The sequence below is a fragment of the Carya illinoinensis genome, chromosome 1 (genome assembly GCF_018687715.1).
Source record: "Carya illinoinensis cultivar Pawnee chromosome 1, C.illinoinensisPawnee_v1, whole genome shotgun sequence".
Taxonomy (NCBI): domain Eukaryota; kingdom Viridiplantae; phylum Streptophyta; class Magnoliopsida; order Fagales; family Juglandaceae; genus Carya; species Carya illinoinensis.
This window is the reverse complement of record NC_056752.1, coordinates 13176389-13248477: the sequence shown is the minus strand read 5'-3', so window position 1 is coordinate 13248477 and position 72089 is coordinate 13176389. Positions and strand designations below refer to the sequence as shown.

The following is a 72089-nucleotide window of genomic DNA, read 5'->3' as shown; positions in this document are numbered from 1 at the left end:
TTCATGTATTTCTTTCTTGTTTTGAGGGAATGATCAATAAAATTACATTTCCTTTATTTTATATATTTCACCAAAATCTTTGGATTATAGAATTTTAATAAAATGTGTAATGAAATTGGATTGTTTATCTAGAATGGGCAACTCTAGATAATGATTACTTTGTGTTTATATGCAGTCACTTCATGGAAAGGAGTGAGGTATTGGTGGTGATTTTTCTTAAAAGTAAAAGTTCAACACTTTAGTCATTTGATTGTTATAATAAAATGGGATCTACGTATGATTGGACCCATTAATTAGGTAAACCAAAATCTTTGGATTATAAATTTTAATTAAACGTGTAAGTTTAATTAGTAGTGGCAACTCCAGTTAATACTTACCACGTGTGTTTATATGCAGTCACTGATGAATAGGAGTGAGACTTTGGTGGTGATTTTTCTTAAAAGCAAAAGTTCAAAACTTTTGTCATTTGATTCTTATCATAAAATGGGATCCACGTATGATTGGAACTATTAATTAGGTAAATGCAAAACATTTTTAATATAATTAATTAATCATCTACATTTTGAATTTAGATCTTAATTGACCCTAATTTTTATCATTTATAATTATTAGAGAAATCCATTGAGTAACTATTAATTAAGTAGAATTTATGTTATGCATCTATTTCTCTGAAAATAGAACTTAAATTTTAAATTTTAGATTAAAAAAATTATTACGCTTAAATCCTTGCAATAATACTAATTAGATTAAAAAATATATAAATGATATTTGTAGTCATAGAATATACAAGCGTGAGTATTTTTTTTAAAAAAGTGAATAAATAAAATTAATTTTTTAATTAAAAATTTCACTCTTTTTCAAAATAAAGATACTACACTAGTTCAATTATGAATATACCTAATATTACTCTTAAATATTTTATAAAAAAAAATTAATACTTTCAATAACATATTTCACAAAGCAAACATTTTCTAAGATATTTTTAAATTATTGCTTTTATAGAATGCATACTTTAACGGCAGTAATTCTCTAAACTTTAGCCATCTTCCGGCGCCTACAGAAATTTTTTATTTTTTCGTAGAAGGCGCCTACACTCTACAAAAAATTTAAAAGAAAAGTCTAGTTGTAAGTATATTTATGCATTAATATGTACACTAATTTATTGTAATTGATCAAAAAGTAAATTTTATTAAAAATAGTACTAATTTAAATTTTAAATATGAAATAATCAGTATTGGTAAGTAAATTAGTACGCGACTTTGTTTATATGTAGCAAAATTCAAATTTTGTACTTACTATTTTGAGATAAGATATATATATATATATTCATAAATACTTTGCTTCCGAATTTAAAAAGTTTATTTTTTTAAATTTTTATTTAGTGATTAAGAAAATATTTTTTAATGATATTATAAATTTTGTTTAAAAAAATTAAAAATATAAAAAAATAATTATAAAAAAGTTTTTAAAAAATTAAAATTTTTTTTTACCTCCTTAATAACAGTAACAATTCGGGATCGTTTGTTTTTCTGTCGCAAACTGTCAAACTTTATGGAAAAGGAGTGCAATGATTTCATTGAATCCTGTTGGAAATAATAAAGGCGAAAAATTCTAACATGAGCTTACACATCACTTATTGTATATTTTTTTATTTTTTTATTTTATCAAATATTTAATATATAGATAATAAATAAAAAAATTTAATTAGTTTAAGAAAAATAAATTTTAAAATATATATATTATATATAATTAGAAAATGATATTATTACTACTTAACTATAACTTATCTATTATTCTTTTTGTATTTAATTTTTTTTAATTTTTTATTTTATTTAATGATTAAGGAAGTGAGTATTAATAAAATTATATTTTTTTAAAATTTTTTTTAATGATTAAAGATGTTAAAAAAATACTTAAAAAAAAAAAATTGAAATACACTTTAATAGTAAATAGGTTGTAACTTTATCACTATCTTATATAATTTGTAGCTTACGATTATCAATAAAGGAACCCGCGAAGAAGGTACGCCTACGTATATTATATATATATATATGTACTGCCTTCCAGCTCCGATCATTAACTACTTTAAAGCAACAAAACTAGCAACAGTGACAAGAAAAATAGAAATTGATGGTGATAAGACCGGACGAGAGGGCCCTTCCCATATTGATTTTGAGCCGTGCTTCACCTACCGAGGGCGTAGCGTGAGAATGAATTTGAGCGATGGTTCTTTTTTCTTTTTTGTTGATTTTATTTATTTATATCTTTAAATATTTTTTTAAAAATAATTTATAATATCATTAAAAATTAATTTTTAATTACTAAATAAAAAATTATAAATTATAAAAAAATCATCGGAATCCATCCTTCCTCAATGGGAGTTTGGTCTCTGTTTAATTTATTATTCTTTTTTAAAAGAATAGCATAAATTTTTTTTATTAAAATAAGTTTATATTTCATATACATTTTACTTTTTAGATTCAATATTCCTTGCATACAATTTATACATATATATATATATATATATATATATAAAATTAAAAATATATACATATATCTCTTGTAGGTGTATTGAAGTTGTGGCGTTTATTTCTCCTTTTATTTATTTATTTATATTTTTCATTCTTGATGGATAGCTTCAAAGTTTTTACTTTTCATGTTGATGAACTTTTCTTTTTCTATAGTTCTATGAATCTCGATTGCTACTTTATTGTAGAGTCCAAAAATGTTTGATTTGTTGACTTTCAAAAGTCGTTTTCCTTAAATTTTATAATTTTGTATTAATAATTCACTTTATATATATATATATATATATATAAGTTAGTTTCCGACTGACTCCTTGATGCTGTATATATGAAGAAAAGTTGATACGGACCAATAGTAATATCAACGATTAAAGTAAATACTAGAACGCTATAATGACCTTAGCTCAAGGTCTCATTCTTTGATTGTCCGGTAAAAAAGAACTTTTAGTTCAATTATGCATCCTGTCATTAATTTTGATACGACTAAGCAACTACCAACAGATTACATAATAAGTCTCTGAAGTCTAAACAAATTTAACGTAGGAAGACTTTTGGATACGAGCACTACTACACAGCAGTCCCACACCCAACACATCAGTATAAAATAGAAGAGGGTAAAATAGTAAATTCACATTTTTCAATAGTGTGAAAAAATGTGAGGCTACTGTGTATATTTTCTATTTGGATATTCTACATAGAACTACAGAAGACTTTCTTTTTAAGAGTATTTTTTATTTTTTTTAAGTTTTCTTTATATTTTTAAGAGTGTCTTTATAGTCATCGAGTATGATGGGTCTTATGTGCCTATATATAGATTGATACATTGTAATCTATTTTCAAAAGAGTAAAAAAAAAAAATTAGATAAATTTATATCCCTTCAAATTGGCATCAAAGCGCCAGCTTATAACCGATTCAAACATTTCAAGAAATGGCTCTAACTTTGTCCAACAACAAATTCTAAGGCTTTCAAAATATAAAGATGGGACATGGGCTGTCCAAATGAGAGCTTTATTTGGGTCTTAAGGTCTGTGGGAGATTGTTATTGATGGATTTACAAAGCCCACGAAGGAGAGGAAACCATATATACTGTAGATGAGATGTGGACTCTTAAAGAGTAAAGAAATGACAAAAAGGCATTGTTCATAACCTTCAGAAAAGTTGCCGAAGCAACGACAATAAACAAGAATGAGAGATTTTTTCTTCCCTTTTTAAAGGAGATGAATGAGTGAGAGGAACTCGCCAGCAAATATTACAAGGTGAGTTTGAGGCGCTTCACATGAAGGAAGACGAAATAGTTTCAATTATTTCCAACAATTGTTAGTGATCGTGAATAGTTTTAAATAACATCTGAGTCATGGAAAAGGTCCTTCAATCCCTATGTTCTAATTTGAATATTTAGTTATAGCTATCGAAGAGTCTAAGGACTTGGAGAAGCTTACAATTGATGAGTTGGTGGTTTCTCTGCAAGTATATGAGCAAAGGATGCAAAAGAGTGCTAATTTTATCACGATAGAACAAGTAATAGAGTAAAAAATGACTCTAAATGATCAAGGAAAATCCAGCCCCAACCAAGGTTATGGTAGAGGCAAGGGGTGTGGAAGTCACCAATGACCAAACCAAAGTCAACAAGAAAATAGAATTTCAAAAAGCCGAGGATGAGAGGCAACAAAGAAAGAGAAAGATTCACATATGGAGGTGGAAACACCAAGAACATCCAATGCTGCAATTGCAACAAGTTTGGCATAAAGCATAAAGCAAGTATTGTAAGGAAAATGGCATAAAGCATCAGTTTATTACTACTTACATACCACCACAAAATGAGGTTGCTGGAAGAAAGAACCATACTATCATTAATACGACTAGAACTATGCTCAAGGAGAAAGCACCGCCAAAAGAATTTTGGGCAGAAGCTGTGGCATGCTTAACTTATCCCATTCAATATATATCCTACCAAAAGTGTCAAGAATATGACACCTCAATAGGCAGAGTGGTTACAACCCAAGTGTCACGTAGTTAAGAATTTTTGGTTGCGTTGCTAATTCCCAAGTTCACAAAGCCAAGAGAAAGTAGCTTAATGATCATGGTGAAAAATGTATCTTCATCAGATATAGCGAAAAGTCAGAGGCATATAAACTCTACAATCCACAAAAAAAAAAAAAAAAAAAAAAAAAGTGGTTATTAGATATGTTATTTTTAATGAAGAAAAAGCATGGAGCTGGAAAGATAAAGAGATTGCAAAAGAGCAGTATGTGTTGAAGAACTAGTAGAAATATCAACTAAAGTTCCACCAAGTACCCCCACCATCTTCTCAACCCGCCACACCATCCACAACACATAAAACCTCTCCACCTTTTATAGGAGACAATAGTGATAGATCTTCTACAAATCAAAGCAGAGGCAAGATGAGAAGTCTTAGGAAATTCTATGAGCAAACAGAAGATGGAGATACTCATCTTTTCTATCTATATGCTAATCATGAAACTCTTACTTTCTAAGAGGTTGTAGAAGAATATTGTCGGAGATCAGCAATGACAGAAGAGATCCTTGCCATCCAAAAGAATGAAACATGGGATTTGACAACACTTCCACCAAACCAAAATGTTATTGGTGTTAAGTGGGTGTACAAGATCAAGCATGGTGCAGAAGGTGGAGTTGAACGGTATAAGACGATATTTATAGCTAAAGACTACAAACATAAGTACGGTGTTGAAAAAATGGCTTCACCAAGTTTCCATATAAGCATGCAATCTATATGAAGAAAACTTATCTTTGTGAATTTCTAATCATTTGCCTTTATGTTGATGATCTTTTATACACAAAAAATAGTGAGAAGATGATTGAGAAATAAAAGCAACCAATGTTTAAGGAGTTCAAGATGATTGACAATGGGTTGATGTCCTATTTCCTTGGAATTTTGGTATTTTAGTGAAACAGCAACATGAAAGAAGTTTTATATGCCAAAAATGTACATGAGTAAGATTTTATAAAAATTCAAAATGGACGATTGTAACCTTATAAAAACCCCTGTTGCAACAGGTACAAAAGTTTGGCACCCTCGACCCCTGCTTGTGTTTTGGTAGAAATCGTGATGTCAAGATGTTGACCACTTGATTTATACACCCCCAATGCACAGTGACAGCAAGTGTATGCATACATGCAATAGAAGGGTGTACAGTTAATTTACAGCAGTAAAAGAAATAACACAATCATAAAAATCCTAACAATACTAAAAATTAAAATTACATCACCAAACTAATGTCCATAAGCCACAAGTCTTCCAACCTTAGACATAAAATATTATAGTCATCCAAATTAAATCCAAAGAAATAATAATACTTAATACAAAAGGGGAAAAGATCCCAAATCTTCACTCCTTAGGCGGAGCTAGACCTTCATATTCTTACCCATTCTTTGCATCAACGTCTACAGTTTCGCAAAGTGGAATCGTAGGTGAGGATATTATAGTGAGATTTCGGAAAATTTCAGCAAGTGAAACCAAAACTAACACTCCATTCATCACATTAAGGGTAACAAGCGTGCGTGTGACTTTGTAATGAGAAATGTCCAGCTTCGAGCCCATCATGTACATGACTAGGCATCCTCTAATCTCTGTTAGCAGAGAGGCAATGGAGACCCGAGTGCATTACCATATCGTCTAAGCCCATTGACAACCAAAGGAACTTCACTCAGTTTTATATGCTCCCAAGTTACTAGAGGAGTTCTATTAAGATAATGCCTAATCTGGACTTGAGGTCCTGATACACACCCACCCACAAAATGATTTAACACAAAAGCCAACAATTTTTCCATTCCAATTTACACATAACTAGAGCACAAATACAATAATATTAATGACATGTACCAAATATAATGTAGACAAACATGCAACAATTAATTAGTGAATGACATAGCAACAATGTAAAACATGTAATAAAACAAACACATTATTTAATAGAAAACATTTTTCAACATCACAAAAAACTACATGTTTCATTTCCAACGCTTCATGGTCCTCGGCCACGACATAGGTTTACAACCAACTACTACATAATCTCAAAGCTCCGAAGGGCCCTTGACCACTTTACAAATTCACAACCAGTGCTAAAAGTCATTCCCAACGCTTCCCATAATTAATTAAATCACAATTCACAAACAGACTACACAAACCACAGTTTTACAATTTCCAACTACAAGTTTTCAAATTTAGTCTAAGAACCACTTACAACACGAATAGAAAATTTTGGATGATCAAAGTACGCTGAGTCCCAATCCGCTAGTGGTGGTCATCCCTCTCAGATTGAGAGAGAAATAGTGTGTGTATGTGTACATGTTGCTGCACATGCGACAAAGTTAGAAAATCTAAGCTTGAAAGTCAGACAAAGAAATAAAAACCCGAGAAGTAGAGGAGTTTACTATAGTAGCATCTAAAAAGGATGAGGACAGTGGAGGAGACAGTGGCTTGCACAATGTTTATGGCGACAGATCTGAATGGAAACAAAGAGGTGCTATGATGAGAAAGTCATTCATAGAAGGGCTTAGTGTTCGGCTGTGAATAGGGAAAGTGGGTGGCGGTCAGGTGGTGGTAGAGGAGGTGAGGCAGTGCTGACGTGTGGAAGAGAGTTGGTTGGGGCTATGGATGGCATGCAGGATGCACAAGTTGCAAAGGGAGAGAAAGCCATGGGGAAGGGTGCGGCACGGGAGAAGAAGGAAGAAGAATGAGAGAAAGAGAAGAAGAGACTTAGGCCTCATTTGGATACATAGTTAAGATGAGATAAAGTAGTTTATAAAAAAATGTGTGTTTGGATAGTGAGATGAGATGAGATGAGATAGTTTAAATTTCTGAGATTTGAAAAAGGTGTGGGTCCCACTGTTTTATAGATAACCGAATTGTACACTGTTCATGTATTGTTCACGCAATGTTCAGTCAGTTTTGCACTGTTCATGTATTGTTCACATACTAATCTTGTCAGTTTTGCACTGTTCATTATTGTTTATTTAAGTATATGTTTTTAAAATTTAGAGATGAAATATTGTGTATTTCGATAGGAAAAACTATTGTATGGTAAAATGAGGGAAAACTACTGTGAGGTCCAATTCAGGTAACCAAACAGGCCTTAGGGTTTTTTCCCTCCTTAGAGCAAATCGACATTGTATAGGGTAGAGAGGCTAGGCTTCCAAGCCTTGGGCAGATGGTTTAGGCCCTCTAAGGGCTTCCAAGTTAGGGTTTTCTCCTATTTGTTTTACAAGAATTGGGCGCCTTTTTATTGGGCCTCACATCCTCCCCCCATTAAGAAAAAGATTTTAACTCCTCGAAATTGCTAAGCTTCATCCATTAAGAACTTAAATATTTCAACTTACAAGATACAACTCATCACTTGCTTGATACAATATGCACAATTACCAATGCCCAAACAAGTATGGGTATTGCTCTCTTGTATCTACTTCTCTTTCTCAGGTATGATATTAAGTTGTTGGGTCTTCCCACGAAACCTTCAGTCTTGGATCTCAATTGTTGTTCCTTTTGATCTAAAATCTATATTGGGGCTTCCTCTTACTTAAGGCTAGGCTGAAGTTGGATGTTACTGGGATCGATTAACCGAGGTTCCCATTGTCCAAAGCTCTTCCTTAAGGAGGAGACGTGGAAGACGTCATGCACATCTCCAAAATATTCTTGTAATACAATCCTGTATGACACTGGACGGATCTTTTCTTTCCAAATCATTTGACTCCTTTCATGGGCAATACTTTGAGATATAGCTAGTCACCATCTTCAAATGAAAAATCTATTCTCCTTGTATCAACATGACTCTTCTTATAGCTCTGAGCTGCTGTCATCTTGTCTCGTATGATTTTAATTATGTCCAGTCCAATGAGCTTGCTTTCACCAACTTCATCCCAATATAGAGGTGATCTACACTTCCTCCCATACAGAGCCTCATAGGATGTCATCTGATTTGAAGCTTGGAAGTTGTTGTTTTAGGCAAACTCTATGAGAGGTAGGTGATTTTCCCAACTACCATTGAATTCTAGAGCGCATGCTCTCAACATATCGTCAAGAGTCTAAATAGTTTGTTCCAACTGGCCATCCGTCTACGAGTGATACGTGCTACTGAACTTTAATTTTGTGCCCATTGCAGCTTGTAAGCTCTTCCAAAAATGTGATGTAAACCTTTGATCCCAATCTGATACGATAATCTTGGGTATTCCTTACAATCTAACTATTTCCTTCACGTATAGATGGGTCAACTTCCCAAGGTGTCTGTATTGGTGACTGATAGAAAATGCACACACTTGGTTAAATGATCAATAATCACCAAAACATAACTTTTCCCACTCGGAGTTATCGACAAACCCACTACAAAGTCTATTGCTATGTCGTCCCATTTCCATTCAGAGATTGGTAGAGGCTGGCGGTTCCCCGTAGGACTCTAGTGCTCTGCTTTTACTTGTTGACAGGTAGGGCACCTTTCAATGAATGTGGTTGTATCTCTCTTCATTCTTTCCCACCAGAAGCATTTGTTTTAGATCCCGGTACATTTTCATATTTCCTTGGTGTTCTGAATAAAGTGCAACATGGGCTTTTGCAAGTATCTTCGCCTTGACTTTTGAATTTACAAGAATCACTATGCGATTCATGTACAATAAGTTACCATCTCTACTAAGATTTTAATGTATGGGCCCTCTCAATTTCTTGGCCCTTTGTTGAATATCCAACAGTTTTAGGTCTCTTCTCTGATGAGTCTTCAACTCTTTGAAGTCCACAACTCTAGCTTCTTGCATAGAGGAGATGACCTCTTCCAGTTGATAACTCTCCACTAACAATCTCCTCATTCCATAAAGGAGAGAATCTAACTTTGACGCTTCAACTGTATTTGCCATATGAGATTTTCAACTCTGGCAACCAAGTTAGCCTTCCTTGGATGAAACTTGATCTCACACGGATATTCACTGATTAGCTCTAACCACCTCCTTCGTCTCATGTTGAGATTCTTGTGAGCGAAGGGATGCTTCAGGCTCTTGTGGTCTGCATAAATCTCACAAGCTTTGTCATACAAATAATGCCACCAGATTTTTTAGGCAAAGACCATTGTAGCTAGCTCCAAATCATGCATAGGATAATTTCTTTCTTGGTCCTTTAGTTGGAGTTATACGCTCGCCATAACTCACCCTTCTTACATCAAGATGCACCTCAAACCCAATTGGGACTCGTTGCTAAAAACTATCATTGGTTTGTGCAGCTCTAACAGCGCCAACACAGGTGTTGTGGTCAGTCTTCTCTTTAGTTCCTGAAAGCTCTTTTCACACCTTTCAGTCCAAATGAACCTAGCATTCTTCTTAATCAAAGTTGTAAGTGACCAAGAAGGCTAAAGAAACCTTCCACAAATCTCCTATCATAACCTGAAAGTACCAAAAATTTCTGATCTCGTGTAGCATTGTGGGACACGGGCAGGCTATGAATGCTTCAATTTTACTAAGATCCATGGAAACTCCTTTTTGGGATATTATATGCATAAGAAACTTAACTTTACTAAGCCAAAACTCATACTTACTAAGTTTTGCATACAATTGATGATCTCCCAGTTTCCCTACTACTAGTCATAGGTGGTTTGCATGGTCTTCTAGATCCTATGAATAAATCAAAATGTTGTCGATGAAGACTACCACGAAAGAATCCAGAAAGAGCCAGAATATCTTATTCATCATGTCCATAAACATTGCGGCATTAGCCAAACCAAAAGGCATTACTCTAAACTCGAAGTGCCTATATCTCAATCTGAAAGCAGTATTGGGCACATCCTTATCCCTTATTCTTAGTTGGTAATGCCATGATCTCAAGTTGTTCTTGGAAAATACAGCTGCTCCATGGACGTTATTCAACAAATCATCAATTTTAGGCAAATGGTACTTATTCTTTATAGACACCTTGTTCAACTCCTGATAATTTATATACATTCTGAATGTATCCTTCTTCTTAATGAATCACATCGGCGCTTCCTATTGTGATGAACTCGCTTGAATAAACCCTTTGTCCATAAGTTCTTGCAGTTAAGCCTTCAATTCTTTCAGTTTTAATGGTGCCATCTAATAGGGAGCCTTGTCACAGGAGCTGCTCTTTGTTCCAAGTGAATTGTGAACTCGATTTCTCAAACAAGTGGTAGTAATGGGAGACCATCCACAAAATATCTAGAAACTCCTCGACAACCAGAACTCCCATCACTGACTTCTTTTCCATTAGCTTCATCACCATTTTCACCAAATATGCTTCTGCCCCACTGGCCAAGTCTCTCTTCGCTTAAATCACAAATATTATAGTGGGCTCGAATTTAGTTTACTCCCTAGGAACTGTAAATATCCCTCTTCGGGTAGTTGGAAACTAATAACTCTGCTTCGATAGTTGATACTCGCATAATGTTGGAACAACAAATCCATTCCCAAAATAATGTCAAACCCCAAAAGGTTGAACACTACCATATCAACTTTCAATACTTTCTCTCCTAAGTCCAAAGGGCAACTTATGCACTATTGTAGTGGTTCCATACTTAGATTACACATTTGAGCAAAAGTAGTGGATATGAATGATTGGGATGCTCCTGAGTCAAACAAAGTATAAGCATAAGATTCATATAGTCAAACTCTCCCTAATAAGATCTTAATATGAATCTAGATACCATGCCACGCAAATGCATCAAGTTTTTTTTTTAAGAAAAATGAGAGCAAGTTCATATATGTAATGGCTCCTGCATCTTGGGTCTCTGGGGCTTCATCATCCACTTCTCCAAGCCTGAAGGCGTAAACCCGTGCCTACACGGATTGCCTTTCGCCAAATTTCCCTCCACATTGGCCAAATTGACTCCCTTGAGCAGAAGTAGGGCACTCCTAAGTATAATGCTCCGCTTGGCCACATTTGAAATAGTGAACTCTACCTTGAAGACAATTACCCTCATGGGACCTACATAATTTTGCATATGTTGGAGGTCAGGCCTTGATCCTTGACACGAACTTTTGGGGTGACCCCGAATAGTTACCTTCTCCAGTGTCCTTCTCTTCGAACCCATGGAGAGGCCACCAAGCTGCCATGTTCGCGTTCTAATATAGAGGCCACTTCTACCAACCTGTTAAAAAGATAAGAGCGAGAGAGAAAGAAAGCCAAAGCTTTTCCGAAACCAAGAGAGACGAAAGTGTAAAAGAAATGAAACCAAGAGAGAAACCAATCGAATAGATGATGGACGAAATTTGGAAAAGAAATTAACAAAGAGAAGATGGACGAAACTATAAAAGAAAAGAAATTAAACTGCAATGAATCCAAGAGAGATTTTCTGTATAGTAATTTATCGAAAAAGATTTCAAAGCAAAGACTTTGTGCTACAATCACAGTTGCTATCGTGACTCGTGAGGGATCTTGAGGTGGATACAAAGCGGCGGGTGAGAGCTCTTGGTCGAAGCTCTAATGGCTGACCATGCTCTTGTTTCCTCCACAACTCTATGGCCATGGTTGAGTCTTTTTCGGAGTGAGGCTATCTGTGTACAAGTTTCTCTCCCCATTCTAGTGCTTGATAAAAAAGTTAAATGAAAATGACGACCCATGGTCCCAGCACGACAAACCAAATCAATGTGGGTATCAATGAATTAGATCAGACAAGCATGAAGACGAAGAACTAACACACATGCAAGATCCAAATAATCGAATACGAAGACGCACCTGACAACTAGAAGCAACCCACCTCTCTTTTGGTTTCTTTCTTTCTTATTTCAAGAGTTTTTTTTTTCTTCTTATGTGGCGTTAGTCAACTCTGCACCGCTTGCACCACTCGATTGTACGTAGAAGAATTAAATTCACATATAGCGACCACTGAATTGGCTATTCTACTTTTTTTTCAATACTTTTTTTCATATCTTTAAATATTTTTTTAAAAAATTCATATCATTTAAAAACACTTCCTTAATCAATACGTAAAAAAAAAATCGATAGCCACCATTTGTAGCTTTTATATATGGTAATAGCATTATCCATAATTTTAAGTTTGTAACAGTACATTCCTAAATTTGCATATGTCGCACTGCAATAACTATTTATATGAATACAAATAAACTAAATTGTAATTAGAAGAACAAGTCCACTTATTTATATACCAATATATTACCATTTGGAAATGTTTGAGAATTTCAAGATTTATTCCATTAGAAAAAGACAAAAATTGTTAGGGTTAAAACTATGACCATTAGAAAAATGAAAAAAACAATGTTATTATTAAAAATGTCAGATGTTGTTACCCTTAGAATTTGCAAAAATATTACTTGTGAGATGATCCTGATCATTTGGGAAAATAAGTTTCTTTTTCTTTTTTCTTTTTTTTTTGTCAAAAGATTATTATTGTTACGAAATCATAGTTTTGAAACAATTACTATTTCCAAAAGATAAATAGCTTAGAGGTTTTTTAAAAATTTCGTTACAGATGAATTGTCAAAAAGGCAACAAAAAATTGAATAATTAAATAAATGTGAAAATAAATTAATTAAAAAATTAAAAAAATATATTATTTTAATCTATTAAAGAAAGAATAGAGAGTAGAATGTAGGAAGTGTTGGGAAGATGAGTAGTTAAAATAACAAAATATAATTTTTGAGTAAAATTTGGCAAAATTCTTGGAGAGCTGAATGTGAGCGCTCTTACACGTTGTAAAAGAAATACGCTACAAGTGGCAATGCTTCTTCCTTTGCAGACCGTCTTGCAGCACTAGAGACTCGTACAGTTATAGGAACCGACACCCACATCCCAAGATACCCTACAATACCTAAACAAAGAGCCCCCCAAAACAAAGACAGGTAGAACATGAAAAACAGGACAAGGAAAAGCGCTTTAGAACAAACGTTCAGTATGTTAACACCTTCCTAGGCTGAAAGATTCTTGTTAGATTCTTGCTAGGTAGTCCCATATTGGGTCGGGTCCTGAAGAATCCTACAGTCGAGTAAATAAACATAATATTTATATAAAAAATTAATTTTTAAATGACAGATTATATTTATTTTAAAAATGAGCACGTGACGCTTGCATAACCCAAAACTATATCTATTATTATTCAAAAATTATTCTTATGTGAATATTAATATTCAAAAATTACAAAAGTTTAGATACACTTCATTGTCATAAAAAGTAAGTAATATGCATTTTCACGAGTCACAATTATTAAGCCTAAGATCATACCCCCACTGCATTCCTATGGGGGTTGTAGGTTCCATTTAACATGGGATATTGCAATGCAGTATGGTTTCTTCAAGTTAAACTAAATAAGATTACCACGATGGCATTTACAGCCATGTAATGCAGTAAATTTCTCCTGTACCAGTTACAAATCAAAAGCACAAGAAGTAATCTCTTGCTGCATCAACAAAAAGATCTAAAGCTTTGGGGATCCCTTTCCCACAATTATTGCTGCTATACCCTCCTAAACCCTCCCATAAAAAACATATTCCTTAATTTAATTGAATCCCTTCGCCACAATTATTGCTGCTATACACAACTACGCCGCGTCGCCGAATACGAGGGCTGTGTTGTGTTGGGGTATTCTTGCACTTCTGTACAGTTGTCTCAGCACCCCAACAGTTAACAATGAGAACTCAAGCAAAAAGAAAATATCACGAGTCAAAGAAGACAATCCACGTGTAAAAGTTTCTAAAAGGATACTGGCAACTGCTATATTCCTTTGAAAAGTGAAGCTGGGGGCTCTTGGATTCATTAACTCCAAACTTTTATCAATTAAATATAAATCTATAAGACATCTTTGCAAATATGAGTTTTTCTTCTCAAAACCAAACATTCTATAAGCATCAGATATGAAGCTGAGATTCTTTCCTTTTTTCTTGGTTCTCACAGCACCCAAAGAGTGCACAAAATCCAATTTCTAGAAACAAACACCCAAGCAACATATTACTACACCATTGATCTGAGTCATAAAAGGAAAAAAACAAAATAAAATTCTACTGATCAAATCAAGTTAATCAGCATCTTTATAGCAACTTTTCCATTCTTATAAACGAGAGTTACTACTCCCCTTAAATTTTGAACAAGCATACACACAACACAACCCCAAAATCACAAACCTAGTGTGCAAGCTCTCCTAAAAAATAAGGGTGATCATATGTGATACAACCTATGAACTCAACACGAACATAATACAAATTAGCAGGTTTGGATTTGAGATAAATGGATTCGAATCAAAACGGGTTAACCTGCTAAGACACGATTGATAAACATGTCAATAAGTACGGGTCAATTCACTTAACCTGAAATCAACACACAATAGTCCATTTAAATTTTATTTCAACATTATAATTTTATTAGTTTTGGATTTTAATATTAGTATTTCTTAATATGCTTATGTTTTTATTATTGGGATTGTAAGTTTGGACCTATACTCATATTTGTTATTGTGTGGTCGGTAATATTGGTTTTATTATAGGTTAAAATCATGAAAAAAAAAAAAAGATATTTTTTGTTAGTAGGTAGTCTTATTGCTTTTTATTTTTTTGGAGATATTGTAGCAACTAATAAATATAGATTTGAACATTTATGTAAAATTATGTTAATCAGGTTAAATGAGTGAACGCAAATTAGTTCAACTCATTTTTATAAAATAGACTGAAATGGGTCGTGTTGTCACCCATTATTTAAATAGCTCGTTTTAGGATTTGAATGTATGATCCATTTAGCTATTCAAGTTATGTTCAGATTAATCCATGTAGTCAAATTTTCATGAATTGACATGACACAAACACCAACCGCCACCCTTACTCAAGAACCTATACACTTTCTTCCTAAAACATAGAATCTTTCAATATTTTGAAAAACCCAAGATCACTAAAACCCATCTAACCACGTCCAGTAAACTAGTACTAGAATATTTCATAAAATCCTCACAACATAAAACCCCAAAACCATAAGCCTAAAGACCATTATGATTAAGCCTAAAATTATGAAAGATCCAAAAAAAAAAAAAATCAAACCAGAAACCTACTAAGCATGATCAAATGCACTGAGAAAGTTAAAAGTTCATAGAAAAACCAAAACCAAAAGGTGAAAAGAACGTTGTTGGAGATTATCAAATCAAGAATTTAATTTGATATTATTTTAATTTGATTTACATAATTATCAAATCACTTTGATTTGATATTATCATGATGAGAAATGTTTGTCTCCTGATATTTTTTTTTTGTTTTGTATTTTTTGTTTTACTTAGTAATTAAGTAAGTGTTTTTTTTATTTATTTTGTGAATTTTATTTTTTTAATATTTAATAGTATTTTAAAAATACATAAAAAAAAAATGCACTTGACTAGCTCCCAAGTCGGTGTCGCTGTAGAGCTATTCTATCATGATTTGGTTTTCATAATGAAGATATTTACCATGTCTCATCTCAATGATTTTTCTATAAATAGGGATCTATGCATTGTATTCAATTATACTCGAGAATAATAAAAATGTAATCATCAAAGTCTTTTCCCTCCTTCACTCCTCTCTATCTCAATTTCTATTATATTTTCTATTTTCTATCAAATGTAAAACCCCAGTACTCAAAATTCTCAACGAGCAAATCTCAAAATGAAATTTATTAAGCTACTATAGAAACACCTCTAAATCGATGGCCAAAGAAAGAGGGAGTGAGCTTACTGAAATGGAGACTGATAGAGAAGGTGGCGGAATACCATAAGTTATGGTAGTGCCATGGCGGGGTAACCTAATCATGGAGGGGGAGAGAGAGACACGCAGAGAGATCAGAGAGAGAGAGAGAGAGAGAGAGAGAGAGAGAGATTGTGTAATGCTCCGTACCCAAGGGGATAGAGAGTTACTACCAATCACCTAGAAAATCATCTCCAAGAATACAATTATCATTTCCAAAGACTCCATAAACATAGATTCATCTATTTCAATTCCAAATATAAATGTGTTCCTTTACAATGTCAACAATGAAATAATCCAAAAAAATAAGTCAACGGCTTCACAAAGTCTCAATAATAATATCAATCTCTTACAATACCTAATTAACAGAACATGACAAATCTAGTGGTTAAGGCCGTCCAATAATCATAGTACCCTCCAGTACTTAATCCACTAAGCTAAATTAATCATGCATGTGCTTCCTATCCTTTATTCCCAACCGGACCATCAAATTCGTCTGAAAATATAGTGGAGGTAATTGGGTGAGTTATCAACAACTCAGTAAACAGCGAACATGTACTAATGTGTAAACATGAGCTATTTACAAAATACAGAGCAAAACATAATGGTTACAAAATATAGAACAAAACGTAATATTAAAATATCAAAGCAACAATTTCAAAAGTGTTTATATACAAAAGTCCTTTGGCATAGCAATACTGAACATCATCAGATCAAAATAGAGGCATCATATCGGAATAAAAACCATGTTTAATCCCCGTGATAGGGTTGTGCCATCCCTGGTGCCCAAACTGGGCAAAAACAGAAGTAAATCTTCTCCTTATCATTTGTGGAGCCCCGAGTGTGCACAAAGGAAAGATTATACATAAAACCACTTTGTTTCCAAAGTAAGTGTACTCAAAAATAGAAATGTTGATGTCAAAACAATAACCAAATTAGAATCAGATATGTAAGATTGGAAACAAAATAAAAAACAAAATCAAAATGTTATGCCAGAGTTTTTTAGATGTAACAATTCATATTAGAATCAGAGTACTAAATAGATACAAATCACATAATCGTATACAAAACTTCAGATTTCATATTCGCTCTTTTTGTATAGTTAAGAAAAAGAATGCCAAAAATTTGCTCATGTATACACCAATAATGACAAAATATCTTTTTCTTTTCTTATTTAGATACATTGAGTAATGTAGAACAAAATGACAAAATTTGTTTACAATGTTCCTTAACAAAAGCATGCTTGTTTTTCATAAAATTAACTTTAGTCCATTCTTTTTATACAAAGTCAATCATAGGAGCACCACTTACCTGACTCTTGCCGTGTATTATTTAAGCCTTGGGTCTGACCTCTATTAGTACTAAATCATAAAACATTCACTAAAAAGTTAATAACCCAACCTAGCATGCCACTAACTTTTCTAACGAGTCCCAACTAGCCCAAAACAAATTTTATTAATGAAAATCCATAACCCGAGCCACATGTTCAACGTGCACCAATTACTCACAACGTCCAAAGAAATTCACTACCTCAAAAAAATTAGTCCATCCCCCTCGTATTTGCTTAAATGTTTACCACAAATTTACTATTATTTATATACTCATCCCAACATGCGAAAAAAAAGTTCACAATTCAAACACAACTTAGACTCGACTTGTCAAACAAATAAATAGCCACATTTACTCTTGACATGTCGAACTGACGTGCCCAACAACACTTTAGTCACTATTAAGTCTTCTCTACCCACAGCACTACAAACCCAAGACTCGTACATGTCAAACAACCACCCAAACAGAAACACAAACAGCCACAACAGCCACATGTCCAATACAAATAGCCCACAATCACAACAAGTCCAACTCAAACAACCCAAAACCACAAGCCCAACATGAACATCAATAGAACTATGATGAACCACACCATAACTTCACATAAATTTTAGATTTATCATACAAAACAAAAGCGTAAAACTATTTCCTACAATGGGTAACACACTACGTTGGAGACATCCTGTGATACCGAGAAACAACATCAAAACTATTTCCTGCAGTGGGTAACACACTGCAGTGGGGGCTAAAATTGGATAATGATAGAGAGGCATTTACTTGGTAGCACTTCAAAATAGAGACTATGAAATGCCACGGCATCCACTAGTCTGACACTAACAGATGGAACAATATGGAAAATTTTTAAGAGTGAGAACAATGAAATGGCAACAACAACTGTGGGGCAGAGAAATCCAAACGAAAATTGGACAAACTCACCTATGTTATCGTGTAATTGGCACAAAACTCATGCTGAGATGACGATGTTTTCTCGTGGTGTAGGATCTTGGGCAACGATGGGAATAGGCTACCATAGACAAAATTTTGAGAGAGAGAGAGAGATGCTTACTGGTGTGGAGACACGTGGCAGTGAACGGTGACTAAAACCAGTCCGATGAGCAAGAAAGGCCTAGGGACTTGCTATGGCACCTAGGAGTGTAATTGGTCCAGTTCAATTCAGTTTTAGATATATTTTAAGACTGAACTGGTATATACGATTTTGAGATTTGAAGAACTAATACAGTACCGGTTACACCTCTAAACTGGTACTTTCGGTTTTATCGGTACTTCCAGTTTTATCGATATATTATATAGTATATATTAATATAGTTATAATATATTATAGTATAGTATAATATATATTATAATTATATTATAGACTATGGTAATATATTATAATATATAATATAGTGATATACTATAGTATATTATAATATATATAGTGAGATAGTATTAGTATAACTACTAATACTACAATAGACTATAGTGATAATATATAGTTATTTATATAGGATTTTAAAATTTAATATTATATTAGTTAATAATTTATCATATAATACTAAATTATTTTATATATAATTATATATATTATTTATAAAAATAATATATAATATAAAAAATCATATAAAAATATTTTATATAATATAAAAAATAATATATATATGAACGGGTCCGATCCGATTTGGTAGGATGTTAGAAAAATGAAAACTTGAACCGGACCAATTTTGACCCGTTTTGAAATAAATGGAACCGATACTGGATTTGACTGAACCCGGTACCGGACCAGTCTGGTTTACCAGTTCACCAATTTTTCTCACCCCTAATGGCACTCATAAAAACATCAATGGAACTAACTGAAAATAGAGAATGAGAGAGAGAAATCTAGAAATTTAGAGAGAGGAGCTGAGATGCTTACCGTTGTTCCACCAAAATCCAGTGAGGAATTTATAGGCTGCACGAATACACAGAGTAGGAGACGATAGAATTTGTTGAGAGAGAGACTTGGGGGGGGGGGAGGGGGAGAAACAGATTGAAGAGGCTTGGGGAAGGTGGGATCTAGGAGGAGAGAAAGTGGGGGACAAATTGTTGGGGAAAAAGGAAACCATCGGGGTGGGTAGGAAAAGAGAGAAGGAAGAAGACCTTAAGAAGTGGTGCCATTTTGGCTCCCGAAACTACTGGGCTCTTTGTGGGCCTAGGCCTGGGGCTTGGGTGTTACATCCTCCCCCGTTATAAAAGTTTCATCCTCGAAATTTTCTATAGGTTATCAAGATTGCTATCAAACAAATGTGACGACTTAACTCGCAACTCTTCCTCAAATTCCCTAGAAGCTTCTCTAATAGCATGGTTATTCCACAATACTTTAACCAATGGAATAGTCCGAGTCCATAGCATTCTTTTGCTCTCCAAAGTCTGCACTAATTCTTCGGTATAGGTCATATTTTTCTGAATTTGAAGTGGCTCATAATCCATAATGTGGGAGGGGTCGAGAATGTACTTGCACAAGTTTGTGTTCCAACCGGACTTTAGCTTGCATAAAAATTCATTTTCTCAAGATCACAACCATAAATTTTCAAAATAACTTCCACATCAAACTTGCATGTTCATGTTAACTTTAAATCATAAAAAAGATCAAACCAAGATCTTGCCAAGAACTTCATTAAAAAAAAAAAATCAAAGAATCACACACTATCCATATTTTCTCCCAGTATGACCTTTCCATGCTTTAACAAACTTGTCACCAAACAACCATTGACTCAAAATCACACACAATATGTCAATGGAAACTAGATTCAAAGAGGAACAAATTATATGGATAGAGTTTTGTGAGAATCTACATACAAAAACTTCTGAAAAATCAAGTAAGAATGACCCAAAAAAAAAAAACATTTTCTAAAGTCTCTCCTTGAGTTGTCTCCAAGAAAGTGGATCAAAAGTGACAAAAAGAAAAGGGACAAGCCATGAATGACTCATACACTACTGAAGAAGCTGAGAATAAATGTGAAGGTGACTATTTGGTGATATGTTGTCAGCCAAAACCATGGGCTACAACACACGATTGGCTGCCTTGAAGCTGCAATGTGATGGAGTGGTGATGAGGTGGCTAATTGCCCTCCCATCAACCACTATTTGGGGCTGACTTGGGCAGTGAAAGTACACTCATGGCAGTGGAGAAACTTTCTCAAGAAGCTTTGCATAGGTGGGGCTTTTTGGTGGGCCTTAATTCGCCTAAACCGATTGGGCCTCATTTGGGGTTTCAATAAAATTTAGTCTGGGGTTTCGGTTTCTAACAAATCCAAATCTAATTTTTCTTGGTCTAATAAAAATACTATAGTACAAGAGAATGGATAAGGGTATAATGACATAAATTTGAATAGTTAATAACATATGCAAGTAATTTAATCAATTAATTAAATACTAGGCTAAAACCGGCCACATTTAGGGATTGGGAACACTTAGGGTTTCGGTTTCCACAAGCTATTTGAGATTTCAATTGGATTTCAAATATTTGGGGTTTCTATAGAGTTAAAACACTATTTGATTTGGTACAAAATGGATGGTTGGATGGAATAATTTTTGCCTTAGGTGGCAGATCACAAAGCTTCATTTTCTTTCATTTCTTTCACATTTTTATCTCATGGTTCCTCTTGGTGTCAAATTTCTTAAACTATTCACTAAGTGTGGCTAAGATATTGTTAAAAATCCAAATAAAATTTCTCTGGACTATTTGGACATTCCACACTGTGATCTGAAACAATCAGACTACGTACCACATGGTACTAATACAAAAGTTACTATTCACTTTGAAATGCCAAAAATAAGCATCGTACTATAAAATCCTAAATAATCATACTAACCTCAAAGTGTAATTTGTTTCAAAAATTTCAACTTAAAATCCTATACTCCTAAGCACCTCAAATAAATAAAATCGCATTCTTTTCACTAAAGTAGGTAAGAAATTGACTAAGTTAATGGACTAAGACCTACACAATCGCTCGATTCGTAGAACCTTTCCAGGGTTTTCACAACTTTCCTAAAGCCTAAAAAAATTCATGCACTAAATTTCTAGCTAGTTGTTACATAACTCATTTCACATGATCAACATAATCTCATATGTAGAATTTTAGTATCCACATTATAGTTAATATCTCTTAAAACTAAGATTACATACCATAACAAAATGTCATTTTTGTGAAATGAACCTTAATAATCCCAACATAGAATCGCAACAATAACAATCATAAGCATATTGTAATTGTAAATATCTTAAAATAAAATTTAAATAAATTATACATGTTGATTATTGGTTTGCCTGCTTATTAATTATGTCTTATTGTATCAACCGACGTTAGTACTATCTTGGAGCACATCCTATGCAGCATACACTGTGTAAGGGGGTAAAATACACGAGGCCCAAATGATTCTCAAGGCCTGGCACATCAAATGGTCAACACTAAAAGAGAAAAGAAGAGAGGAAAATGAAACATTAAAGAGACAAGGGAAGGCAAGGTGTTAGGGTGTCAGGAGGAAAAGAGATGAGGGGACATAAAGGAGGGGTGAGGTGACCTAAAGCAATGGGGGACAGAAGATAAAGGGACAGGCACATACGACTTCATGGACCTTTTTGGCCAAACTTCTCCAGTTCAACCTCACGATTGAGGTTCTAGTGATGAGATCTTCACTAGAAGACAAACCTTCAGGATCAATTGTACAGTGAGGATGAGAGACCATGGAAAAATGAACAATAAGCTTATTATAGTGAATTCTCCCCTCCTCGAATCCCTGTGGATGTAGGCTCAGTGCCAAACTATGTAAATCTGCATGTCTCCCTCTATTTATTTCCCTAAGTTTAGTTACTGTTTACCCTCATAGATGTATGCACGGAGACCGTACAACCACACCAGAGAGCTCCACACAATACTTATCTAGGCTTAGGACAACCTCTGCGGAGCTGGGAATGGATGCTTCTCCCTTCTAGATTTTTGTGACCTTTTTAGGCATTAACAGATGGCGCCGTTTGTGGAATCAAGTTATTTTTCTTACAGTGGAAACGAAAGAATGACGATTTCCTAGCACACTAAATGATCTCAAAAGAAGCAGAACAAAGTTCCCAAATAAGTGGTCTCAACCTTTCGACTTTTATTTCCATGTAAAAATACCACTGTAGAAAATGGGTGAGTATTTTCTCACCTAGGCAATTAGTGTACTGCACTTAGATGCTTTCTATGCACACAGAGTATAGCACCAGGAACCCAAACTCCCTATGCTCACGCACTGTACAAATGGGCGGGATACACTAAAGGTACACGTGGGCACAAACCAAGTGTGCACTATGCACCGGTACCCAAATACCATTTCGATGGCCGTTTCTATCAAAGCACTAAAATAAAATATTTCGATACCGGTAAAGTTTCATGTACCGTTTCGAATTAATATTTTGGTACCAGTACTGTTTCAGAATAGTTTATACATGGATAAATTATATATATACACACATAAACTATATTCTAAAATAACAATAAAATAAGTAATAAACTCAATAATATTTCTCAATACAAGTCTTCAGTTTTTTTTTTTTTTTTTATAATAAATGGCTTTTTCTATATTGCATCAGGGATTACAAGAAAACTTATCCACCCAAATAACATGGGCAATAGATTCTGGTACAGATTCCCCCCATACAACCAAATCATCCACATTCCAAGTCATTCTAGCTAGCTTATGAGCAACACTGTTACCTAGACGACTCACATGTTTACATAGACAAACATCAATAGCACACATATTTGTAAAACTAAATAAGTTCTCAATCCAGCTATTAAAATAAAATCACTCATATTCATCAAAAAGACAAGAAGGATCAACATTTGAAATGTTAGTCAAAATATTTTCATCAACATCACCATCAACATCAACGTCACCATCATCATCACGGTCTTCCAAATTTAGTGAGTTTAATGGCTCCTCAATAATTGCCCAATTCAAGTCTTCTCCATCAATAAGCTCAGATTCTTCACCCAATCATTCTTCCATTAAGTCAATATTTTCAAGGTTGATTGAATCCAAAGCATCCCTTCCTTTTTTATGTTCCTTTCAAAATAAAAGTCAAACATAAGTGAAAATGTTCAAATTTTTCAACAGTAAAAAACATTAGTATTGAAAAAATTTACCTCTCTTGTAGCTTCAAGTTATAACAAACAAATACTAAATCATTCAAACGTTTATACTCTAATCTATTTCTCTTTTTCGAATGAATAAACTCAAATATGCTCCAATTTCTTTCACATCCAATTGCATTACAACATTGACTTAGTACTTGAACTGCAAACTTTTGAAGCTTCGGAATCTCGTGACCAAAATTAGTCCACAATGCAACTATAGCAATAGTGCAATTATAAATTATTAATTAAATGCAAATAAAAATGAAATAATGCAAAATTAAAGTACAAATTCACACTATTTAACAAATTATATTGATAAATGATAATACTTGGATTAATTTTTTCACAGTGGCGGATTGCTAAAGAATGTCCAAAATCACCTTCTCCATTCCTATACAATTCAAGTTTTTCAATGATCTTGTCTTGATTATTGGGATCAAGTTCCATCCTCATAACACAAGTCATAAACCCTCTTGAAACTTCATTTTTATTTTTAAAGCAATGGTTATAGTAAATTGCAGGGTTAAGAAAACAACTCGCCGCATGTAATGGACTGTGAAGCTGCTTATCCCACCTAGCATCAATGATCCTAATGAATGGATTGAATATAGTAACTTTGTTATTGCATCTCAACTTTATGTTCTCTTTGACTCTTTCCATTGCATCATACAAGTATCATATTACAGGCTTCTCTTCCGCGTCGACAAGTCGTAGAACTTGAACCAAATGCTCACTAACTTTCACAATAAATTGACATTGAGCCCAAAACTCTCTATCTTCTAGAATAATCTCTCGGCTATCTCCTTTCCTATGTTGCTTTTAGAATGACTTGATGCAATCCATTTATCACAAGTAAACATTTGTTTAAGCTTGTTCTTAAACAAAAGTAAGCATTATATACTTAAAAAATTTATCGCAAATCTTGTGGCTGGACATAAATCGTGACCTTTGGTAAAATCTTTTCTCATCAAAGCAAAAACCCAAGCATGGTTATAGACGAACTTCTTTGTCTTTCTTACTTCTTTTTTAGTTTCATCAATAATAAGAAAATGCCAAGGATCACAAAAATTCTCCAACATCAAATCTATACAATGAGCTGCATAAGGGGACCAGTAGAAAGAATCATACTTCTACTGTAACTTTTTTTCTACTACTGTATAACTTGCATCATTGTCCGTTATGAACTGCGCAAGATTCTCAACTTCAACTTCTTGAACAATTTTAACAAAGATGTTAAATAATGTTTCAGAATCTTTTCTAAGGCTTGATGTATCAATTGACTTCAAGAACATTGTACCTCTTGGGCAATAAACTAAAAAGTTGATTATTGGTTGTTGTCTCTAGTTTGTCCAACCATCTACCATTAGTGAACAACCAGTCTCATTCTAAATCTTTTTAATTTGTTACAGATAATTCTGAACCTCATTCACAAAATTCTTTAACAAACTCCCTCTCAACTCATATAAAGAAAAAACCCTTGAATCATGGCCTGATGGCAACAATGGCATCTATAGCTGGTTGATAAAATTTGGATTAAGCTTCATTGAAAGGTAGATTAGCATCATACCACCAGTGTGCTACACCCATCTTTGCTTTGTCAATCATCCCCTTCAAACACGTAGCACTCTTAATGGAAGGTTGAGACACAGGAGTTGTTCTTGGGACTAAAATTCTACTTGATCCCCCCACTAACTTTCCAGTTCCACATTCTTTTTCCTTCCTCTTACCTTTTGAATTCTAATAGTGTCCCTCAATATTATCATCAAATGTTAAATCTACATGGCCTCCAATATCTAAGTTTATTTTTCATTTCTTCTCTTTACTTTTCATTTCATTAAGCTGCTCCTTCATTTGCCATTTTACATCATCAGAGACCTTTTTACATGCTTCTACATTGCCTAGAACCAGCTAGATGATACTTCAACCGAGTAATTCTGCCACCTCTAATTATTTTATTACAATAGACATAATATTATTTCTTGCCCCTGGCACTACACGTGCATGTGCTCATGCTAGATCTTCTGATCTTGCAGGAGCAAGTGTCGTAGATGTAGCACCGGTTGATTGACAACTAGGCATTTTTATACTCCTATATAATAATTAATAATTCAACACTTATTCTGATGAATAGCTAGCTAGCAGATAATGGTTATTAATCAAACCCATTTGATTACCATAAAGATTAGAAAAGAAAATAATTAATCTTAAACATAAAAAATGAGAGAAGCTGATGAATAATATAAATTGTTCATAAAAATATCTCATGGGTTGAATTATAGTAAAATATCTATATATGGCTTGATGCCTTGAATTCTAAGTTTATTCTAGTTCAAGTGTTCAATAGAATCAATCAATCAACTCTTAACATATGCACGGTGCACCCTTTTCCAACATTAATAAAAGTGTTGGAATTAACAGTATTAAGTTATTAAATATTTAAGTATAAAAAATTCACTGTGCAAATTAACCCCATTCAATCGATTTCCCCCGTTTTGCTCAGGCTATTTTTCAGAACTTAGACATAGGGAATAACCAATAGAGGAAGGGAATAGAAATTAGAGAAAAATCCATACCTTCAGGAGCATGAAGAGAGCGTCTTTGGTGGAGGGAGAGGTCTCGAGCTTGGATAATTAGATCTGCGTTCCTTGAGTTGCGGCTAAAGTTACAGATGTTAAGGCCAAAATGAGAAGACGGAAGAAGAACTTCCTCTGGAAGAAACGAGAAAAAGTGAAAAAGTAAAAAGTAAAAACCCTATAGACCAACTCTAATGCACGTCTCAAAAATGTCCCTGCACTTTAACTTACATTACAAAAATGTCAAAAATGAATTAGTTTCATCATTTCACTTTTTCTAATGTATCGAGCGAAATGGCCATTTCAACCAAAATTTGGAATACCGGCCGAAACACCCCGATACGGCCAGTATTTTAGTTGATAAGAAACACAAGCTTCCATGTACCGGCTACTGCTTTGGTACGATATATTTCAGTGGCCGTGAAATTTAAAACTTTGCTGGTACCATGTAGTGGTCATGCATGGCATGAACAATGCCATGCACACACCACCTCTAGTACACGTTACCGTGCACCCAAAGGCTCACGATGGCCTACCGATGGTCCACACTTGGACCGCCAGTGGTTTGTGCTGACAGCTACAATGGCCCTCATCCACAAGGACCATGAAAAACACACCCTGTGTGCACCTAGCATTTCACACAGGACAGAGACTACGCCCATGAACAATTGGGGGACAACGCCAGTGGCCACCATCTAGCCCCTAGGCATCGTCTGTCTCCATCGGTGGCGTCGTCAACCACCACGTGCACCTGCTACGTGTAGCGGGAACCCAACGTCTTTCTTAGCCCATGGCAAGCCGCCTTGGGCCCCCCTCTCTGGCCGTTGGTCACCACCTCGATCGTCAAGATTTTTTGTCCCTACACACATCGTGGCGCACGACGGACAACAATGGCCTTCGGCCATGTCACCCGTATGCACAGCAAGCTCACGGCAGACCTTAGTAAGCTTTTTCCTCACACTGACAGCAACCACTTAGGACACCGGCGTCCCTTGCTACCTAAGAGATGGTTCCCGACCACCACGGCTGACCGTGGTGGCTTCTCAGGCTCGTACTCAGTGCACGAAATGTGCACTGGACTCATTGGCCAGCTCACGGCAGAGGTCTCCCCTCACCCGTTGGAGGACCACCACATGCATAGCCACTAGCCTCATTGGCGAGGTCTCCCCTTAACTAGACTCCCAGCCCACTCACGACTAAGGCACTCCTCGGCTCCTCAGCCAACACAACCACTGGCCTCGTAGGCCATCTCACTCCTCGGCCTATCACTCCTCAACCATACCCCACGGTCATGGCCCGTCAGCCAGTACACCCCACGACTGAGATTCATCAGCTAGCATACTTCTTGGCCATTTGGCTCGTCGGACTGCATGTACCCTCCTCGACCAGACACGTCTCAACCACCCGTGTGGCAAGACCTAACCTAGATACTCCACGAGCATGTACTCATCGCCAAGCAACCCATCCCATTGGCCATGCTCTTAGCCGACTCCTCCATGGCCATATGGAAGCTAGGTTGCTCGAACACCAAGTGGCGGGAACCTATCCCTCGGCCAGTTGCATGACCTGAAGCAAGACACCTCTAAGTCACGTTGCATGGCCCATGCAACATGCTCCACGGCCAACCACCTCCCTTGCTTGGCTACCACATGTGCAACCCCGGGCACCTTGCATGTCGCATGCACACCTTGAACAGCCTCAATCTCGACCAGGTGCAAGCAAGTAACCGATACCAGATACCAGCCGCCATACTCGAACCACAGATTAGCATGCACCTCAGAGGATGCTCAAAAAATATATATAAACGAAAAGCATGGAAGGGTAAGGAAGAGAAGAAATGACAAATGGTAGCTAGAAATGTTTAGTCAAGCAAAAATTGGCTACAGCAGCTAAAATACTCTAGTTTGTCTCCCTAAAAAATAGGTGAGCCTAGCCCTCGCAGTGGACTGACCTCCCTCATGAAGGAGAGCGAGTCCAACCCATTGGCTACTCAAACAACTTACCCCAACCTTCACCATGATGAAAAGTGAGATTAGCGCTAGCCTGACCCAACACTTACCTTCCCTGTGGTGTTAACCGGCGGGAGCAAGTCCAACCTCTCGACTGCCAAAACAACTTACCCCGCCCTCATCATGGAGAAATGTGGACTGGATTCTCAATTGTCCAACAAATTACCTTCTCAGAGCGATTGAAGGGGTGGGCTTAACCTAAGGCACCCTACCCCTCCCCCGGTGAAGTGTGGGTTTAGTCCTTCGACCACCCAACACTATTTGGAATGCCATCTCCTGCAACAGAATGTCAAATGGATAACGCCTCAAACCTTCATCCAACTTAAGCAAGATCGCCCAGGTTTGCGAATTTCAGTGATTGTTTACACTAATTGGTTTGGCTTTAATATGGAAAAACATCTCCTAATTACCTTCCCATTGAGGGTTAACAAGTCAATCTAGCCTTAGGGCAGCTCGGCCTACCTGGCGAAGTGCAGGTTCAGTCTCTTGACTACCCGACATTACTTTAGAGATCGCATCTCCTCCAGCAAACGCCGACCCCCTTTGAAGACTTAGAATGAGCTCAGCCTTAACGCGCTACTCGACCTCCTCCAAAGACTCAGGTCGAGTCTAGCCTTAACGCACTACTTGGCCCCCCTTGCCAAGTGCAAGGGCCAATGAGGCAAGTCCAGCCTGAATGCATTACTCGACCTCCTCCAAAGACTCAAGTCGAGTCCAACCTTAATGCGCTGCTCGGCCCCCCTTGCCAACCAAAAGGACCAATGAGGCGAGTTCAGCCTGAACGCACTGCTTGGCCTCATCTGAAGACTTAGGTCAAGTCCAACCTTAACGAGCTACCCGGCCCCCTAGCCAAGCACAAAGGCCAACGAGATGAGTCTAGCCTAAACGTGTTGCTCGACCTCCTCTGAAGACATAAGGTGAGTCTAGTCTCATGAACTGCTCAACCTCCCTCATGGCGATGAGGCTAATTCAATCTTACTGACTACTCGACCTCCATCACAACAAAGAAAAGGGTCCAATCTTTTGACTGCCTAGCTTATCACCATTTTTATAACAAGTCAATAGGCGAGAAAGGTCAAGGACCGCCTAACCTCCCAAGTGCCTGAATAGGTGGGCAAGTCACTTGACTGCCTGACCACCTACATATGCACTTTAAGCAGTAAAGTATATCTCCCGCCATAGCCGAGCTAAGCGCTCACACTTTAAGCGGTAGAGTCCATCTTCTGCCATAGCCGAGCTAAGTGCTCTTAATCTATGCGGTCGAGTCCATCTTCTGCTCACCTCTCCACGAAGAGCCCCACACTCGCACTCCATGTAGTCGAGTCCATCTCCCACTTACCTCGCCATAGCCGAGCTACATGCTCACACTCTATGCAGTCGTGCCTACCTCTCACTTACATTGCCATAGTTGAGCTATGCACTCGCACTCTACGCGGTAGAGCCTATCTCCCGCTTACCTTACCATAATCAAGCTACACACTCGCAATCTATGCAGTCAAGCGCATCTCCCACCATAGCCTTGCAACGCAATCACACCTTATGCAATCAAGCCTATCTCCTGCTTACCTCGCATTAGCCAAGCTACGTGCTCGCAATCTATGCGGTCAACGTATCTCTTGCCATAGCTGAGTTACGCGCTCACACTCTATGCAGTCATGTCCATCTCCCGCTTATCTCACCAAGCCGAGCTATGCAGTCAAGCTTATCTCCTACTTACCTCACCATAGCTGAAATACGCACTCGCACTCTACGCAGTTGAGCCAATCTCCCACGTAATCCCACATTCAAAAATCTTTACTGCTTAACGCGAGGGGAAAGAATGAACAAGGACCAACTCCCGGAATTTATTTCTCTACGGACTAATGCAGATCAGTTTATTTGCATATTTTACCTTTAAAGATTCTCAAGGTCTTCTTTTTGGAGCAAATTACCCTTAAGAATAATGGACAACTATAAGGAAGTAAAATACACTAGGCCCAAAATGTTTAGGCCTAACCCATCAAAAGGCCATCACTAGAAGATCAAAGAAGAGAGTGGAAGGGGACAGAAAAGAGACAAGGGAAGGCATGGTGTTAGGGTGTCATGAGGAAAAGAATGGGGGAACATAAAGGAGGGGTGTAGTCACCTAAAGCAAGGAGGACGTGAGATAAAGGAGACGGGCACATACGACTTCAATGACCTTTTTGGCTAGATTTCTCCAGAAAGGCTTCTTTAGGCTCACGACTAAGGTTCCACCGATGAGATCTCCATTAGAAGACAGACCTTCAGGATCTATTGTACAGTAAGGATGAGAAACTGTACAACAACTTATTATAGTGGTTTCTCCCCTCCTCGAATTCTAGTGGATGTAGGCCCAATGCTTAACTACGTAAATTTGCGTGTCTCCCTCTATTTATTTTCCTACATTTATATACTATTTACCGTCACTGATGCACACACGAACACCACACAGCTGCACCAGACCACTGCTGGGGGCTTCACACAACACCGATTCAAGCCCAAGACAACCTCAGCGAGGTCAGGAATGGATCATTCTCCCCTTCTGGATTTCTATGCCCTTTTTAGGCATTAACACATGGTGCAATAAGATCTCTGAATCTGAGGATATGCTCCAAGTGTGCAACTCCAGTTGCAAACAACATAGTCTCGCGACCCACTAGGAACTTCGAACCCCGAGATACACTACTTAGGGACACACTACCCACTTGACACACACCCCTTGGCAGATCCCCTAATTGACGCACACGTTGACTCCCACACACCACTAGGAACTTTGATTCCTAAACATGTTCACAAGCATGCAACAATGGTCTCAGAAAACAAACACATTCTCACCAAGGCAAGCTCCTTAGCCTACAATGCAATTGCGAACAACAAATTTCAATAACACTAGGATATATATTTACAAAAATTCTATATCCAGTCACTTTTTCATACTTTTTATGCACTTCACTAATATGATTAGCTGCATCATTTTTTAAAATAAAATAAAATAACTGATTTGACCAATCATATGGAGTGTGCAAAAAATATGTAAAAATGACTATATGTAGTCGAACTTATATTTATTTCAATGAGTATTTTTGGGAGAAAAATAACATCAGAAGCATGTATATGCATCCAAACAGGCAATAAACCATTAGGTCGATTTTTATTTTTTTTTTGTTTTTTTACATCACTTAAACAATGTGCTAGGTAAATTTTATACATATTGGGTTCGAGGCCGAATAAATCATTCAAGCATCTACTTCACATTTGAGCAAAGGAAACATGCCATTCGAGTGCCATTTTAATTGTCTAAGCACATACAATTGAATTTATTTTTAATTAAATTACATGATTAAATTGGTCGATTGAATTCATTTTCTTCTATATTATGCAAGAATGTCATTTCTTGAGATTTTCAATCCAAATTTAAAGAGCAAAATGAAAAATAAAATTAAAAATTGAGTAATAAAACAGTAATAAAGGAAGTGTAAAATATGATTACTTATATCTAAATACATTTTCTAGGTTTGAATGGCTTGAATAATACATTCAATACCACATAAAAAGCATCCAAATAAACATTAATCAAATTTACAAGTTTTTTCTTAGACACTATCAAATTAAGAATTTGATTTGATTATTATTATGATTTAATGATTATAAAAAGTAAGTCAATTGATTTAATAATTATAAATCAAATCATAGTAATAATCAAATCAAATTCATGATTTGTTATTAGAGAAAAGATGTTAATTATCTCCGGCATTTCTTTCTAAAAAATCAAACATTAACAAGGCCTAGCCTATTATTTACGGGAAAGTGAAGAAGGATTGTTTTGAAAAATCATGTATTTAATTACTTTAAATTTCAAATAGTTTGAAAAAATATATATAAAATGAGACCAGAAAAGAAAGTCGCCACCTAGATTTCATAATCATAAAAATAATATAATATAACGATAGATATTGAACTGAACATAAGTTTTTGTTTATAACTATTTTAAATGAGTCTATTTATAATGAAATATTATTTCACTATAATGAGAATTATAAGGAGTAAAAAAAATCAATTAAGAAGCTAGCATAGGGAACAATTTATAAATAAATAAATAAACTATAATACTGTGAAAGAATCTTGTTAAATCTTTTTTTCATGAAAAAGACCACAAAAAATACGATGACATTATCGAAAGTTCAATACTATGAATCCAAATTAAATACATTAAAATATGGCAATGTAGCAGCTTTTGGAGACTCCAAAGTAGACTAAAGGCCTCGAGTCCTGGCGACCTCCTCCGTAGCAGTCATACGACCCTCCATGTCCGCCAGTCGAGTCATGATGGGCATAATGATCTTCTCCAAGTCCTCTAGCAAACTCATACGATGCTCTGCAAGTGCTGCACGAATCTCTGTGCGCACAATATTAACCATGTTGGGAGAATGACCTATTGATGTTTGTGAAGTATTGTCACCTGAGTAGCCAATTATCGCAAATATGAGTTCCAATCTCCCAGAAAAATAAAACAGGCTATTTTCCCATAAAATAATACATTATCAAGAGATTCAATATCCAAGTTTGACAACAGTCACATTCACAAAAATAAAACATGATCACGATACTTTTGGATGCCATACAACCTATGAGGAAAAAGTTGTAATTTCCTAGATATGATCAACCATGAAGGTTAAAAGATAATATCAAATTAAGAATTTGATTTGATATTATCTTAACTTGATTTCCATATTTATCAAATGATTTTGATTTTAATTTTGATTTGATTTTGCATAAGAGAAACGTGATACGTTACATCTACTTTATAATAAAAATAACTTTACAATTTGACATACAACATTAAGTCATATCATTTTATGAGTTTACTTTTATAAAACTCATTTTGCTAACACATTTTACCTTATCTTATCTCAACATAATTTTCCTATAAATAGGAATCTATGCCTTATATTCGATAACAATTGAGAATAGCAAAAATATAATCCTTAAATTCTCTGGCCTCCTCTCTTCAACATCTTCTTTTCTACTAGATTTTATTTTCTATCACCATAACTGGGAATAAAAAACAATTACATAATAATCACTTGAAACACCCTATATACTAGTAATTCATTACCTTCAACATTGAAATTTGGCTCAACAGGCTTTGATGGCGGCAGCAGTTGCCGCACTCTGGTATTGAGTGTGCCTTCTGGTCGTTGCATAGTTGCACCAAAACTTTCAGAGGCCCCAACTTCATTTGCCAAAGAATATTGCAATCTATTTTCTGCATCACACAAAGCCCTCTCGTGCTTTCTCTTACGGTAACGGCGCCAAGCTGATTGGATAAAACCGGCCGCCACCCATGTTCTCCATTGTTGGGAGTAGAAGAAGTCATTTTTACACGGTTCCAATATGAAGGACCATTTACGCAAATGAGAAAGATGATGATCAGAGCTAGTTCCAATAGAGATTATAGTTCTCTTGTCACTAAACATTTCAATATCTTTCCAAGTTATTATAAATAATTCTTGTGATAATGAAAGTGCAACAAAACACGAAAAAAACCATCATATGTTTTCTTTATAGCGATGGAATAATTATCCAAAAAGTTTAGCATTCTCAAAGCTTATGTATTATACAAAAAAATGTAAATTATTTGAAGAATTACTATAAGAAAGAGTTCCATCTGATTATATAAAAGGAAATGTAAAATATAATTAGCTACAGTAACCTGCTACACGTAGCGGGTACTATACATCCTGTAAATATTTTTTTTATTATTTATATTTTATATACTCCCTCTGTCTTTTACTTTGATTTTTATTTTTACTATGTAAGCAAATTCTTTTTATTGTTCATCATTTAAAACATATATATTTCATTTTCTTCTAAAAATATTTTAGAAATATTTTTAAACCAATTTTTTCATATTTTGATTTTATTTTAAATTTTTAATTGGCTGATATATTTTTATTTTATGTGTATAGGACTGAATTATTTTACATTGTATATAAAAACATAATGCAAATATAAATATAAATATATATATATATATATATGGATATTGTAAATTTATTGGTAGAAAAGAAATATTTAAAAAGAATCAAAAAAGATTATTTAAATGATATGAAATAAATAAATAAGCTGATGTATGATATATTGTAAAAATTATTATGTAAAATAGAAAAAGTGAAATTTGATGATATATTTTAAAGAATAAGATAAAAAAATAATAATAAATAAATAGTAAGCATGGCTTGAAGACTAATTACTTGTTAGCTTGCTGCAACTCCTTGATATGAAGTTTCGGAAACTGAGAGGCAAGAGTCCTCAAGTCTTCTGCCATCAGAACGAAGGCGTCAACCACTGTTTCAGTCACCACTAATTTTGTTGAAATTGGGAATTTGGTCGAGGGCTGGGCATATAGGGCCCAAGTAAGAAGCTCTTCACCGCAAAAATCAGCAGTACTGTTGAAAGAAGTTATTCCACCATTGATAGTGATAGTGGTTAGGTTTCCTCGCATGATAAAGAGCATCTCGTCCACTGGATCCCCTTCACGAAGAATGTAGCTGCCTTGTGTGTAAACTACTGGCTTGAGACGATCAAACAGCAGATTCCACAGTTGTTGATCCATCTTTGCGAACATGGGCACCTTAAAGATAAAATTAACTCGATCATGAACACCTTAGCTTAAAGAAAGGGACAAAATGATGGACCAAAACAATCAAGGGAAGTATTACCTTCATAAGAAGATCGAAGCAAAGATGGCGCTTTATTTCCCTTCTGAGTTGCTTAGGAAGATTATGGATGGCATTCTCTTCCTCCACACCTCTTGTTTCTAGCCATTTGTAATGTTCATATTGTCTAATCCGCTCCCTTAAGCAGTAAGGGAGATTACGTCGGGACATCCATTGTTCTGCATCAGTCTTCCTCACCATCATTTCTTCTACTCTCCTTATTGTTGTGGATTGCGTATATTTCTATGACAGCAAGAAACATGATATCACCTTAATCCATTATATAACTATAGAGTGTTCTGAAAAGAGGTTTTTAGTTAAACTTGGGTGGATAAAATTAGAAGGAACAAATCCATATCGTGTTTCATCTAGTAATCTAGCAGTTAGGAGTTTAAAATAGAACAACATAATTATTGAGAATAAACACACTTCAAAGTTATTTCAAGACGGCTGAAGTAAACAAATAATTAGGCTTTATAATGATACTTTACTGAAAATCTGGTTTTGTATGAAACCATCGGTTCGAAGGTTTAGATAAGGTGCATATGCACATGGATCGACAAAACTAGACGTGTATGGAAATGATCTCATAATTGCTACAACAATAGATTTCCAAGAGATTCCACGAGGACCAAAATCTTACCTGCAGATTGTCAATAAGTAAGAAGAATAAGATCATCCCATAGGTGGCTATGAGAAAAACAAAGATTATCTCGAAAAGGTAGGTGCTGCTTGTTTCCAGATTTTGACCAATAGAACTGAGAGAAAAGATAAGATACAAGTTAAAAATGTCATGCTATATGTTGACAAGCTTATGCTTAGAACGAGATCTATATGATCTCCTCAAGTGAGAGAGATTTAAACATGATGCCGGCCCTACAATATTTATAGAGTATTTAACCTTAGACTTTTCCCTTGGAATCAGATACTGCTAACCTTAGACTGCGAAAACCCCACCAGAAGCAATAAGAGAATTTCCCTAAAAAGTCGCTTGATTCCATAACCCCAGACTTCAAAACTGTGGTAAATATTCCAAAGTCAAAGTCAAAGTCATCGGTTGAGTTTTTAGTTTCAGCTGGTTCGACAATACGGCAAGCCTGAATTACTTGACGAACAAAGTCAGCTTGATCAAGTTTATTTCCACAGCTGGGATAATCTATATATCCACATGAGCCAATTTTCCTACACATTATCTGCCAGCACGCACCCTGTCGTGCAATGCCAAAAATGTACCAAAACGCTCCAACCACCTAGTGTATATATCACGTATATTTGTTAGCAAACAATCTTGGAATAGCTAGGATGAAGAAATTGGAAAAACAACGGCAAAGAAGAAAAGTTCTATAATTTACATGACTGGATAGCATGCAGAGCAAAAAGTAATAGGCAGCTCCACCCAATGCTGTCGTAGCCAGTCTGCCAGAGCTTCTAGTTACTTCTACATATAGTGGATAGATCCGCAAAAGCCTCGGCATAGATTGGCAGAAGATTACGAGCTTCAACACTTCTATCATTACCCATGGAGTTGCATTTTCTAATGAAGGAGAGAGAACGAAAACTACCACCTAAAAATAGTCGGCAGAACACTTCAGAATTCAGATTTGAAATTAGCAGCATCATATATAGTTCCTTCTTTTACATGACCTATCAATTCACAAAAATCCAGCTTGAGTTATATATAGTCACCAAGAAGTTTATGCATTTTGATAATTTGATATCTGCATTATTTGAGTGAATATCATTCTGCAGAGCTAGCAAAAAATGAACTAATAAAATCAATTCTGCTATTACTAACAACCAAATAGTTCGTCAATGTGTGCATAATCCAATATCCTATAATTAACGTATCCAGAGATATAATTCTTTCATTTTAGTACTCATTATGTTACTGCTCTCCCTTTAGAGATGCAATTCTTTCCTCGTGTGGTGTAGCAGCAACAAAAATGGAGGTTAAAACATATGAATATGTCTGAGCAAAATAGTTTGCTGAATGCATAAAGACCATAGGGTTCGAGTGATAAACAAGATTATAGAAATTGGATTCAATTCCAATCCTAGGAACTCTTAAAGACTTAAAGAGTGGGAGAAAGATAAAAGTACGAAATGAATCAAAAATATTTATTGAACATTTAATACTGATCAAAAATTACACTTGTAGCTATACGTGTTGTACCATCTGCATCATATATCTACCTATCTATATCACTCCACTCTAGACGTTAGAATTCAATTAAGGATTCAAATCTACAAAAACTTTATAATGATTGAATATCACGATGCATACCTGTGGTAATGGAAGGATTGCTAGAATGTCGACAGTGAAATATGTGGACAAGTATCTTTTTGCTATTCTTACAGTCAAATCAACCGTTCCAAACACTCGGGAAGAAGGTTGGACGATCACAGTTCGAAATTGGAAGTATATATGAATTGCATAAAAAGCATCTGTGACTGAACGAAGAACAGAAACAACAAGCGCCAGTGTTCTGTCCGAATCTAAGCATGTCTCTTGATCATTCAACTTCCACATTGGGATGTAAAAGAATAGTGGGTCCAATGCCCATGATATCGCACAAGAAAGCACAAATAGTTTGTTCCACCTGTCAAGGAATTCACCCTGCGGATATAAAAAGTTGTCCATCATTTCATTGATCTTCCACGGAATATAAGACGACCGACGTATGGGAAGGGGACGCAAATAGCTATTTCGACTGAAATCCATTACTGCATGCGGTCGATTAGGACTTCAATTTGGAGAACCCGACTCGTGATTTTGACACGTGTAATTCAGGACCTGCGGAAATAGAAGTTCAGATTCGATATTCTCTCCGATGAAAGTATGAAAAGGAAAATACTTTATTTATAAAAGAATTACGTAAAAATAATTTTAAATTAATATGATTTGATATATTTAAATTATAAAATTATTTTTATTATAAAATAAATAATTAAATGAAACTAAACGTATTAACTCAGTATGAAAAGTCCTAGCTACCTGATGTGAAAGCCCAAAGATAAAAGAGTAAGTACTGTAAAAGCCCAAAGTTTATGCCTAACATGTATTGCTTTTCGAGCTGGTAGTGCTAGTCAATCTTTGAAGTGATTGGTTGAGTGATTAAACTAATTATTGATAAAATTTATAATTTTTAATTTTTTAAAAAAAAAGTTACAATATATTTTATATATTTATACACATATATCGATTTATTTACATTTAAACATATCTTAACGAAAATATTCGTATAATTTTTAAATAATTATAATTTTCAAATATAAAGATATAGCTATATCTTTCTTTCTCCCATTGTTAGGGACTAACAAAGGCCAGATTGACTCAATCTGGCCTTTTGAAAATATATCATTAATAATAAATGAAGAAATAAAGTCAAGAGATAAGTTAGAAAAGAAATAAGACAAGAAAGAAATAAAACCAAAGACATGATAGGAAAGAAATAAATCCAAGAGACGTGGCAGGCAAAATATAAAGTAAAGAAAAATATAAGTCTGAAAAAATTGACTCAAACTCCTAAAAAAAAGAGATTCAGACTCATAAAAGGAAAGAGGTTCACAAAGCAAGTTAGATTCAATCACTCCAAATAATTAAACCTCTATGGAAGGAGGGGATTCTCTACAAGATCTATACTTACAAAACTTCACTACACATAGCGCTTTTACCAAATCTCTCTCAAGGAACAACTTCTCTATGCTTAGACTAGATTTAACTAGATTCATCTATTATATTAAACAATAGATGAGGCTATGAGAGATTATAAAATCACCAATTATAATGGATTTTGCCCCTAAACAATTCTTGTATGTAGGCTTTTATTTCGTATCATGTAAATCTCTATATCTCTCTTTATTTATTTCTACTTAGTTATTTACCATTTATTTTAGGAAATTGATAAGGATACAAAGAAATTCTACAAAGAAATCCCACAAACTGATGTGGCATGGTAATTATTATTACTATTTTTAATGTTTTTTTATGATCCCTGATAGACCATTTCTCCCGCTGCCACCCCCCATTCCCTCTCTCTCTCTCCCCCTTTCCCTTTACAGTTGCCCACAACCTATCTCTCTCTCCTCCCTTTCCCTTCCCGATTTCCCGTCATCGTCTAGACTCCACAACCTCTCTCTCTCTCTCTCTCTCTCTCTCTCTCTCTCTCTCTCTCTCTCTCTCTCTCTCTCTCTCTCTCTCTCTCTCTCTCTCTCTCTCTCTCTCTAGACTCTTCCCTTAATTCCCCTTCCTCCATTTCCTTTCCTAGACCCATCCGCATGAAGAATGACAGATTTTAATTTTTAAGAAATCTGTTTCACCTTGACTTGATATTCTAGAGTCAAATAAGGTTTTTCCAAAAAATAATTTTTCAGTTTCTGATCTGAAAATTGCAGCAGCAGAGGTTCAAGAATCTCTTACCACAATCTTCCCTTTTCCAATGGTTTTTTGTTCAACTTTTTCTCAAATAGTGATAACATTTGAAGGGTGAAACATATGAGGGTACACATGACAAATCTTCCATTATTCACACATGAATAATCTATCAATTTTATTTTCCAAAATTCCATAACAATTCAGAATCTAGGTTCAAATGTCAGATTTTGGAAGAACAAACGAATGGTCATTGCTATATTAAAAAAAAAAAGGAACTGCATGTCCATGAAGGTTGAGTACTTACCGACATCTGATGCAAGGACTGGATGCTTGTGAAACCGGGCTGGAAAATGGAGATGAAGAAATAGGGCTTGTGAAAGGGGAAGTAGAAACGAGGCTAGGAAACTAAAAGGAAGATGAAATGGGATGGATGGCACTACTTTCTGCAAAAAGCTTCTGAAAAAAAAAATGCCTTAGCACAATACCATTATACCACTTTAGTATGTGGATTTTGTTTGTGGGATTCCTATGTGTCCCTAGCAGCCCTCTTTATTTTATGAATAAATGCAAAGAGTACCGAATCACTATCATGAGCTGGAGATAATTCCTTCCTCCATTTCAACCTATTGTGCAATTTTTAGCATTAACAATTGGCGTTATTTGTGGAATCGACAATATCTTCTACACCGGAATTGGTAGAAGGATATTCTCCAACTTACGAGATCGTTTTCAAAAATCTATATAAGATATCCTCAACTTTGTTATTTCCTATTATTTATTCTCTTAACATGGCAGTGAATGGTAAAACAAAAAATAGAGGAAGGATATGTGCAGCATGCATTTCGCATGTGCCATGTACAATGCACATTAGGGATGCACGGCACCCAGTTCCCTCACCACCCAGAATCTGCAACCACTAATAACACATTGGTGGAGATTCTGCTAGTAACTTAACAAATTTGAGTGTTGTGCACGCTGTGCATAGTGTGGGCAAAGAAGAAACCAGCTATTGGAGGCACAGCATAGGCACCCATGAGTTGCATGCCGCACTACTGGCTGCCACCAAAATTGCTTGCATTTTCTATAGCCAGCAAGGTAGTTCCTCCATCATGGAAGCCGCTTGCATCGGGCATAGGATAGCAAATGACGCACAGGAAGACCACCAAAAACCAGGCATCTAGCCACCGGTAGGACCACCGCCAGTCACCACCTGAGGTACTGGAGATTTCTATTGTCAGAAACAAGGTCCCTGCTCGGGGAGGCATTGCTCTCATTCAAAAACCCTCACCACAATCACCAACACTTGTTGTAGGAGATCAACACCATCATCGATGCTTTTACCACATTAAGACACCGATGATATCAATGTAAGATGAGGACACCAGAAAAACCAACGATGGTTTATGTCACATGTGGTAAGCCTAAAGCATATTGAAGGCCAGCAAGCAAACAACACACCAATGTGTACGTCCCCATTGCGTTGCAAGGGAGTCAGTAAGTACAACCTACAAGACCTTTTTGTGACCTTTGTGACATCCTCCACCCACCATGGAGCTCCTCACCACATCTAATACATGTGACAACGCCCCTCCACCACAGGGAGTTCCCTCTCACTTTGAAACTCAACCAACCCCCGGATAGAAATAGAGAACACCTGTGGTAGTTTCTGCTACCAATGTGCTTCCACGAAGATGAGAAACAGTGAGCAAGTTCACCGTTCATGCCCACTGCTCTTTGCCACCATTGTGGCGAGCAACAATCTCACCCAGCAATGCACTACCCATGGCGAGCAACAAATCCAAGGTTGCAACCGATCTAGCGAGAAAAGATGGTGAGACCATGCAAATGGTGAGCAAAGGTGGTGAGCAACAACACACATACTGTAACGTACCAATGGAAGGCCTAAACCACATAGCCTATACTCCAAAAGAATTAGTCAATGATACAATTAGAGACACAATGGAACCTTATAAAGAGCAATAACTTCTCCTTCTCAAGCAATGTGGGATCTCATATACTACCTATCCTTATTCTTATCATATGAGGTATCACAATCTACCCCCTTCAAATTCCCAACGTCCTTTTCGGGTCATTCTGTTGTAACTAGCACAGCTCAAGTCCTATATTTTTGGTTGGAATAGGCTCTTATATCATTTGTAATATCCCAATGGAAGGTCCAAATCACATGGCCTATACTCCAAAATGACTAATCAATGATACAATTAGAGCTCCACTAGAACCTTATAAAGAGCAAGAACTTCTCCTTCCCAAACAATGTGGGATCTCATACACCACCTACCATTATCCTTATCATATAGGGGATCACATACAAACACGTACACGGACTGATCACTACCTCCATGGAGAGCAAAGGTAGCGAGCAACCAACCTTGGCGAGAAAGAGTTCAGATGCAAGATTTATTATCTGATGGAGCATAGCGAGCAGAAAGCCAACAACAAGAAATGCAAAGACAGAAGAGTTGATGAACAGTGCACCTTGTTCTCATATCAACCAAGAGTCCCAATTCCCAAAACAGAAAACCTTAAACTATCTCAATCAATGGGGGATCAAGGGCAACAGCTAAATGGCTCTGGTTCATCTTTCTCTACTTTCTATTTTATTTTAACTAAAAATTTTGACTTTTGGAAGATTTTCTCTCTCAACACTCCTCGAGATTCCACAAGAAACCTAGTGATAGTATGCCCCGAGAATATACTTCACCAGAGATCACATGCATGGCACGAAATATCGGCTGCAAAGCCTTTCTCAAGCACTGCTCGATCATCTTAATTTGTGGTCATCAAATAGACCGTTCAATATCGTGGGCATCCCATATCCTCATTGTTTCCAAAGCATGGTTGCCAATGAGCATCGCCCATGTGTCACCAGCTTTCACCACACTCAAGTGAGATGACCCAAGTTTGCAAACCTCAAACTTGTGATTTAGATTATTTAACCTAACTTATTTGTTTTTGTTGGTATGATTAAGCTCTAGCTCCCGCCCAGAGTATGGTCGCGTTTTATCTCCCACTACAAAGAGTTACGCAGTCGAGACATCCTCCCACTACACTAGCATCACCAGAGTTATGTAGTCAAGGCATCCTTCTGCTATACTTGCATCACCAGAGTTACACGGTCGAGGCATCCTCCTGCCACACTCTCATTGCCAGAGTTACACAGTCGAGGCAGCCTCTCGCTACACTCGCATCGCCAGACTTACACAATCGAGGCATCTTCCCGCTGCACTCGCATCACTAGATTTATATAGTCGAGGCATCATTCCACTACACTTGCATTGCCAAAATTACATAGTCGAGGTATCCTTCCGTTACACTCTCATCGCCAAAGTTAAGTGGTCGAGATACCCTCCTGCTACACTCTCCTCACTAGAGTTATGCAGTCAAGGCATCCTCCCGCTAGACTCATAGCCAAGTGACTCCACTTGAACCATCAACACGATTGAGGCTTCCACCCGTCATGTACAAGCCGAGTGTCTCCACTCGTTACAATCATTGCTCGCGGGTACCTTTAAGAACGAGCCTTTGAGTTTTGCAATTGCCTCACGTGGGTGTCCTTTGGGAACTAGTCGATGGGCTCACCAACCTCTTACATCTACATCAAAACAGAAAAACAGCAACAAAAAATTGCAGCAGGGGGAAATCCAGTAATGCCACCGAAAATAAAAAATGATCACCAAGCATGGAAATATATACACTTTGCTAATGATAAACAGTCACATACAATCATCCATATACTCATTTATCATGCAAACATTCTTACAAAAAAACTTCACAAAAGCCCATCCTCGAAAGCCCTTACTATAAATTTCAAAAAATCTTCTTGAGGGCTGCTCATGGAGATCTCCATTGCATTGTATAACAACAACAAACTATGGACCAGTTCCTAGAATTTCTTTTTCTATAGTTTTTTACAGGTTATCTCCATCACAGTTGACTTAAAGATTCTCAAGGTCTACTTGTTAAACAAGTTGACCTTAAGAATCTCAGGCATCTATTGGGGACTAAATTGACGCAGTCCAGCCTTTTGAAAACCTATCACTAATACTAAAAGAAAAGATAAAGTCAAGACATAAGGAATGGAAAAGAGAAAGCTAAGAGATAAGACAAAGAAGAGATAAAGCCAAAAGACATGGAAGGGAATAGATAAGGCAAGGAAGAGATAAGCCAGAAGAAGTTGACTCAGACTCCTAAAAAGAAAGATATTCAAACTCATAAAAGAAAAGGGGTTCTGTAACAACCCGCTCCTTTCTCTCTCTTATGGTCATGAGTCTCGCTATGCATGCCGGACCTCAATGGCAAGCTTTTAAAAGATATTAAGTAATTTCTAAAGTAAGCCTAGTGTTTTAAAGCCACGATTATTTTAAATGGAATATTTCCAGTGTTATATGTCTAAACTTAATTTTAAATAAGACAATTATAATATTTTTTAAGAACTCCAAAAATATTATAATTGTAGAAAATCATTTTAATTAAATGATTTTAATCGTTTAAAAATATTATGAGATTTAAATTACGTTGAAAACTCTAAATTTATTAAATGGTTTTATTTTCTTAAAAGTAATTAATAAGACTTCATCATTTTATTAATGATGAAAGAATATTATTTTATGAACTTTAGTTTACAAAATAATATTCTATCTTAATTTTTCTCAGTGTTTTAAGTTAAATAAGTGTTTTAATTCTCACTGTTATATCGATTTGGGAGATCCCAAGATGAAGGGCTTGGATTAAATTCCCAAGCCCCTAGCATTTTTCCTCATTTCCTCTTTCCCTCTCTCTCTCATCTCCCTTTCTCCCAGCCCGACAAAAGCCTCTCTCTCCCTCTACCGTAGCCTTCTCTTCTCTAGCCCTCTTACTCTCTAATGGGTTTCTCCACCCATTTGACCTAGATCTGCCGCCCTCCAGTCACCGTGCCACCACTCTAGCTCCACCATGCCCCTCCACAGCGCCTCCTAAGTCCTCCATGGCCAGCCATAGTCCCCAGCCTTGAAACCCACGAATTTCCCCTTGTAACCCACAACCCCAGCTCCTCCACAAACCACCGTGTCTCCAACGTATGCTACCTTGGCACCACCACGAGACCATCACCCCGGAACCTTAACCTAGCACCTAGTAGCCTAGCCCAACGCCTAAACAGCTCCCAAATGCCCAAAATAGCCATCGTACACAATTTTAGCCACCACGTACAACTCTTCTGATGCCTTTAACCATGACGGGCAGCGAGCAATGCATGGGTTATCCCATCAATGATATAACCCTCTATCCCTTATTATTTATGATAAATGTTAGTTGATAAATTGTGGACTGTGCTATTTGTATTGTGGAGTTCACTGTGTAGTGAAGTGTGGGGCGTAATTGTGTAGTGTGATGTAAAGTGTGGGTGTGAAGTGTGTACCGTAGTTGTAATGCAACGTAGTGTTGTGAAGGGAGTGCACGTGGAGTGTACTCCATGTGATGGAGTGATGCACCATATGGCATGTATGCCGTAGTGGTGATGTGTCGTAGCATGTGTGAAGGGAGTACACGTGGAGTGTACTCGATGAGGTTAAGAAAATGGTAGTTGCACAGTTAAAGAGCGTAGAGCGTGTGATGTAGCGTCGGGAACTGTGGAACTGTGTGCCAAAGTAGCTGTGATGTGGCCTATAGTATGAGATGACAGGTATCACCTTGTTGTTGACTTATGGCTGAGAGTATGTGTGAAGTGGCAGAAAAGTGTAAGAGTAGTGAAGCAAAAGCATGACGGGGGAATGTCACAAAGTGACATGGTTAAACAAGAAGGCATGCTTGTGATGAATCAGAAGTTAGCATAAGAATGATGTAACGAGACATCAGATGACGTGACCAGGTCACAGCGTAGCTTGGGACCAGTCTCGAGCTACATGACACGATGTAGAGTGTATTGGGAATGAGTCTTATCGTGCTAAGTGTTGAGATGAACTTGTAAAGGGCCCGAAATTAGGGAAAGTCCTACCAACCGGGTTTACGAATAAGTTGGTATCAGAGTATAGCACTTGTCCATACAAGCAAGTGATCAACAGACTATAAGTTGATCTTAGGTGATGAAGGGTAAGGTACATGTGTATCTGGTGAGACACGTGTATAGGACGGATTTACCATATATAATGGATAATCTGTTCTAAGCATGGTTACACATTGTTTAAACCTCAGAGTTGGTTTAAAGTCAAGTGGCATGCATGGATGAGAATGAGGATTGAGTATGGGATAGGATATATGAAGATAGTAATGGGTATGTTATCTAGGATTGGGATGCGTGACTTAGTCAGCCTCAGTCATGCATCAGAATATGATTAATAGGAGAGTAAGACAAGAATCTTAGTGTCTTAACCTAAGGTGAATCATAGAGGTTCACTTTAAAGGATAAGATCTCGAAGTAGAATGCTAAGTTTAGAAAATGTGACCCAAGTGGGTCTCAAAAATAGGAAACGCGATAAGGAAGACCTGGAAAACAGAGGTAGTGACGGTAAATGGATCTCAAAGGTTTTAGCATAGTAAATGGCACGTAAGGACATGGGATAGAAGGAGAGTGTTCCAAGCGAAGTATAATTCTATTTCTAACTTAGTTGCTTGTGTACTAAGATAGAGAATGACGTTAAGGTTATGTATATGCATTTAAGTTGCCATCTGACATGCACATGAATGGACTACATGAAATGAGTATAGCATGAAGTCCAAGTAAATATTATGTTCATAAGCTTCTAGAGTTTTCTAAATATATGAAAATGAAATGTTTTTCCCTTACGATACTTTACAAAATGACACAAAAGATGATTTACGAAAGAATGCTAACTATAAGCTTTTAATTATAAGTATGTAATGGCCTTTCTTAGCAGAGCCTTTTTATGCACCCAAAGTATTATGCATGTGAATGGATGTTATACATAGTACGTAGTGGATGTATTTTCACGAAATGAAATGCAAGGCTAATGCCTCATGCTTTAAGCGATACTTTAAATGACTCAAAGAAAATGTATTAAAATATCCTTATGAACTGAGGTTTTAAAATGTTCCTATAAAAGATTATGCTTTTAAATGATGCCATGAACTAGTGATGTTTAAGGATGCCACGAATTGATGTTTTAAATTATGCTTATGTCATGATTTCAAAGACAGCTTTTAAATGTCGAGATTTAAGCCTATGCTTTTAAATGATGTTTTAGAGCTGAATGGACTAAAAAAAATAAATAAATGAAAATGACTGAAATGACTGAAAGAAATGATTGAATGAACAGAATGACTGAATGCTTTAATGTATGAAAATACGTAATGGCCACATGAATATATAAATGGGTACCAAAAGAATGAATGGGCAGATTGCAATACTGGATAAGTAGTACTAGTAGTGCACTCAGTGCTGTACCCTGACGGAATGGATTCCTAACCCATGGTCACGGGTGAAATCAAGGTCCAAAAGACCGCTAACCCTCGCACATGGAGCGTAACAGTATGCTACGACCAATAAAAGTGATAAGAAAGAATACATGCATGTTAAGAAAGAATACATGTATGTTCAAACTCCATAAGAAATGAAGGCACGAAGCGTAAGGAAATGTTTAACGAAAGAAAATCCTTTTTCAAGAAAAACTCTGCCTCAAAACCTTTTAATTGAACGAATGTCTTAAGTATAAGTATGTATAGAGTGATGAATGCATGACTGAAAACTTATGTTATAATATTTTAAATTTATGAAGTAATACTTACGAGTTTTCGACTCATTTTAATTTTTATGTGTGCCCTCTCAGGGACAAGATAAGCACGATGCATCAATACGGATATGGCCCAAGGGGAAAAGCACAGAAGCCTAGGCACAACATTTGTATGAGAGACTTTAATTTATAAAATTTAATGTTTTCCACTGTAACCCTTTAAATTAAGAAACACGTTTTATTTTATAAACATTGAGTCTTTTGTATCCTAGCATGAAATGAAAAGTTGTTTCAAAACGAACTATAATTCTCGTCTCTTTTCTTAAAATCATTTTCTAATTGATCCAATACAAGGACGGGCGTTACAGGTTCACAAGATAAGTTGGACTCAATAAATCCAAGAAAATAGACCTCTATATAAGGAGTGCACTCTCCACAAGCTCTATGTACAAAACTCCACTACATATAGCACATCCACCAGATCTCTCTCAAGGAACGACTTCTTTACGCCTAAACTAGATTTCTCCATTATATTAAGCAATATATGAGGTTACGAGATATTGTAAAATCACCAATTATAGTAGATTTTACTCTCAAACAACCTGAAATGTAAGCTTTTATACCAAACTATGTAAATATATATGTCTCTCTTTATTTATTTATATTTGGTTATTTACTATTTATTTTATGCATGAATGCGAAGAGAACTGTATCGACACCTAAATCACCATCATGTATCAAAGATAATTCCTTCCTCCATTTCTTCCTATTATGCAATTCTTGACATTAACGCTCGTCTCCTTCCAGAAGGTAGAGCTAGAAGAAGTTAGGCGGTTACACAAATTCCTTACTTAGTTAATGAGCCATAGTCACCAATCACTTCATGGTAGTGGTGGAGCCATGGAAGTTTCGAAGGAAAAATGGAAGAGGTTAACACTGACCGATGAAGAGATTTCTTATATCAAAGTGCTAGAAGGCATCTCAGATGAGATTAGGAACAAGGGCAACTGAAGCATAGTGCATGGAACCAAAAGAGCATCTAAAAAAATATTGAAATTCTAGATTTTCTCTATTTTTTTTTATTTTTGTATTCTTATTTTTTAAAATCTTTTTAAAAACACGTCAAAATGATCATTTGAGCGGCAAGTTTCAAATGACCAAATATTACTATTCTATTTTTTTAATTGCAAGTCAATTTGTAAAATCTATAATCAATTTGAATAACAAGAATAAATTATATTTTTATGAGGTTTAATTAATTTTCTGAATTAGAATAAAGAATAAACACAAGTCGACAAATTGCGGAAGTTTTATACATATAGTTTAAGGAATTGTTGTCATGGTTTATTAGAGTAGGAAACAATGAAAATGAAGTTTTTTCTGATCTTTCAGGTGCTACAGTTTGGCTGAAGCAATTATAGGGCCGAAAGTAAGAACATGTTTTTAATAAAATTTATTTTTTAATTAATTATATTAAATTGAAGTATATATTAATATATAATTATATTTACAAACAATTTTTTTTTTTAAATAATAATTCCACAGCTTTGAAAGTAATAAACCGTGGCTGACCCGAATCAAAGCTATCATCCGAAACAACGTGATAGTCAAGGTGTAGGCCACAATTTGCTCCGATCATAGCCTGACATTGCCAGAAAAGGTTGTCGTATATGGGAAAAGATATCGAGAGCACTCTCAATAGCTTTCATATTATATAAAAAATATGTATTATTTTAAAAAAAAAAAAAAAAAAAAACACACTCCATTTGATTATGTAAAATAAAATATAAAATACATATAACTACAGTAAGTCCTATATGTAGCGGGTGCTATTTATTCTTTAAATATTTTTTTATTATTTATATTTTATTTACCTCTTTATTTTCTTTTACTTTAATTTTTACCATATAAGGAAATTTTTTTTATTGTTCATCATTTAAAATAAATATCTTTCATTTTCTTCTCAAATATATCTTGGAAATATTTTTAAACCAGTTTTTTCATATTTTGATTTTATTTTTAATTTTTATTTGGTTTATATATTTTTGTTTTATGTGTACAGGGCTGAATTATTTTACATTATATATAAAAATAAATTGCAAATATAAAAAATATATATAAATATTGTAAATTTATTGGTAGAAATGAAATATTTAAAATGAATAAAAAATATTATTTAAATTATATGAAAAATAAAGAAATAAGCTTATGAATGACGTATTGTAAAAGTCAATATATAAAATAGAAAAAATAAGTTTTAATAATGCATTTTAAAATATAGGATGAAGAATCTATTAAGAGTTCAAATAGACTAATTTACACTACCACTTATTTACACTACTAGAAGCATGTTGTATCAAATTTCTTTGGATTGTAATGTGAGAGATGTTTACCACAAGATATTGAAGGTGCACCGAATTTTTTAAAAAAAGATGATAGCGCCCCATAACTTTTTTCTTCCCTTATATATATATATATATAGAGAGAGAGAGAGAGAGAGAGAGAGAGAGAGAGAGAGAGAGAGAGAGAGAGAGAGAGAGAGAGAGAGAGAGAGAGAGAGAGAGAGATTGAACATGAACCGTAAATTAAAAAAATAAAGTCCAACAAATTACCCCCAAAAAAAAAAGTCTAATAAAGGATTCCAGTATTTTACTGTAAATACTTATTATAAAGTTATAATTATATTGAAATTTTGGTATGTACTTTAGTGTTATAATTTGTCAATCTTAGTCCCACACAATATTATGGACATTTTATTTTCTATTAAGGCGACAGATTTTTGTGCCATCGAATTTAACTTGCTATAAAAACAATGAAGAAGAAGAAGAAGAAGAAAATATCTAATTTCTATTTGCAGCCCAAGTGCCAAAGGTAATCATTCATGCGAATCGGAAAATCATGTATGTTAACATAAGGTCTTATGTGTGTACTAATCGTGTCATATATTAAATAAAAACCTATTAAAACCATTATATTGACGGAAAATATACTATGTTCCTCAAGTTTGTCCCCTCAATTTGACCACTCATATATTTTATTTTATTTTTTACTTTCTTTTTTTTTTTTTTCTTTTTTGATAGAAAAGCACTTCATTTCATAAAGGCATAACATTTTAAGACAGGTTATAATAGTGTTGATCGATAAAAATTAGTACTTTCTCAATTATAGAAGAGCACTATTCCACCAAATATTCATATTTTCAATGGACCATGCATGTCTAGCAAGTCGATGAGCAGCCTCATTGGTTGATTTGTTGCTATGCTGAATTCTGCATTGAGGAAAAGTTTACATAATACTTTTAACATCTACTACCACTAATCTGATTGCGGCACTCGAATCAGTTGTGTTATTGACTTCCTCCACCAAGAACAAGCAATCACTTTCAATAATCAGATTAGGGATACCAATAATCCAATATTCATGCAAAGTTGCAATCCCCTCAATAAAGCCATTGCTTATACTTGTTCTGGTTCTAGATGAATAGATTCAGCCAGTAGCGGAGCCAGGAATTTACTCTCAGGGGGCCAAATAAAACTAGAACAATATATATAAAAAAAATTTTTTTTTTTTTTTGTTCTACTTTTATACAAATTTTTTTTACAATATATAATAATCTGAATGAAAATTTATAATAAAAATAAAATACGTTTAATACAACTTATGTATTAAAAAAGTATTTGATATGTCAATAATAATATATCATTAAAATAATATAAAAACATTCATACAAATATATTAAACTAAAGAAATAAAAAGTGTCTAAAATTATAACTTGCATTTTTTTTTAAACAAACAAAATCATCAAGTCTTAAATTTTATATGAGATATGTTTTATTTATTTTATTTTTATATCAGATTAAATTTTATGGATGGGCCAAAATAATTTTTAGAGGGAGGCAATATATGATAAATTAATATTATTTTATTAAATTAAAAAAATTAACATATATATATATTTTTTTTTTCAAATTTCTGCCCCAATGTGGCTCCGTCACTAGATTCAGCTCTACCAATTGCCATAAGCACCTCTCCCATTTCTCAATATTCCATCCTGACCAGCTTTATTCAAGTAAAAGAAAAGTGCACCATCGATATTAAGCTCTTGAAAGAATCCTATGTGGGGGTGACCACCGATACATCATATTCTTAGAATTTGGAAGTCCCTTCTGGTGCGTAATAGAATCAGTCTTCAGTTACTTAATAGTTAATAGTTAAGAACGTGATTGATATTTTTTTAAAATGTTTAAACATATTTAAAAAATATTTGAAATAAAAAGTTAAAAAAATATATGATTTATACTAAAAGCACACAAGTAGGCAAAATTGAGTGGATTGCCACTGAGCAAGCAAGCAAGGGCATTCATTCATTTGGAATTAATTAGGAAATCCAAGTTTATCGAGAATGATCGATTCCAATTGATAATTAGCACCTAATTTTATATAAAATGGTTTCAAAATCTTCTTACTATGATTGATTGACCATTTACATTTGCTTGTATTATTTTGTTGTTTGTTAGGGATCATGTGCAAAAGAGAAGTATTTACACTTGCGGCGAGCTTGATTTATCAAATGGTGTGGGTAATGGTTTTTCTTTAAATTGGCATCGAAACTTTTAAAGAAAAATTTACTCATTCAGTACCAACCTGCACAAATTACACACTCTCTAGGGTTTTGTGATTCTTTTATAATTCTCCAAACTATAACTAGATCATGCAATGAGTAATACGAAATAGTACCTATAAAGTGACGCAATGTCATCCACTAAGGGCTCGTTTGAACTCAAAGATGAGATAAGATAGTTTTAGATGAAAGATAAAAGTTGAATAAAATATTATTAGAATATTATTTTTTAATATTATTATTATTTTGAGATTTGAAAATTTTGAATTAAGATTTTAAAAAGTTGAATTGTTTATTATATTTTGTGTAAAAATTTTAAAAAGTTATAATGATGAAATGAGATGAAATCCTTTTTTAATCTAAATGGGGACTAAAACGATAGACTTATGTCAAGATACAATCCATGCAACCAACAAATTAGAGGGAAAGAAAAGCCCATTGACTACAAACAATTGATAATCATCACCACCTTCCCAATGTTTTTAGTGCACGATAGTTATTATATTCTCAAACTGGTGTAAAGAGTACACAATCCATATCACTTAAATAGTACGATTTGATTTGTAAAATTTAAATTTTAAAATTTATTTTTCAAATCAAATTATTTCATATAAACAGTATGTGGTGTTGAGGTCTTAGTATAGCAGTACTCTTTTAATAAACAGGGAAGAATTTAAGTGCATGGAAACTAAAATTAAAACACTTGTTTTCATTATAAATCACAAGGATTTCCCTCGACCAGACAATATGAGGGCTCATAGCCTCATACATCATCCTCTCGTACTAAACACGTGGTGCAATAGGTATTATACATAGGGCTGGGCAACCGGGCCGGATTTTTTTTAGCCCAGTGCGGAACCCGGATAACCGGGTTCCGGTTACGGGCACCGGCTCGGAAAACACCCAGGCCGGTGCCCGGTTTCTAAAACCCGGGTGCATCCGGTAACCGGGTTTTTTTAAAATCCAAACCCAGCAAAACACTGGGTTATACCCTTCGGCCTTCTGGCCTTCGGCATCACGTTCCCCCCCCCCCAAATCTGACTCTCTCTCTCTCTCAAAGAATCTTCCCGAAACCCTATAAATCATCCCATCGCCGTCATCCACGCCACCGTCTCAGACTTCATGTCCATCGTCCAGCGCCTCACCGGCCCGTCTTCTTCATCTATATCTCCGTCCGGCGCCGGAGACCTCTCTCCTGCTGCGAGGATCGCCTCCATCGAGAAAACCAGCCTGTCGGATAGAGAGAGAGACAGGGCCGGCAACGCTGCCGCGGTTATGGGTATGGTGGAAGGAGAGGGAGCAGTAGAACTGGGTCAGGCTCATCCGGGGATATCATCTCCTGCGCCGACTACTTTGGCTCCAATTCCCGATGGTTTCTTCTCTCCAGGAAATGAACCGCACAGCTTTCCTCCGTTCCACGATCTGAGTCCGTTTTGGCATAATGGGTTCACGGCAAGTCCTTCGGGGTTGTTTTCAGCTCCTTTGATTTCTCCATCTCCTTCTTCGATGGACTTATTCAACAATTTTTTGGACTTTTAAGGCTTTAGCTCTGTGCCGCCGTGCTTTGGAAGGAAGAAAAACCACGAAAACGCCTGCAAATTTTCACATTTCAAAGTGGTAAACTATTTTTCATTGACTGACTTTTGGTGGAATCAAAATTTTCCAACATAACTATTTGTTTTTTTTTTCTCCTCATTAATATAATCAGAAAAATGTTTATACCACTAGGCTTGTATTCTAATTGGGTATGAATCCAATTATGTAATTTTTGGGGATGGTCTGTTCTCTCTCTTTTTTCGGGGTAGTTTTGTTGTTCTTGAATTTCTTGTAATTTGTAGAACTCATTTTTCTGGTGCCGACCGAAAAGTTTGCACTTTTTTCACTCATTTTTTCTTTTATTTCTATAATGTTTGATGTTTGTGATATGCCAAATAGGGTACATAACATTTTGGATTACAATCTTAAAGCCTCTACTGAACCACGAGAAATGTAGACAGAATGTTCTGCATTATTTAGCATTTCGGATCTGAATTGTGAGAGGATGATACAAAAATGTTTCATAGTTTTTCTTTTGTTATTGTTTATCATATCCGATCGATTAGTGTCGTTCCTTATTAAAGCAATCATTAACTCGGGTTTCTCTTTTAGTCCGAGGATTCCGGATCGAAATGACAAGCATTTTTTATTTGTCAAACAACACGATAAGTCTCTGAAGTTTGTTGAGAGAAAAACAAGGCATCCCTTCTTCCAATTTAATTAGAAGAAAAAAAAAAACCCCGGGTAGAGGCCGGAACCCGGATTTCCGGGTTGTAAAAATCCGGATCAATCCGGGTTCCAACCCGGGTCATAACCCGGGTATATCCGGGCCGGACTGATTTGGAATCCGGGTTCCGGGCCGAGTATACCCGGATACCCGGTCCGGATTATACATGTGTAGACAACATGGTTTAACGAGAAAACATGCACAGAAAGGACAATAGTATTGACATGGAGTAAGTGAGGCCTCACTAGTATCCCAATAGGTAATAGTTTTCCTAATCCAAATTGAAAGCATGGAGAGAGTTATCTACCGCCCACATAAATGCATAGAGAGTAAATAATATTTAAACCCTAATATCATTATTCCACACTCACCTATTGATCTTACTTCTTTCAACGAGTCACAAGTAATAGTGATAAAAGCTCATGAAATACTTATATAAAGTAAAAGGAAATTTGAGAAAGTAGAAAACCATTTTTCATGATTTCCTTGCTAAAATTTAATCGAAAGGTAAATAATTGTGAAGATACCAACATGAAAGAGGGGGCCCTATTAGGGGTGGGCAGCGGGGCCCCGAACCCCGCTGCTCCGCCCCGTTCGCCCCGCCCCCGCATATGCGGGGCGGGGCATCCGCACCGAAAGGACGGGTGACGGGGGACTCCGCCTGTATGGAAAGCCCCCAGCGGAGGCGAGGGACGGAGAGGCCGTGACCCCGCTCCAGTTTTCCCCCACCCCGCCCCATTATATATATAATATATATTATATTATATATTTATATATAATAAATACATTTTATAGATGAAACGGCACCATTTTTTAAATGACAAAACAACGCCATTTCATCTATAAAATGGTGGTTTCATTAAGTCATTTAATGAAATTGCACTGTTTTGTCCATTACAAAATAGCGCCGTTTCATTAAATTTTAACCCTAAGGCCTAACCCCCTCCCCCCCCCCCCCCCCCCCGCGTCGCCCCCTTCCCTTCGGTAGCTTCTCTCTCTCTCTCTCTCTCTCTCTCTCTCTCTCTCTCTCTCTCTCTCTCTCTCTCTCTCTCTCTCTCTCTCTCTCTCTCTCTCTCTCTCTCTCGCACAGACCACTCCCCAGTCCCCAAGCAGCCAAGCCCATTCTCCCCAAGCACAGAATTTCACACTAGTCCATCAATCTACAAAGGTGATTTCCGAGTTAGACAACTATTTGTTAACGGATATGGTCCAACATGATGATGATAATTTCAATATATTAGGATGGTGGAAAAATGCCTCAAAGAAATATCCCATCATTTCTGAAATTGCCCGCTGTATTTTGGTCATCCCTATTAGCACTGTTGCCTCAAAGTCAGCCTTTAGTACCGGAGGTCGTATATTGGATCATTTCCGTAGTTCATTGTCTCCTATAACTGTAGAGGCATTGATATGGACACAGAGTTGGATGATAGGAAAGGATATTCATGTTCCGGATATTTTAGATTTTAAGGAGACCAATGAGGGTGGTGATCAGTCTGGATTTGGACCACCTAGTAATTTTTTTTATTTTATTATTTTGATTTATTTATATTCATTTCGATTTCATCATTATTAATTTTAATATTAATTCTTGTAGTAACACATGAGACGACGTCTAGCACCTCTGCAACATAAATATGTGCTCAAGCCAGAGTCACCCCAAGTGTAACAGTCAAAGACAAGCCACAACTGACAGCTCTCTGAGTCTCTCTTTAGAATATTCAAAATTTGAATTATTTGTTCATATTTTGTATTCAATGATTTGTAATGTTGATACAATATCCCTTGAACACTTTTATATTTGTAATTTTGTAATTGTTTAGCCTTTCAATTTTGTAATAGTTTAGTTATTATTATTAGTTTATTAGGTATTAGACTCTTAGACTAGTAACTTTTATTAGCCATAAAATCAATTACCATCCAAGACACTTTTTTTTAATCTAGTTTTTAAATATTTTTTTTCTTTTTACTTATAATTTTATGGGCTGAAATGGCCTACAAGCTTTTTTGGGCCAAAAATAAAAGCTTGTGTGCCATTTTTTACCCATTTCAGCAGTTTTGGGCCATTTTTGGCCCAGAAGCAATTTCTGGGCCCAAGGCACAGTAGGGGGTGCAGGGGGGCAGACGGATTGCCCCCCAATCCGCACCCCGTTATGCGAGACGGGGTAACCCGCCCCCGCACACCGGGGGCAGGGGACGGGAAAAGATTTCTCCATCTGCCCCATGCCGTGGGGGGTCTACCAGCACCGTATGGTGCAGGTAGCACCCCTAGGTCCTATGGAAGTCCATTATAAATTCACAATTTGAGAAGGCTTAGGAAGGACGATACTCGAATGAGGGCCTCTATGGCATGGGTTTGTAGAAAATACATTAGGAGACATTGGATGATCTTCTGAAAACATAAACATATTGTTGTGGGTAATGGCTCTCGTGTTAAATTTTGGTATGACAAATGGTGTGGTGACTAAAGCCTACAAGACACATTCCCTGCCATTTTTGAGATCGCACGAGAAAATAATACAATGATAATCAATCTCTTGGTCTTTTCAAGTGGCTCCCCATAATGGAATGCTGATTTTATTATGACAACCCAAGATTGGGAGATGAAAACTATCATAGGGTTCAATGCAACATTGTATTTTGTAAGCATGACAGAGGTTACCATCGATAAGATGCACTGCAGCCCCTCCAAGAAACATAGATTCACTGTCAAATCATTTTACGAACTTCTAATAAGCCTTGGAGTGACCATGCTCCCATGAAAACGTATATGGCAGACGAAAGCTCCTTCAAAAGCAACTTTTTTTGTATAGACATCACTAGACACAATTTTCACCATAGTTAATTTAAGGGAATGATGGGTAATGGTGTTTTACTAGTGTTGTATGTGTAAAAAAAATAGTGAATAAGTAAATCATTTACTTTTATATTGTGAGGTGGCCAGAACCACGTTGAATGATTTTTTTGCGATAATTGAATTGTCATGGATCATGCCTCATAGACTGGTGGACTTCCTTGCAAGTTGGAGACTTCCTTGCAAGTTGGAGAGGTTTTCCAAGTAACTCACAAGTGACAGCCATTTGGAGTTGAAAAAGTAACTCACAAGTGACAGCCATTTGGGAAATAGTTTCTATATGTATATATTGATGTATTTGACAGGAGAGAAATGATAGGAACTTCAAAGATTGCGAGAAAATGGATGAACTAAAAGGTTTCTTTTTTAAATAATTGTTCTTATGGATGGGGGCGGGGGGGGCGGGGGGCATTGTTTGTAATGGGATAAATGTCCATTATTTCCTCCTGTCGATTGTAAACTCTAACTAGGTGCTTCTAATCTATGCTCCATGTCTACTTGAATTTTGCCAACTTCTATGAATAAAACTTCTTGATTAACTATCAAAAATATATATTTTCCTTTTTCAATCATTTCTTCACCAAAACGGATTGAACTCAAGCCGGCGCTCAATTGGAGTACACAATTTCACACTTTTTCCCTTCAGGCATTATTTTTCAATCTCACCTCTTGAAGTTTTGATTATGAAGTAATGTATGCTTACATGGCACCAAACTGAAATTATGTCCATTTATCAGAGATTAAACTTAATTCCCGTGTTTATCTTACAAACAAGGTTTCAGTGTAGCTTGTTCTTTGACTATGTTTTTAGAGGAATTAAAAGCACAAGAAAAGGGAAACAAAAGCAAATAAAAAAGGCAAATAGCCAAGGACTAACTTATTCAGACCTTCCCCACCTCCAAACAATAGTAAATACGGTTTTTGAGTACAAGAATTCAATCCATTTCCCGGTTGGTAAGTAAAGTTCAAGATGCGAAATGGTAACTTGAAATAGCAAAGTTTACATCAATGTAGCCAAATAAAAGATTACAGACACTACAGTCCCCAACCTTCTATATAAAAAAGTTTCTGAAAAGGTTATTACAAGAAACATTATAACTTGTATTGGCATGATTACTTTCCCACCTGCACGTTGCTGCGGACTAAACAACTAAGATGTTCATTTGTCCAACTTCATTACTAAAAAGCCAAAATGCTGAATAACTGAAAGAAAAACTCTAATTTTATTGATTAAATGTTATCCTATCCTAATAAATTTAAGGCAAACCAGATGTGCCTCACCTTTCTCTAGGGTTCTCCTCATCTGATTGTGAAGATGATGGTCCGGGGACAGAATCAACAAAGAACTCCTCCACTGAGATGAGGTAAAGCAATTAGCATATGACTAGCAACACAGAGGAAACATGTTTAAATTTTAATCATGTAAATCAACGAAAGAGTTCTCCTTGGGCTCGCTTGGACACCAGCGTTAAAAAATTCAAAATGTGATGATGCCCAGAAACAAATGTGGTACTCGTGCAGAATTAATAAAGAGACCATATTGATACTGCTACTATGATAAAGAAACTCTCCTTTTTCACATGTACACACTGGATATTTCAGTGAATCAATACACCTTTTTTCACCACTAAATTTCACCATTATTTTATCATTATTTTTCACTACTTTTTACTATTTTGTACTACTATTCAAACTACTATTCATAGAATATCTGAGATCACCTCACTACCTAAACACAACCTTAGAGATGTGTATGCATTTTTCCCATATATTTTGAAAAATATAATTTGCATTATGTTTATACCAATCACCAAAACTATGCATATTGGCATCATTACCTATATCCTCTTGCTCAGGCGAATCAAGCAAAATTTCTGAATCTGATGGCAAAAAGGGGGAACCAGGATAATTTCCCAAGGCTCCTAAATCTGCGAAGGAATTGTGAAATCAATGTACTAGCAAAAGCGTGAAAACAGAGAGGACAGGTTATGACATAACTGCTACGCTGTGTTTAGACATAATGAAATCGATTTCATGGTGCCAGTCCTTTAAGACAGCTTCAAAGTTCTGAATGTATCTTACTTAACAAAAAGAAAGAAAGTTCTGAATGTATCTTACTTAACAAAAAGAAAGAAAGTTCTGAATGTATCTTACTTAACAAAAAGAAAGAAAGTTCTGAATGTATCTTACTTAACAAAAAAAAAAAAAAAAGGAAGTTCTGAATGTATCTTGCCAAAACAACAGAACCATTATGTTATGCAGAAGATCTTCTATCATTACTGAGCTTGAAGCAAGAACAAATATTCAAAAATTTGTATCGCCAAATCCATAATATTTTTTTAATCAGCGAACAAAAACTTTACTGATAAACAGAAAAGGTAAGATCCCAAGTACAGGGGACATAACCATCTCCTCAGAAAATGAAGAGAGTAAAGCCTACACCATATTAATTTATACGTCCTGCTTTCTTTTAGGAGGAACTTAACATAATTGAATGCATTTGGTGTTATTTCGGGAATTTCAATAGTTAATACATATACTTCCTGCTTTCCATTAGGAGAAACTTCATCACACCTCTAAATACCACCACTTTTTCAATTTGAGTCCTAAACTACAAATAGGTTTCAATTTGCATCCTCCATCAAAAATCTTATTGATACAATTGTGCCATATTACCTATTTTCCTGCATCTTAATTGTCAGATCTTAACCAAAGGTATTGGAGGTGCAAATTAAAACTTTTCACAGTTTAGGATGCAAATTTAAAAGGGAGTGGTAGTTTGAAGGTGCAAAATGTAATTCTCCCTTTTATTTTATTTATCTATAGATTTTATTTTACTTTGTATGTGCAACCAGTATTGTAGCAGTTAATAAAGATAAGATACAAATTACCTCCCAAATTTGACAAATCAGCTGTTAGATCCGACAGACTAAAATTCCACTGGATCTGATCCAGTGATCTGAGAGAATCCCTGGAATTTCCAGCCCCACCATCTGGTGCAAGTTGTAATCCTACCGAACTTGCCACATCAGATGCAAATGTGGTATCAAGTGCGGAAGAGTCCACCCCCATTCCAGAAATTTCTGGTGCAGTGAAGGGGAAATGCCCACTGGATGCAACTGATGTAGGACTCACAGGCATCTCTGACATAGTGCCATTTGGCGGAATAATGGGAGCCACATCAGCAGCACCACTCTCCATCACCATACTTCAACAAGATCATAAATAATTGCGATTAGCATAACTTCTATCGACCAAAAATTCTTATCTAGAAAGAAGCAAAACTGGGATTAAATTGTCATTGAACAAATGGATCAAACCCGCCAAAAATCAAAATAGAAAAAGTTGTTCTTGCCGGGAGAATAGTGTTGGAGACATCTTTATCTGAGGAGGCTTCATATTTTGAGGCAGATGTAAACATGAGCATACACGTGCAAACAGACGGGCATAAACATGATCCTTTACAATGAGAATATACCCATGCAAACACACCATTGCATGCATATGCAACTGAGAGTTTACCAGTCAAACCATTTAAAATTCAAACAATTGATCCAATAACATTCAAAGACAACAAACACTAATAAATTGAACATGGACCAACTACATTAAATTCCATTACTTAAAAAAGGTAATCAATGTTAAATGACATTAAGATCGAGAAGTTCTCACTCATTCCCAGAATTCATCTGTATGTGATGAAAGTTGCTTGGAGCAGGGACTCCATTAACCACATGACAGCTCGATATTCCATGGCCCATCGGATCGACATGAGGTTGACCTGCAGCTGGAATTGGAGGTTGCTGTAGGATGGGGTATCCCATAGGTAAATTGTTAACTGCACTGCAAACAGGTAGCATTGAATAACAATGACACCAATAACAAATAAATGCCACATAATATGTCTTGCTCAGAACATTCAGCCTCTATAAGAAATCATGAGCACCACACTTTTAGGTATGGTTTGGTAAGTAAGAATTTTGAGATGAGAATTTTGAGTTTTAAGATGAAATATTAAAATATTATATTTTAATATTATTATTGTTTTGAGATTTGAAAAAGTTAAAGAAAAAGTTGAATTATTTATTATATTTTGTATGGAGATTTGGAAAAAGTTGTAATAATGAGATGAGAATTTTGAATTTGAGATGAGAATTTTCTTGGGCCAAACCGAACTTAGAGGCAACCGAGTCTTTTTACCCAGAACGCTAAGGAAGCAAAATTCCATAAGACAAAGAAAACCCAACAGAAATCCCCTTGTATCCACTGAAGGTTTGGGAAAAAAATAAAAGAAATAAAAGAAACTAGATACTAGCACTATTTTCATAAGTGGCCATGCAGAAACAGTCCAAAAACATACAGCTTATGTTAACATTTGCTTGGTATAAGGGGGATAAGGTTACATGTAAACGTAATAAGGAAATTATGGCTTCCTCAAGGCACCAAACATCTCCAAAATTTATTCTTCCAAGGAAAACCAGCCTCCCAAACCACCAGAGAGACTATCATAACAAATTTTTTCACTATCATTCTATTATTTACATGCAATAAAGGCTTATTAAGAAGATGAGATGGAACAGTTTCTATGTCTAAAAGCTGTGTTTTCAAGTACAGCAATATTTATGGCTCCATTGCTACAAACAGGCCACTATATGCATTAATTCAATCAAGGACTACCATTGCTTGTCAAGAATGAAACCTAAAAGCCTTTGACCATCTAATGAAGTGACATTTCAATATGTTGTGCCTTTGCTAACAGAAAAACGCCCATGGAGGGAAACAGTTTTTTTTTTTTTTTTGGGGGTGGGGGGGAACTAAATTTCGCGCACACAATGACACAACTACCATTGTTTTATCCATTTGCACCCTAAATTATAAAAACTATCAAACTACATCCTAAAGTGCAAATTTCCGGGCACCCTCAATCAAGATTTAACATGTGGCACAATCGTAATGGTCAGATTTTAACCTAGGATAGAAATTTTGTAGTTTAGGGTGCAAATTATTAAAAAATAAAAATAAAACTAAAATTAAAAGAAGGTAGTGGCTTGGAGTGCAAAATATAATTTATCCCATTCTCCCTCTTCTGCTTTTCATTCTTGGTTGTAGCCTTCTTTGTCAACGGCATCAGAGTCTAGTGCTTCATAGCCTTCTTGACCATCTAACAAGTCGATCTTTCTTCCACAGAGGCCCTCATCAATGTCCTCGCTGCCTTGGCCATTTTCTCCTTCAACTTTAGGACCATCTTTGCCTTATCCGCAACAGCCTTTGACTTTGCAGCAAATGCCATGCTAGAACCAATTTGGTCACAAGCCATTAAGTCTTGCTACACAAGGGAGATAAGGATGGCATGCCGCTTCTTATATTTTGTTTAGTAGATGAACTTGATTCTCCTTTTGAAGAGCTTTGCTACACATAAGCCCACACACACTTTTTTTTTAATCTTTTTTGGGTTTATTCTTCTTAAACTAATTGAATTCTTCTACTCATTATTCATATACCAAATATTTGGTAAAAGAAAAAAATATAATAAAAATAAAAATAAAAAAAGTGTGGTGTGTGACGTGTGGGCTTATGTCTAGAATTTTTCTTTTGAATTGGAGGTAGAGGTCTCAAAAGAGGTGGGCCACTTGTGGGTTTTGTGAAAATAGGACTTCTAATACACCCAGCCATTTATCATCAGAAAATTCCAATTATCCTGCCAATAAGGAGACATGTCCATCTCCAATATTATATAATGTGTTGTGTGCTTATGTTCAGGCCCCTTTCCTTATAAGCTTATTTGGAGGAATAAGGCCCCCCCTAGAGGGAACTTCTTGACTTGACTGGCCTCCCAAATAAACAGAATCACTGAGTGATAAACAATTTCTTCCACTGCTCTTTTAATATTCATATTTAGTACCTTATGGCTTATAAAAAAAATTTAGTCAGAATCAACTATTACACCTATTATCATAAAGAGCCCTAAAATTAATGAAATTCAGATGATAACCTCAATCTAAAATTAATATAACCCCTTATTCATAACTAAAAACTAACAACAGATTACGTAATAAGCTACATATTATCCATGCACGTTAATGTGTGCTCTCAAACAGCCATACCATTGTAGGTTGAAGACTTACCAGGTATGGGATGGATCCCATTCTGGATGGGGGCCAAAGGAACCTTTGGAGCTACAGGATACTTCATGAGATGATACTGATGCTCAAGTAGATGATTGAACAGTATGATTTGTCTTTTCAATTTTAGCCGTATATAATATGCCCTGAAAAAGTCTGCATTTTCTTCTTCCAACTTTTGCCATACTGAATTAAATAAATAATATATAAAAAAATGTCAGGTTAAGGTAATCCGAAGATTCTTAAAATAAAAATAAAAAATAAAAGGTTTTACTCTAATTTTACAATTACAGTGTAGGTCAACTTCTTACTCAAGAAACAAAGACATAAAAAGTGATGGAAATATCTCTAAATTGTGATATAGTGATCCAAAACAATTCGATTCCAATTTTCCTTTCCATTAACCACTGAAGTGTGATATCATCAAACACATATATTCTTAATGCAATATACAAACAGAATGTCAAAGACAAACAAATAGGTTTCCTACCCAGAGTTGTAAATCCAGGATCTATCCTTGCGCGAGTCAAGAGGGTTTTAACCACCTCATCTCTATTCATATATAATTGCAGACATCGCTCTATTAGATTCTGGACCTACAACAGCCATTTTGTAGAATTATCAACATAAGGATAGGAAAAATATTAGTTCATATCCTTTTCAAAGAAAATTAGAAAGAAAGAAAAAATGGAAAACAAACAACAAAAACATTAGGAGAAAGTTGCCTTACAAGTTCAATATCTTGGCGTGAAACTTTTTTGCCATCATTGCTCGAAGTAGAGACTGAACCTGAATCTGTGACAGGAGCCTCAGTTGCATGGTTGTCTGGTTGTTCACCTTGGGACTCCTGTGAAACTTGGGTTGAGGATTGAATTTCTTTTGTGCTCTGTGACTCCACAGAAGTGCACTTCATTTTAGTGACAAGTATCACAAGTGCTACAACTAGCAGAAAATCAGACACATAAATGCACTACCATTAGGGTTGAAAGAAAAGGACAGTAATATAATTTGATTTTTGAAAGCCTGCGTGTATTGATTTTTGAGAAATCTACTATTGAGGTAGAATAAATCTTCTCTACCTTAATATGTATGCATAAAAAGGATATGGATTAAAGGAAATCAATAGAGGATAAATTAAACGAGTTACCATAAATATCCAACTTAGCCAAGGTGTTTCTATCTATTTATCGTATAAGTGCACATAAACCACATCTAATAGAAAAAGGGGCACCGATCATGCATGTCCTTGACATCATTAGAATTTGCAGAGTACATTGGTGTTTCAGTGTTTTGCTGGACTGTAGGGTACAACAATGTGAAGTTGTAGTGACACAAAATCAACCACCATAGTTTATCATAACAAAGTATCATGGAGATCAGACTGTAGATTCAAAATCGGGCATTAATCGTTACAAGCTAAATGGTAGTGGCATTATTTGGCAACATAATCTGAACTATGAAGTTATAGAATATATAGTGAATATGAGATTTGGTCATGCAGTACAAGGAATAGTTTGTGAGAATGAGAGTTGGGAAGACAGTATGAGATATGATACAATGGTTGTGCAGAAAATTGACTGCTCAAAAATTGATAAAAGAAAGAAACTAAGGCTTGTTTGGACACCATGAGAATTCTCAGAATTCTCAAAATTCTCAAAACTTCTCATAATTCTCAAAACTTCTCATAATTTCATTCCCAAACATCACTCAAACACAAACAGTATTCAATTTCAAATGTTTTAACTTTTTCATCTAATCATTACCTAATCATTATTCAAACACAAAAATCAATACAACTTTTACAAACTTCAAAACAAAAATAATATTAAAAAGCTATATTCAACCAATTTTTTAACTTAATAATATTTTATTCAACTTTTTCTCTCTCCTTTTCCAAAATCCAATAAAACATCTTCACTCAAACTATTTCACTACTATTATGAGATACTCCAAGTGTCCAAACATGCCCTAAAAGCAAAAACAACAAAGAGATTTACATGCTAAATGCCAAAGAAGAAAATTGTAGAGTATTATGAGCATAACCTGCATAGTCTTCATTTCAGCTGAATGCAGTCCAACCACATCTCTCCAAATAGCACATGCACTCCCGACTACAGCTAAGACTCTAAGTCACTGAGATCAAATTGTTGGCATGTATATCTAAATATCTGGTTACATGAGGCAGTTTTCACCTGGGAATCAAAAGATGAACCATGTTATAACCTTAGAACTGAAAACATAACCTTAGAAACAAGTTCTCTTCTAATGATAAAATGTTATTGATTTGATCCCAAAATATGGAGCATTTAAGCTTTCATAGTTCTCCAACTACAGAAGTTGTAAATCTGCAGGATGTCCTTGGTCATGGCTAAGTATTCATTTTCTCACTTTGGGTTCGAAGGGAATTATTAAAAATGAAAACATGAAATTATGATGTCTTTTATCAATAATCAAATATCTGATCAGCTGGAAATAAAACATTTCTCTGCCATTCTCAAATATGCCCACACATAAGCTAGGTCATATGGTAAAAATAAACTTAAAACTCTAATCTTAAATAGAAACACTTATAAAATTCAATAATTTAACAACTAAAAATAAAACAGACCCCACATAACAAATAATCATTTGTCATTGGATAAAATTTGGAAATGTTTCAGTGGAAATGTTCCGATACTCCACAACAATTGTGCAACAATTTATCATCGCACTAATTATCACATATTTGACAGTTTATTTCAACCATCAATGACAATAATAAACATATATTCTCTGCAAATTGTTGTGCAGAAAACATTTCAAATCTCCCAGTACAATGACACAGGTTATCTGAAATAATTTTGTAGACCCTACATAATGTTTTCAGTTAAAATAACATAATATCATTTTCCTTGTTATATAAATGATAGAAGTACTCCTAGTGCTCTTATCCATAAATCTCCGCAAACCCCAAGCTTAAAGTAGATTGAACTTCAGCAATAAGGCCATTGTAAACGGTAACTTTGTACATTTTGACATCATTTTTTTTACAAATCAAAAGAAAAATCTGTGTACATTCCTTTTTTCTTTTTCTAGTTCCTGACTTGTAACTGGTTCAGTTTTTGTATACTTCCTGTATACTTGGCTTTGCCTTACTACTTGTCTTAATATAATCTCTTATTCATCAAAAAAAAATCTTCCTACATCTCAATTAAGAACAAGAACATGAAAACAAGCGCAAAACCAAAAACATTAAAAAAATAAAAATAAAAATAAAATAAAAAAATAAAAAAGAAGAATAAGAAGAAGAAAAGGCAAGCAAACCAGATCTCATCACGTCCATGAAAAGATTGCAATTTACACAACATACACTTGCATAACCACTGAACAACACTAACTAAATTGATTGAGAAACTATTTGAGTGCCACAAATATATAGCCCACAAAACATAAAACATAAAATAAAACGAAGGAACAAAGATGAAGATCTGACAAGTATTACCTTCTACTCATTTTTCAATCTCCAACAACACTGAAGAGAAACACTTTATTTCGACGAATTTAGGAGACCAACTTCATATTCAAAGAATATCGAGTATACCAGAGCTCTAGCAAACCAAAACCTTAAAGAAACTTTCGAAAGGACTAGTAACTCGCTTGAACCACAAGTTTAAGGACCGCTATATAAAATTACCCACGGAAGCTGAAATGCAGTAAGGTTCAAAACGATATTAGAGAAGCGAGATGATATTTACACCATAATAGAGACTAGGGTAAAAAACAGAGAGAGAGAGAGAGAGAACCAGTGGAATTTCTTGGTCAACAGACAATGTTGCGAGGGTTAGCCTTACCGTGACATTACTGGAAAGCTCGACGGAGAGGCAGGGACCCTGAACGAGAAACAGTGGGTATGAGAAAATAAAATTTATAGAAAAATATATATCGCCAAACCGGGATAGTCTTTCACACTTCTGCTTCGGTTTTTATACTATCGAGTTTCTACACTTCCGGAAAATTTCAGTGATGAAAAAACGAAATTTAACGTGGGAAAATATAATATGCTGTTCACTAATATATTTTTATTATTTATTATTTATTTATTATTTTTAATAGTTAGTGAAATCAATAATGAATTTTTATTTTTTTTATTTTTCTCTTAATAGTTAAGAATGTTTAAAAAATGCTTAAAGAAAAATAAAAAATCACATTTGTATTGGTATTCACATTTGGTGGGTACATTTAGACTCCGTTTGGATTAAAAAAATGAGATAAGATGTTTTTTAAAAATTTTTTACATTTGAATTAGAAAGTAAAATGAGTTGATTTTAACTTTTTAGATATTTGATACATATGGGTCTCACCAATTATAATTTTGTTTTATAAATTAACTTTTGCACTGTGTACATATCACATGCACCACCCATTACATGCATGCTTGAATCAGAAGTGCACATAATACTGTGAGCCTCCAACCATGAGCCTAGTGACTGTCAGTGCCTTCTGCCGTAGCGAGAATGGTCACCTAACCCACGGAGGTTGTGCTCGCTGTGGCCCCGAGCCACAGTGGCCATGAATAGCTGGTTTTGCATCTGTTAGGGGAGGGGAAGGGCATGCGGCGGGTTTGGATTGTCGTGCACCCAAAGGGCCCTTCTCGTGGCGACCGTGGGCAGGCAAGGCCACCACCAGCCAACACCAAGAGGATCGGCATTTTCTATCATCGGCAAGGTGTCTGTCTACTGCCCAAGCAATTTAGTCACCGTCAACTTCCATATCGGTCGTTTTCTGCTTAGGCTACAACTGGCTACAGGAATGTCAACTACAATTGGATCTGCCAGTGTTTTCTATCGCCGACATGATGGTCCCTGGCAATAGAAAGTGCCAATGGGACCTTCCGCACTGATTACACAACAACGGACTCTAGATCTCGCAGCTAGATCTCCATTGAAGGCTTGAAAATGTCCACACAGAAAACTGTGAGGCACAGGGGTGGGGAGTCTGGTTTGGCCGTTTGGGAATGACACTATGTAGACGGGGGCAGATGGGTTTCACTCTACCACTTCAAAATGTAAAAATGGCTTCAGTTCTCTAAAAAGCAAATATTACAACCCAATGTTACCATTATTTTGTCTTTAATGAAAATATGTCAAACAACAAAAACTCACTTCAAATGTGCATTCGTGTAAGAAATTAGTTCTCCGTATGTAGAGAAAGGAGATGAGATAAAACCCATCTATGAATTCAAACCACGCCTTAGTAGGCACCCTAGCATTATCCTTAATGAAGATCCATTTGGCTTCATCAGCTTGAGCTGCCATTTTTGTTTGGACGGCACTTTTATTTTCATCATAGATCCCATAATGAGAAAGTACAATGATATCTGTGATGGGAAAAACTCTCAACCAGTCTGGTGTGAATCTAATTTTAACACTAGCCAATATAAATTCATCACGTAGGACATGTACCAAACTAAAATTTAAACCCACGTGCACATAATTTCATTTTATTTTTCCATCTCTTCCCCTCTCTCTCTCCCTCCCTGCCCCAACCCCGACGCCTATAACCCTAACCTCTCTCTCAAGGATGTATATATAATGATGATTTTCAGCTATGAAACATTTAGATTTGAGATTGTCTAGCAGTTTTACAGCTTCACAAGGAAAATAGGCAATTCAAACAACTTTCTAATTGCAATTAGAAAGAATGGCAAAACCAAATAAGCCCAAATGTGGTACTATTTATTTCTAGGGTAAAAATTTATTAAGGCGATGTCATGAATGAGATTGAGAAATTAGATTACATAAAGTGTTGAAAGGCAGATCAATTCCTGAAGTCAGCAGTAATACTAGCAACTACTAAAACGGCTAATATAAGGAGCAGATTCAGGAAGTGGCTCAAAGTCAATAAATGGAGATACTAGTATTGATGCTAACGTTGTGTCACTCTCCATAGAAAAATGGACATGTATATCCTTATAGCATGTTACTAATTCCCAAAATTGCCATGATAAATTATGTGTTAATATTAGCGGGTTCACAAGTTTGCACACATACATTAGTTTAACATTGATATAGGGTATGTAGTAGAAATTCATGTCGATGGCTGATGAACTTCTAGGAAAGCCAAATGTGGAAGTTACCCCATAATTTTTAATAAGGTTGTTTTCGACATGAGCTAAAGTGAAATGCTCGGAATTGGTTTATTCTGAGTGTGTATACTTTTATGATGGAGCATGATAGCGAAAGTTATGAAAATTTTCATTGAGGCGGAGCATGGCTGTGAGACCAACCAAAATCGCAATGTGGAGATTATTGGGGTTTTTACTTATTTGCCTTAATATTAGATTGGTTGGGAATGAAGGATGAGCAAAAGCCCAAGATCTATAAAAAGAGATTTTAGCCTCCTTAGTAAAGTGCATCAGTTAAATGCTTAACTAGTAATTTTTTACTCTAGTTAAATTTATCTTTTGTCCATTTTTATAAAATGGGAAGAGATTTGAATTAAAGTTTTGCTAGTGGGAAAAACTTTGTGGTGAGGAAAGAGTGAGGAAAGAAATTGTGTAATTGTAACAATTTTTCATGTAATAGATTTTCTTCTCTGGATCTGGTAGTTTTTCTCTTATTTTAAGAGTTTTCTACTTAAAATCTTATGTTGTTATTATTTATCTATTTTTCTTGATATTTCTGCAAATAATAGATCATAAAGGGTGAATTTAGGAGGTCTAAATTTCCAACAATAGATTATTCACATAAACTTAATGTTAAATTACTCATAAGAAAAAAACTTTCTTATTTTCTGAGTTGGTGTTTTGATATGAAGACAATCCCCGACATTTTTTTGGTAAAAATATCTTATAATCTGATCATTAAAATTGCTAATTTTTAATATTAGAGCGAGAAATGATAAATTTATAAGTAGTCTATAATTATTTTCTCAAAATAAAATATAGTTAGATAAAAGTGAAATTATTATTATTTTTTTAAAAATGATCATAATGATTGCTTTTAAATTAAATATAAAATAATTATAAAAGAATGGTAATTATATCGTTAAAACCACACTGATAAAAATAGAAAAAACCTAATAGTCGTGCATCATTAAATTCCCTGCCTTAAATGTGTTATATTAGAGGAAAAAAATCTACACAACCTTCTACTATTCACACAATCTCCACACATCACACAACCCTCACATAGTAGACTAGTGGTATTGGACTAGTCAAATGTCAGTAAAATCTAAAATATAACTAAATTTTATATAAATAATCTCCTTGGATTAGCTAAAAACTTTTAATTTAAACTTTGAGCTACAGTAATTCTAAAAAAATTTCTAAAGTTATGAAGTCACTATTTATCCATCAAACCTATATTTTATTCACAAGTAATCAACAAGATTTTATTAAATTCTTTTTAAAACTTTCATAAACAAGGTTATATTATGTCCAGATTTTTCAAGAAATATTTTTTTGTAAACAAGACTATATTATGTTGGATAATTAGGTTGATATAAAAAATAGTGAAACAATAATTTTAAGTAAAAGTTAAATTATTAATTTATATATGGAGTGTATTTGTAAAATATAAAAAAAAAATATTATTAAAGTACATAATATTTTATTATTATTTTGATTTTGAGATGAATAGTCTAATATAGATTAATATCTTCAAAGACTTTGATTTTAATCAAAATCTCAATTTTTAACCAAATTTTAAACTTGATAATGAACAGACCATTGACAATGCTCTTAATATAAAGTATGACTCGATCATGACAATAAGGCTTAGTTTAGATGCATAAATGATTTCATTTCATTATTACATTTTTTTAAATTTTTACACAAAATATAATAAATAATTTAATATTTTTAAATCTCAAAATAATAATAATAATATTAAAAATTAATATTTTAATAATATTTTATTTAATTTTTAACTTTTATCTAAAATCAACTCATCTTATTTCACTATCTAAATTATATCTAAATTTGATTTGTAAGCCGGCTAGTGAGCCGTATGAGCCAAGTAATTTAAGTTAAATTTGTATGGTGAGTTAAAATGATATTAATTAATATGAAAATTAAAAATTAAATAAAATATTTATATAATATTATTTTTATTATATAATTTAAAAAAATTAAATTATTTATTATATTTTATATAAAAATTTAAAAAAAATTAAATGCAATGAAATGAAATTAACTCCTAGCTGAACCTTAATTAACCAAATCATTAGACACCGAGAAAGAGTCCAAATTAAAAACAATTGTAACGTCCCAATCAGCTGTAGATACGTATGAAATATTTTTTGTTTCCATGTACACACCAACCAATGAGAACGAATCATAATACATATCTTTTTGACAAAGTTGTGAGCGTGGCAGCCATTCGCATTCGGCTGAATGTACACGTGGCAGAAATATAGCGGCGAATCGTGGCTTACTCTATGTCCGTTAACCCCATTGGGATCTTAAAAGTATTGAAAATGGCTGATGCATCTTTATATTTATCATTATATTTACATAATACTTTTTTAAATTAATTTATATTTGATTATATATTTTTAAAATTTTGCATAATTATAAATAATATTTTTTTAAGTTTAAAGAAGTATTATTCATTCTATAAATATTATTTTTTTATTTTTTTTCTTTTTTATTCTTTTAAATTATAATTTTTAATATTATTTTTATTTTAAATTTTAAAAAAATTATAATTATAAAATAAAATGAGACGAATTAATAAACTTTTCTTATCCAAATCTCTCATAAATTATCACAAAATCACGTCTCCGTCAAATCTTTATTATCAAGAACGGATCGCGAATCCTTAAGAGACTATTGATTAATTAAATACTATGTGTGGTTAAGAATACAAACCTTTCAGAAGATATCAATAAGGATGACGGACATATTTAAGGCAATCAGAATCTTTTATTGTATGTGATTTGTATTGATTTTGAAGTTGTTTTTAAATTATTAAAGAAAAATGATCATTAAATCCCAACTCAATCAAATCAGTTTGGTATCAGGTCATTTTCATCTAAATTTTTTTTGTTAATCATTTTTAACTAAAAATTAATTAAAAAAAATGTCACAAGAGGTGTGATTACTGAACTTTTGCTATTATATATATATATATAATGTTTATAATGTCTCTTTTTTTATTCTTGTTTTACAGTGTAATAGATTGTCATATGTTGTTGCTCATTG

At 35.1% G+C, this 72089-nt stretch overlaps 3 protein-coding genes across 7 annotated transcripts; 1 reads left to right on the top strand and 2 right to left on the bottom strand.

The window, feature by feature from the left end:
- Positions 1-32323: 32323 nt before the first annotated feature.
- Positions 32324-37775, bottom strand: LOC122311140 (cyclic nucleotide-gated ion channel 1-like). 2 transcript variants are annotated; one of them, XM_043125563.1, is made up of 8 exons: positions 37270-37775; positions 36338-36550; positions 35922-36235; positions 35629-35743; positions 34989-35228; positions 34521-34900; positions 33383-33735; positions 32324-32725 (listed from the first exon to the last, which is right to left on the bottom strand). In XM_043125563.1, exons 1-8 carry the CDS (start codon positions 37705-37707, stop codon positions 32520-32522), a joined length of 2259 nt encoding a protein of 752 aa, XP_042981497.1. In that variant the 5' UTR covers positions 37708-37775; the 3' UTR covers positions 32324-32519. The 2 variants fall into 2 exon arrangements, with proteins under 2 accessions (XP_042981497.1, XP_042981506.1); XM_043125572.1 differs by having other exon boundaries at positions 33383-33615.
- A 14920-nt stretch (positions 37776-52695) lies between these two features.
- Positions 52696-53441, top strand: LOC122301852 (protein MKS1-like). Its single transcript, XM_043113221.1, has one exon. The coding sequence runs from the start codon at positions 52789-52791 to the stop codon at positions 53203-53205; it is 417 nt and encodes a 138-aa protein (XP_042969155.1). The 5' UTR covers positions 52696-52788; the 3' UTR covers positions 53206-53441.
- Positions 53442-57632: 4191 nt separating this feature from the next.
- On the bottom strand, positions 57633-66896 carry LOC122311117. 4 transcript variants are annotated; one of them, XM_043125525.1, is made up of 10 exons: positions 66736-66896; positions 66387-66587; positions 64949-65097; positions 63636-63791; positions 63396-63501; positions 62909-63091; positions 60456-60621; positions 59672-59991; positions 58622-58711; positions 57633-58137 (listed from the first exon to the last, which is right to left on the bottom strand). In XM_043125525.1, the coding sequence occupies exons 3-10, from the start codon at positions 64961-64963 to the stop codon at positions 58061-58063; spliced, it is 1113 nt and encodes a 370-aa protein (XP_042981459.1). In that variant the 5' UTR covers positions 64964-65097; positions 66387-66587; positions 66736-66896; the 3' UTR covers positions 57633-58060. The 4 variants fall into 4 exon arrangements, with proteins under 4 accessions (XP_042981459.1, XP_042981485.1, XP_042981467.1 ...); XM_043125551.1 differs by having other exon boundaries at positions 59675-59991; XM_043125533.1 differs by having other exon boundaries at positions 66688-66821.
- Between the last annotated feature and the right edge of the window lie 5193 nt (positions 66897-72089).

Excerpts from the sequence above, each read along its gene's own strand:
- LOC122311140 (XM_043125563.1), bottom strand. The coding sequence starts at position 37,707 with ATGGATTTCAGTCGAAATAGCTATTTGCGTCCCCTTCCCATACGTCGG. Across the intron at positions 34,901-34,988 it reads GCTTCGATCTTCTTATGAAG|GTGCCCATGTTCGCAAAGAT; the intron begins GTAATACTTCCC and ends TTTATCTTTAAG. Across the intron at positions 33,736-34,520 it reads GAGTTGCAGCAAGCTAACAA|TGACAAGAGAACTATAATCT; the intron begins GTAATTAGTCTT and ends TGAAATGTTTAG.
- LOC122301852 (XM_043113221.1), top strand. The coding sequence starts at position 52,789 with ATGTCCATCGTCCAGCGCCTCACCGGCCCGTCTTCTTCATCTATATCT.
- LOC122311117 (XM_043125525.1), bottom strand. Across the intron at positions 58,712-59,671 it reads TTTGTCAAATTTGGGAGGTA|ATTTAGGAGCCTTGGGAAAT; the intron begins ATTTGTATCTTA and ends ATTCCTTCGCAG. Across the intron at positions 58,138-58,621 it reads GCCTGAGCAAGAGGATATAG|TGGAGGAGTTCTTTGTTGAT; the intron begins GTAATGATGCCA and ends ACCTCATCTCAG.